Raw genomic sequence first — 72,089 nt, forward strand, 5'->3', positions numbered from 1 at the left:
TTTAGGGTGTCTAATCATCACATTTTCATTCTATACAAAGTAGAGAAACAGGAAACTACAGCCTTCCCTTATATATATAAATTTATTTATATCAACAAACAAACAAACAAACAACAACAACAAAAAAAAACCTGTATGAATTGCCCATAGGTTGTAACCATGTATTTTTACTGATTACAGAGAAAGGCTAGAGACTCACTTGCACTAGAAGTTTAATTCTGAGACACCTAAAAATCAGTGAGGCGTACTGTAAGCCAAAGAACTTCTTCAAGTCTTACAGTGATTTACTGGCATAGCTGGTGAGATAATCTGGAAGTCCCACCTAGACTTTTGATAAAGTTGGTTAACCTTACTGTCCGTAACCCATCTCTCAATAGAGACTCGCATGATGGTATCTATTATTTTAAACACCTTTTTAGGACTCAGGGGATTAAAAATTTCAAGCTTCTTTTTGCTATGTTGTGATACTTTGAACATATCTTAGATTAATATAATAATTAAGAGGAGAGAGAGCTATAAGGACAGAGGATTTGTGATCAATTAACTCAGCGACTTAAGATTAATTATTTGTCAGTCTCATAAAAAGATCAGATATTGCATCATTTTAAGGCAGAGATTATGTTCAATTTTGGCTGCTGGAGACATCTAGCTGTCACATTTTCATTCTTATTTAAGGCATGGAACTTAAATGGGAAAGTACTAAAATGTCTTCAATCTGAAAATAGTTTACGAAGTATCATCAAAAAAACAAGTTTGAACACCATCTAAATCTGATTCCTAGTCCCCTCTAGGGGGCTTAACTTCAGATATCGTGCTTGCTATAACAGATTTTACGTTGCCTTTCTATCCTTAAAAAGGTATAGCTTATAGCGTATCCCAGGCTAACTAGCTCAGATGCAGGTAAGATAAAAGTGATACTAGATATTGTTGAGAAGTGAGCAGAAACATTAAGAGAAACATTCCAGCAGAGTAGGAATAGCTAATGGCTCTTCTTGGAAACTGTTTATTGGCTTTCTACTTGGAAACTTCACCATCAAGCCATAAAAATACCTCCAGCTCATAAACAGATTATGCTGCTACTATCCATAAACTGATGACACAATGCTTTTAAGAAAACTCCCTACTGTTCTTACAGATTACAGAAAAGAAACAATCCTCCCAGAGTTCCTTCAGAATTTTGAACTTCCTATATCACTTCTGAAATCAATATTTGGAAACATTAATGTACCAAATTTTTACTAATTCATCTTAGTTTTGATATAACATCAATTTCTGAGACTACAAGCCTGAGCAACTACTCTGAGGCTAGCACCCAGCCTGAATGTGTTTGTCAAAGGTGATAGCAAAAAGAACTTTAGTTTATTAACTTTGGTCTGGGTCTGTCACAAAAAACATTCAAGCATTCCTCATGCTTTTCAGTAATTTTATTATTGCTTTCCAGGTATTGATTAAAAGGGTGAACATCTCTCACCATTGTGACAATCCAAGGAAACAAAAATGCTTCACTGTGGAAGTTCAATAAAAATTTTGTTCAGCACACAGCACTGGTTGTAGGGGAAGACCAAAAAGGAATATCATGAGTCAGAAAGACTGGAAAAGTCTTGACTGTTGAGGTATTCTAATTAAGTTGGAGCATGTTTTTACACATTTAATTGACATATATTTAATTTCTGTCATATGTTATCAAAAAAAAAAAAAAAAGGAGGGGCAGGAGGATTTTTGAGGACACACTGGGAAAATCATGTGAACCAAAACTTATCAATGATCCACTGAATTTATAGATTTTGTTTAGTCAAAAGAGGAATTAACTGAGAGAAAAAGAACTCATGGAAAAATATTTATATATATAAATAATGTTTAATGTTTTGGGAAAAGACACTTTTTATCACATTTACTACACATGAAGTTAAAAAAGTATGGAGATATTTAATGTAGGAAAAAAGGAAACATTAAAAAATAAAGTAAGTGCCTTTAAAACAATGAATAATTAACCTTTGGAATTAATTTCCACATGATAATACACTTACCATGAAATTGATAGGATTAAAACACATCAGGATCCATAAATATCATTTACAAATAATAATCTTCCACGTGCCACATTTAAGGCATCTTGACACCAAAAGGATGGACTCTCAATTTGCTAATATTCACAGAAGTCAACCAAGATAAAACAATTTATCTGAATTGAAGATCTGTAAGATGGAAGATCCAAACTATTAGCTACAATAGGAATGTGACCAAAAATATTTTTATGTTATTTTTATATTTTTATGAGCTATTTTAGGGCTCAGTTTATAGCAGCTCTTCAGCAGCAAATTCTATGAGGTCAGCTGGGAGATGTGAACAATTCAAGCACTGTATGTGCAGAGGTCAATGAAAAAGGGTAATTTTTAAACTTTCGATTGTTTGCTTTATTTTCACTACTAAGTTGACAGGTATCACCTCTGAAACAAGGAGGTATAGACAGAGAAAATCAAAATTCTTTATTATTATGCAAGTCACTGAGTGTTAAAAAAACATGGATCTATTTCTCTTGAAGAAAATTCCAAACTGTTTCTATGTCAAGGACATTTTGCCAGTGTGGTTTGGTGGAGTATTAACTGTTTAATTTTCATCTGCAATTTTCTTTTTTTTTTTTTTTTAGATAAAATAGACTGAAGGATGGGAAAAATGCTGGCATATTTTTGACATGGATGACATCTTAATTAGGATGAAGAGTTATGATAGTTATCTCAAAGGATTTTAGACCTCCTCTATGGAACAACCAATATGTTTGTTTACAAAGATGTGTGCTCCTCTTCCAGCACCAATCTCCTCAACACAACTGGGAGAAAGTGAAGAATTTTTACATGACCTTAGCACATAGGATGCAGTTATTTAAGAGGAGAGATGATTTGAGTATATGTGGGTTTAACTAATCACTTCTCTGCAGGAAAAGAATGTATGTCACCATCAAAGAAATCAACAATATAAAAAACAAAGCAAACAAACAAAATGTGTACTTTTTCAGGTTTTGCACTGCAATTCACATCTTTGTCTGTACTTCATGTCATTATTGGCAGCCATATCACATGTTTAAACTAGTAACATCTCACCCAAACTTCCCTTCATTTTGGGTATAAAAATAAGATGAAGACCAGGAAGACAGAATCTTAGATCTAGAGTTGCAGAGGATATTAAGTTAAGTTGCAGAGTATATTAAGAAAACAAACAATCCCCTCCTCCCCCCCACCAAAAACAATCAAACAAATAAACAAAAAAACCACTGTTTGGAATAATTACACATTTCAGAGCAGATTCCAGTTCACACTTTTTCTTGTATAACAGAACAGGAATGTCTGTTGTTCTAAATTACTAAAATATCCTTTTAGTAGGTGCCATTGCTAACTTGATTGAACCTTTGCCAATAAATAAATAAATAAATAAATAATGTCTGTAATGGAGACTTGGAGTTAGTTTAAATATCTTTGAGGTTTTTTTCATGATCCTTTCTTATTTGATCCAAACTGGTCAGCGTAGTTGACAGCATAAAATAATTGCCTGCACTAAAACTCTCAAAAAGAAAAGCTAGTATTTGTTGCTTAACGTGTTTTAATTGTTTATTCTTGCTGTTGTTTTGGGTAAGGATCATTATGATGGCTATAATTTGCATATTAAAAAAGGTAAAATAACAAAGGACTAGCTATTGGAGATATTCTATTGGATTTAGCCAATTAATCATTTTCTCAAAGATAAGTTATTCCAATAGCACACTTTACAGATTTTGTATCATAGACAATTGAGCAATTTAAAACAAAGATTCTTCCTAAAAATTAGTAACGGGGGAAAGAGCTTGCTGAGCCTCCACTGAACTATCACATATGCACAAGTATGACAAATATACTTAATATTCTCAGATATGAACATATGATTGAAATTTCATAAAGCTCTTAGTTTGGTTTCCTCTTTTTCCCTGATCTTTAATGGCATCCAGTCATTCAGGAGCAAAAGCTGCTCAATGGTACCAAATTACATTTAAATGTCCCATTTTTTGTCCATATTATAATACTTTTATTATGCATAAACATAAAAAAAAAAAAAGCAACCGTATAGTCAAAGCAATTAATTAGCTCATGGTTACATTGAATCTTTTTAAAAGCCAGACTCAGTGAGTCTTTTAAGTAGACTAACTTTCCAGGGATCTCAAAATGCCATCAAACTGCTTTGCACTGTTTTTATTAACAATATCAGTCCAAACTTGCACATCTATTCTAAGCATATATATCTGCTGTGTATGTAGAATACATCTATACCAAGATACAAAAGAATCGATTTAATAACTTATGTGTGGTTGGCCTTACCTTTCCAACTGAAAATCACAGATCACTCTGCACTAAACAGCAGCACACAACATATAAAACTAATGTTGCCTTTTTTTATTTTGAATTCTTGCATAGATTATTAATGATATATAAATCGTGAGCCTTGCGTTTAATTATTTAGTACGTATTGTTGGTGGATGATTGGACACGTTAGTCAAATTTTAGGAAGTGTTCTTCCTTTAGAAAAAGTATACTATGTTCTACAAATAAGATGCTAGAAATAGAGATAAAAAAGCATTAGGAGAAAATAAATAAATAAATAAAGCAATTATTGTGGCTTTGCAGAAGCTATGGGAATTTCACATTCCATAACAATGACTAAAACTTCCAAGTACTCTTGAGAAAGGGAAAGTACTTAAAGGCACCATTGAAACTGAATGAATCATGTCTCTCATTTGTCATCAATTAATGAAAATGAGTCAAATGAAACTCAAAAAGAAAAAAAAAAGTCTATATTATTCACACATGCATGCTTGTTAAATATACAGCAGGCATAGACTGTTTTCTGCTGCACTTCCTCTCCTCTGTCTATCCACTCAGTATAATGAGGAAATTCAGTTTTCAAAATCTAAGTTACACAGTTGAGTGTCTGAAATAAAGAACTTGATTTTAATTTGAAATGCCTTCATAGGGAGTACTAAAATATAGAAAGATGGATTTACGCCCTCTTACAGAACAACAATCTCAGGCACAGAAAATACAAAAATCAAATATTTTATTTTTGAATTGCTGATTCTGAGTCAGAGTATATAACCTACTTTAAATCATGAGAAGATCTCTATGTCACAAAGACCAGTCATCAAATCATAGACTCATTAAGGTTGGAAAAGACCTCCAAGATCATCTGGTCCAACCATCAGCCTACTACCAATGTCACCCACTAAACCATGTCCCTGAGCACCAGGTCATTCATACTGAAGATAAATTAAGCATGATTTTATGTGAAAATAGTATTTAAAAAAAAAAAAAAAAGTTACTTAGAGTTTTTAAACAGTGCAAAACTATCAATTTCTTTTTATGTGATCATGATTGAAGAATGAAATCCTATCTTCCAAAGCTCTCTGTGCATCTCCAAGTCTACTGATCTGAGGTAGTCTGGAAAGTTTAGGTTTTTATTTTCACAGGAAGCAAATTATTTGTGACCTTAAATAGTAGTGTGCAGCTCACCAACTATTATTTTTTTTTATACGCAAGTTAGATGAGGATGAAAAAACATTTAGCAGTTTTGCCAATGCAGAAGGAACAGTTTCATAATCTGCAGAGCATATAAAATGGTTTACCTATTTCAAAATGAAAATAAATGCCCTGTATTTACATCTGCCTCTTTAAGATCTCTAGCTAGCTATGTATTGTATGAAGCTGTCTGATTGGATGTAAGTGGATTGCTAAAGAATGGGAAGGGAGGAAAAAAGAGTGCATAAAAACATCTTATGTTAAGTTTCCAGTCTTCCTGTGTTTGGATGCAAATGTTCCAAATGAAAGTCTGACAAGTTATTTACTACATTGAATTATATCATAGGTATCATATTTATTATCATATATATATGCAGGCAAAGAGTAACAGGAAGACTGTGTGAGGTGGTGCAAAAATGGAGGAAGCACTATCTTTATGCTGGGGAAAAATAAAAATCAAACATCACTGTAAAATAATACTGTAGAGGGAACAGTGAACTTGAGGCATAAGTTTCAATCAAATTTAAATTCAATCAAATCAGTAAGTTTCAATCCAATCTAGATATTCTTATATATTTCATAAACATTTCAGAATTCTATATTCAGTGATATATCAGTTTTACACTGTCTTTTGTTTAAGATTTGTGGAACAGCTGTTCCATTTAACAGGCAAAAATATCTCCCCAAAACATCTTCTTGCATGGTCTATCCAGTATAACTTCAGAAAGCACATCTCTATGTTGTTCTATTATAGGAAAGCTCAAGGGAAACGTTCAAGATATGACTTCTTAATTATAAATGAAATCTTATGATCAGATAAAGGTTTTAGATCTATGAAATTAGCTTCCCACTTGATTAAGCAAGCTCCAATTTGATTACGATGTTGTTCATTTTTTTTTTTCTTCTATGGGATCTTAAGGAAAAAAGAAATTCCTATTCAAACAAAGCAAGGCTCATTTATTTGAAGTTGTTTTCTCTTGTGTTCTCTTGCACTTAGATTCTTAAATGTTTGGAGAAACAATCTATTAGATAACATTTTGGCAAAAAGATAATGAATGAAATACAAACCAAAGAAATTATTTGCTAGATACGAGTTTCATACATTGGGAAATTTTCTTGGCACACATATAGAATGAAATAATAAGGGGTAGGAAAATTATGCTAACTAATTTAAAAACAAACAAACAAACAAACAAACAAAACAAAAACAAAAACAAAAAACAGCCATAGTGGATCAGTCCAGTATTCCATTTCATACAGCCATCAAAAGTGAGGTCTAGAAAACAGGAAAAAATACCTAGGGTGTGAAAATACAATATTTCACCTAAGTGATCTCCTAGTTTGTAACCACTTAGGGTTCAGGGTGGACTTTTCTCCTATTAATTTTTCCAGTCTTATTTCCAATCTATAGAACCTATTACTGTTTAGAATGTTCTACAAGGAATTCCATGATTTAAAAAGACTGACTTCCTTTCATTTTCTTTCAACCTGCTATCTGCTAGCTTCATTTGATGACTCACATATATAAACCATTTATAGTCATTCCACATTTCTGCACATGCTTCAAACTAAAGGCCATGATATCGGTGATTTTTTTTTCCTAAGTCAAACAAACAGTTAAATGAAATTCAACATACATTAGAGGAGCTATAGCCCAGATTCAGTTCAAACAATGACTAAGTAATAGATAACTTCCAAACTTAATAATCATGCTCTTCCTTCCTTTACAAACTCAAAAATTGTCATTGGCATCTCAATAAATCATAGTAAATTTTCATTTTGATGAGAGTAAACAATCTGATGAACAAATTTCAAATGTTTTTTTTTTTTTTTTTTTGAGAAACAAGAATAACCTGATAACTATTTAGTTAATAGCCCATTGTAGATACCTCTTTTGTCATGATTTTCGTCCTAAAATTTTAAGCATCTTCTAACTTTACTTGAATAGAACAAGGTGTTCTATTAGAACAATTTATTTGAATTCAACAAGGTGTACAGGTCCACGGGGAAAGATGTTATTTTGTGCATTTGCATGGATTGTGCATAAGGTATGGATGTAAACATTGTCCTCCGTGTGACAGAGAAAATTATTCCAAAAGCATCTCATATGTCATCTATCAGTTCAATATACTACTCCTATCAGCCTGTAGACACCATGGGGCCATGGGACCAATGTCGGGCCATTTCCAATCTATTACTAATTTTTGAGTTGTCAACTGTAACAAACATAGCCTATAATAACATACAGTTATTTTTCTTTTCCAGCAAGAGGTGTTTCCATAAATAGCCCATTGAGTATGGGAAGAGAGAAGAGGAAAAACTATAAATAGTGATCTATCATTTTAAATTAATTCTATTTATCAAGAAAACAAATCTAATTAAAGCTTTTAATAAACAAATGGAGTGAAGACTCAGACTTAGATTATACATTTCCAGTCAGATCCAGAACATATTATTAAACTTTTTTTAGTAAGCCTTACGATTACAGTTTTTCATTTGGGTACTACAGCAGAACAAAAAATAATAATAATTAAAAAAATGTAGTCACTGCAACTGTGCTGAAGGTATGGAAGTAAATCATAGAACCATAAAACCAACCTTGGTTAAAGCCCCAAGCCTGTCAGTGTTCAGTATGCATTTGGATAATGTTCTCAATAATATGTTTAATTTTTGATTAGCCCTGAAGTGTTACAGCAGCAGGAAGTGTCAGTGTTTTTTGAACTAAGAGGAAAATGGGGACAAATTGCGACAGAGGACTTGTAGTAATTCTACCCAAATGTCAGCTTGCACTGTTGTTTTTTGGGCTTGAATCTGTTAACACCACAGTATACTCATATGTCAGAGCACACACATAGCTATGTATCATCAATGTATACATTAAACATCAAGTACATCCAAAACCAGAGAAAGAAGCATTTTTTAGTAAGCAAGCTTAATTCAAATCTCAAGATTCTGATCCCATTCTGCCTATAAGAGTGGATTTATATTTGGACTTCACAGGTCACTCTTTGATTTTATCAAAACTAATAATTTTATGCACCTCTACATTTTGCAGCTCTTCTGGTCTGTTTTTAAAACTCTAAAATATCCTTCCTTATTCTGAATGTCTATTTGTACCAATACATAAAGTAGGTGGCCACTGATAGCACAAAATTATCAGACCAAATTCTTAATCAAAGTAGGTTCAGATAAATAAGTGCTCTGATTTTTTTTTCTGTATGTTTTGAAAAGAGTAATTGTGTTAAAAAGCATTGTTTCAAAGCAACCACACTCTGTTTATTCTCTATTTAAAACAAAAGGCAAGATCCTGCTGCCTTAACTTAAGCATGACTTAACTATGAGCGTAATCTCTCCTTCGAAGATGATAAAATTTCTACTCTTAAAAAAATGGCAAGATCAGGCCCATCTTCTTTATTTAAGCATTCATTTAAAGAACGTGTTCTAGACTGATTAATATATTACAGGAACTACAATTGGACCTGTCAAAGGAATAATTTGCTTTAACTTGATATGAAGAATTTTGCTGCTGAATCATTCATTCTTGCAAGAAAAAAGCAAGGTCCATGAACACACGACAGTGTACTTATATTTCACCGTCCAGCATGATAGCACATAAAAGGTATCTCTGCTCTTTCCTTTTGCACTGCTGTCTGCTTAAGTCTCTAGTATGTTTTTGGCATTTTTCTTCTGCAAATCAGATACTAAACCCTCTGAAGAGCTTGCATTGTCCTTCCCCAGTAGAATACACTTGCATGTTCAAGCAAAAGGAATTAATTTCCCTTATGTTCAGGAAAAAGAGAAATGATGAACAGTTCCTGATTTTTTTGTTTGGTTGCTTGCCTGCTACAAGATTATTAAGAATAGATTTTACAGAATATTAATAAACTACTATTCTTAACTACTGTCTTAGTTAGTAAGACTTAGTTAAGTCTTAGGCTCAAGAGTTTCTGAAACAGTTGTTAAAATAATAAATAAATTAATTAGGTTGCCTGAAATCAGATGACTGGATTGGAAGGTACTTTATAGTTTTATTCTAACATGGCACGTCAGTAGGATTCCGGTGCATATTACCTCAGAAAAGAAAAAGCAAAGACACTCTAACAGACAATCCAGACACTCAGCATGCACTTTTCCACCTACACAAGCACATAAAGCTAAACACAGCTTTTGCTAATATTTTTATTTATAGGAGGATCAGAGAGGAACCTGTTACACCATGTGGTTTCCAGTGTAAACAGGAAATATTTTCACAAGATTTTACCATTTTCAGAAATGAAAATGTTTTGCTATATATGCATCTTGACGTTGCACATCAAATAACCAAATAAATATGCCATGCATACAAACACAATCTTAGAACTACATGGCAGTCTCACAGACACTATCTGTTCCTTTATTCTTTGTGTACTCTCCCCTCAAAAGTCATCCAAAGTTGATACAGAACCGTATTTAGTACAAACATGTCTAAACAACAACCTTTTTGTTAGCACAGTTATAGCATTGTTTTCAGACTTATGTCAACTGCCAACAGAATAAATATACGTTGCTCTATAGTAGTCTGTTATTTGGCAGAAGAAGGAACTCATTTTAAAACACATTCCTGCTCCTGTCCTGGACACAATAAATATGGCCACACCAAAGGTCCACATAACTGAGAATTGTGCTGCAATTTGGGAATATTTAGAGAGAAGTATGTTCAAGAAAATATTAATCTATGCTTTATATATTTATCCCCCAGTAAGTCTACCAACTTGCTCTAGGGACATTCTAAACCAGAAGTCATACCACTGTATTAAAAATGCTTATTGATTTTTTCCTCTTTGAATTTGTCGGTCATTGTTTTAAACTGTTGTTATCTTTTAGCTTAACTTCACATTAGTAACTGAAGTTATACTACTTTCTACTTTTGTACATGCTTTTTGATAGTGCTTACTTTATATGCCATAAGATCAGGGAAAAAAAAAAAAAAAAAAAAAAAAAAACCACGCACCTTTCTTCACCTCTCCTTCTTTCCCTCATGATACATTAAGTAAACTTTAAGCATGTAACCATATTCTGTATAATGCAGAGCCTTGAAAAAAATCATCCACCAAATACTATGGTTACACTGATGCAATTGAAATGAATAGATTGATTTAACTTGATTCTACAGTGCATTTTAACATAGTTTGGCCCCTCGCTAAGAGAGCTTCACAGCAACTTCATATATTTTTGTCTACTGCCAAGTATTGTAATTTCCCATCCATTTTGGCTCAAAGAAACTTGGTGGAAAAAAAATAAATAAATGTGAGTAGTATTGAGATAATACACTTTTCAGGCTATTTAGGAAGATTTGAGCATTTTCTATTGTGTCAAACTTCAACATTAAAATAAACTTATTATTTAAAATGAAGGAGGTGTATTTGGGGTGAATGCATAAGGATGGGAGTAACTTGATAACTACTAGATCTCTCAGACACCTACTCAAACTCAAAGTTAACTATTTAAATAACTCAGAATTATTTGACATAGTTTAATTTTTGTTTGGTAGGATTGGTGGTGGATGTAATTGCCTATGTAACTATGGCATTCTTCTAAGCATTAAAAATTTAGAACAAATTAGGTGCATCAACTACTCAACCTTAGAATGCCATAACAGAGGCATTTAACAAACACTGAAGGGAATTCAAATATAAAATAGCATCAAAGTTTTTCTCTAAGCAACAAATAAAGGAACTAACAAAACTAACAACAATAAAAACAATCAAGAAAGTGAAATGCTTGTTGGTTACTGGAGTACAGATTCCCATTTCAAGGGAAAGCAAATTAAAGCAAAAAAACAACACCCTCATCTAAACAAACAGCTTGTAAAGCAAAAATTTAGCTCAAAGTTTACCTCAGATTTTACACATCTTTATAAACAGCATATAAATTATTCAGATCTCTTAATAATAAATTAGAGCTTTTTAAAAGTAAGAATTAGAAGACCAACATCATTTTAACCATTTTATAAGGCAAATCTGGTTTAGCTTGGAGAAAAACAGATCTGCATTAAAAGGTTTTATATGGTCTGAAATAGCTGAAGTTAACTTTTTCTATCCCTTATGAAATGGTTATAAAATTATTTCCATCTGTCTGCATCATTGCCAGTAAAACCTCGTGAAATAATCTCTTCATGCTGATCCTTATCATTCTCGCTTACCTTTTATAAAAAGGATGAATGACAATGATGGGATTTAATTTAAAAGCGCTCTTTGCCTTACCTTAACAAAAGAGAACTTGGTCCCTTATCAATTGCTACTTTCACCTACTGGATGTCTTTTCAGAAGCTGTATCTATTTTCAAAGAAAATATATTAATATAAAATTCAATATATAAGGTCAAATACTCCTATCCATTGACAGAAAACACTTTTTGGAAACAGCAGGTAATGATCAAAGTGTACATTATATTCGGCTGGAAGACTGCATTGGGTTAGTTAATGGTCATTTATGGAAACTGTGTGACTTCAATAGCTCTAACATACCTTCTAAAAAGCAACATGACATAGGAAGCTGTTAAATCACAAACATGATTGCTTTATGTAGGGGACTGTATTACAATAGTGCAAAATTCTAAATTATCATGATGTTATTTTCCACATTTAATACTTAATGTTAAATTTCAGCTTTAATACATATAGGATAAGATTTGTTATCTCTGATAGTCTCAGCTCAAGAAATATCTATTTCAAATGTCTTACAGCCTTTTTTGAAGGTTATGACACCCCTCAGCCGAATCAGTCAAACCACCTGCCAGTATTTCTGCAATCAATATGCAGATTGCCTAAAATGGCCTTCTGTAGTTAAGAAGTGAACAGAGCTTGAAGCATATCAGTGTTCAGCTGCTCCCTTGGCTACTCTTTTAAGGGTGGCATAATAACAGCTAGTAATTCTGTTATGTCAGACATGATAAAATGAATTATCCATTTAGCAGGTGTTAGGTATTTAAGTCTGTAATGATAGTATTTTTTTTCTCATGGAATGACTTATGATTTGCTGGAAAAATCCAGTAACATATATTCAGGGAGACCTGGGAAGAGTTATATTTAGTTTACCAATGTCTATGTACCAATGTCTGTTTAAGACTCATAAAGCTGTTGTGACTAATCATATTCTGCACAGTAGGACCATGACCCAACTTTCTACACAGCTTGCTTTGATTTGGGGATAGGAAAGGGAGTAAGAGATAAATTGAAAAGCTGAAGTTCTTGATCCTTTTTCCAGTCAGTAGAAAGCATACGTGGCTATGTTCACTTTCTTTTGTCCTAGACAATCACATTAAATCTGGGGAGCTGAGTTCTGGAAAGTTAGAAAGATTTCATTAAAAAGGATAAGAGCAATTGGATATGATGGGATTTATACCTCTTTGGAAATTCTTATTGAAAACATATTTATGAGAAGTTGTCTGTCCAAGCTGAACTGGGAACTTGTTATCATTGTACTTAATCTTTCAAATGCTAGTTGAATGGCTATGATATAAAGAGACACAACACTACTCTGGAACCTTCATTTCTTTCACACCTGACTATGAGAAACATAACTTTATTACAGTGTACAAATCATAATACTGTTTTATTCTATTGCTTCATTACCACAATTTTTCAAATAATTACAACTATATGAGAGGATTATTTGTTTTGTTTGTTTCCTAAATTCCCTTCTAATACTTTCCCTTTTAGTAAAAGAGTTGTATTCATACAGGGTTGCTAATAGGACCAGCACTATTAACACCATTGTCAGCAACATGGACAGTGGAACTGAGTGCACACTGTCAGTTTGCTGATGACACCACACTGTGTGGTGCGGTTGACATGCTGGAGGCCAAGTGCAAGGTCCTGCGTCTGAGTCAGGGCTATCCCAAGCTCAAATACAGGCTGGTCAGGGAATGGATTGAGAACAGCTCTGAGGAGAAGGACCTGGGGGGTAGGTTGATTGATGGGAAACTCAGTATGAACCAGTAATGTGCACTTGCAGCCCAGAAAGCCAACTGTATTCTGAGCTGCATCAAAAAAAGTGTGGCCAGAAAGTCAAGGGAAATGATTCTCCCCCTCTACTCTGCTCTTGTGAGACCTCACCTGTAGTACTGTGTTCAGCTGTGAGGCCCCCAGCATATCCACGAACCTGCTGGACTGAGTCCAAAGGAGGGCCACAAGGATGATCAAGCAAACTTACTGTGTGAGGACAGGCTGAGGGATTTGGGGTTGTTCAGCCTGGAGAAGAGAAGGTTCTGGGGAGAACTTACAGCAGCCTTCCAGTAACTAAAGAGGGCCTACAAGAAAGCTGGGGAGGGACTCTTGTCGGGGAGCATAGTGATAGGACAAGAGGTAATGACTAAAAAAGGGGTAGATTTAGATTAGATATAAGGAATGAGTTTTTTACCATGAGGGTGGTGAGTCACAGGAACAGGTTGCCCAGAAAAGATGCAGATGCCCCATCTCTAAAGTGTTCCAGGACAGGTGGATGGGGCTCTGAGCAACCTGGTCTAGTGGAAGGTATTCCTGCCCACGGCAGGGGGTTCAAAACTAGGTGATCTTTACGGTCCCTTTCAACTTAAACCACTCTGATTCTAATTTGGTGGATGCTGAGAGATTTTATTAAAACAACAAACTAAATTCACCTCTTTTAAACAGAAATATGCTTTCAGATTCAGGGACTAATCTAGGAATTTACACACAGCCACGGTGAACTTTGCAGACCTAACCACTGCCCTTTATTCAGATATGATATAGGAGTAATCATTAAAAGCTGATGCACAAGGCAAGCCTTAAACAGCAACTGAGCAACTAGGCTTAACTCATTTTCTCTAGTGGCTGATAGAGTAAATGCAGGGTCACAGCATAGGCTGTGGGTGTTGTGAGTCTGTGTGTCTGCAGACAAAGAATAAAAATACAGAAGAAAGAAAAAAGAACAGCATAAACACTGAGGTAGAAGTCTGAGCAACGGGACTAAAGAAATTAAAAACAGCTAGAGTTTGAGGCTCAAAGTGCTGATGTCTAAAGGCTTGGAAATCAGAACAACTACCATTAATGATATTTTTGTTGTTTTATTCCTTTTCACGTATATGTTTTATCCTGTTGAAGTGACAATGATTTCAAAGATATCCTTTGATAGCACCAATTTCTTCTTCCAGCGAATACTTTTTAAGTCCACAATATTTAACTATTTTTTTTTTACCACTGTCATCATAACTATTTGTTATATTTGTTTACATTTTATATAGAGTTTTCACTTCTGAAATTAAGGGCTTTTTAATATATTGTTGTGTTTTTTTAATGATTTCATCTTAAATCATCTTCATTTATCTTCATTTATCACATATTCAAGTCAACAAACAGGTTATTCTGTAGTTCTACCATGCCCTTGGCAATTATTTATATTTTTCAAACAAATTTTAATATGAAATTTTCCTTATATTTTATGAGTGACTATTTCAGTGCTCCAAGTCATTAACAACTACACAAATGATGTAGCCTTCCCAAATGAAGGGGAAGAAAGCTAAGTAGGGGTAGGAAAAGCATGAATTGTAGACATTTTAGATGATGAACCTTATGAGATTCTCTTTATATATCACCATTATCAGGATATATGTACGTTTTTAAAAGTCTTTTTCTTTTTCTTCTTTTTCTTTTTCTTTTTCTTTTTTTTTTTTTTTTTCCTTTGCTGTTTCATATCTGCCTAGTGAAGAGCAGTAAAGGTCTGAAAGACAATATTTATCATCTGTCAGGGTGCTGGCTGGGGGCTCCTGGCAGGGCACAGGAGGGCCTAGCATTCAGTGCCTGTCTTACTACCCCAGCCAGGAGCAGGGTATCTGGGGATACTGGGGCAGCCTCAGCCCTCAGCACTGAGCACCTCCCTGGAGATGTGGACATGCCAAGGCCAGGGTACAGGCCCTGCTCAGTGGGGACCATGGCAAGGCAGGGCAGGGCCATAGGGATCTGGAGACCAGCCCTGCTGTGGTCTCAGTGGGGCAGGGTCTGACAGGTGTCCTGGGCCACGGCAGGGTGGGGGAACGCTGAGGGCTGGGCAGTAGCAGCAAAGCCTGTGGTGGGTGCCCTCATGGGCCTGACGTGGAAGAAAAAATGTAAAACTGATTACTTGAAGAAATTAGTATCTCTGTTTACTAAAGGAAAGCATTTCATCTCATTTATGACACAGTATGGTTTAGGCATAGTACTGTGCTAAAACAGCTATATTATTCAAGCAGTGTGCTAGTATCTCTGGATGGCATTCTTAGTGCTCTGTCAGCCTCTTCAGAGCTACCCCAACAGCACCTGTTCTGTCAGGGTGACTCAGTCACCCTAAGTAAATATAAATCATTAAAAGTTAAACATGTTACAACATTCAAGTAGGTATTCATGGTGAATTTCTCACTAGAAGTAACTGTTCACCTTTGTTTCCTGTCACTAGACACTGACCACATCATGCCATTGCTATTCCTGTATCAGTTCATAGAAGTGTTACAGTGACTACAGCTCATGACAGCAAACTCCTGAAAACCTCCTGCAGTACCAGAGAGGGGAAATTAAAATAAAGGTTAATGTCATTTTTTATGGTTGACTGGTTCTTTAAATAGTCCAAAGGGAAGGTAGCGTCTGAAGCCTGATGTATTTATTAGTCTGAGGACCATCAGAGTACTAAATACACCTGTCAAAACTGAGCTTATCATACGGTGAGAAAGAATTACAAATGGCTGTAGCAGGAGTAGCAAAATCAGCAATACTGCTCTCAGGTAGGCACTGATGAAACAAAGATGGCAGAAGAAAACTACAAAACATAAAACTGAATAGTAGTATAATTTACAACCTCAGGATTAACCTTTGCAATATCTATATATAAATATATAGATATAGGTAAACGTAAAAATACACAAGAAAGAAAATACACATTTAAATATATTTTATATGTGTGTGTAGGAAAAATAATCCCATGGTTTGTATCGCATATCACAGAGGTTTTTTATAGATGGTGATGATTTAATTTGCCTCAGTGAAAATTCTGGATCAATAGCTATACAAATTCAGCAGTACTATAATGGTGGAGTAGGAAAATATCATATACATAGTATTGGCCAGTAATTACCATTCTTCATATGGAATGATTATTTTTTTCCTGTCATGAATTCATTTTCATAACCAGCATTTCATTTTCACCTTCTTGATTCTTGGCTTTTCCAAAAGAAGTCAAATAAAGTGAGAATTAGAGACCACAGGTTACAATAATTGGGTTGATTTTTGTTTGTTTTATTTGTTTTAAGGTGGTAGTGGGGAGTGCACTCTGATTTTACTAGATAAGTACACTGACTGGTCAGTTGAGCAAGCAATTACACCCTTAAGTCCTAAGCACCTTCTGGCCTAAATAGGCCAGAATATTGAACAAATAGAATATTTGTTGAATATTGAACAAATAGAAGCTGGAATTATCAATAAGAATATGAGAACAGATGAGCAAAGTAACTCACCAAAGTTTAAAAAGGCAGAGTAACAATGTGTATCTAAGTCTGGCATAGGTCCACAACTAAACAAATTCTTAGTAAAATCAACAGAGATTTTGACCACTGCTGACATTGGCCAGATTTGAATCAGAAATCTCTAAGCGTGAAGGGCGCTCTACTCTATTTTCACTGTTCTGGAAGTTATGTTGGTAATAAAAATAATCAAAATAATAATTAGTATAAATCCTGCCAATATTAAATTGCTGCAGAAGCTATAGAAATTTAAAAAGAGAGGGAGAGAGAAATGAGTCTTGTGCAATGATTTTTTCTTGTGCAAGGATGAGTTGTATATATGTATATACACCTTCTATTGGTTGATGCATAAGGTTTATTGATTTGTTTGTGCTTTAGATATTTGCCTCTGTAACAAGCTGCTGTTTTATGAATTGAGCCGATGTATGCAAGGAATACTGGTTGGTGTATAGATCAATACTCGGATAAAGATATTCTCTGTGGACATATGAGTCATACTATTTTGACATTTAATAAATTGGATCAGAGCATATGCATCTTTGGGTAATAATTTCATTTATAAACTGTATTTATAAACACAGTTGTAACTTACTAAAGTTGCATTGCTGAAAATTTGTAAAATACTTTGATGTATTATTATGAATGGGGTTTACTGGAAACCATAAAAATAACTACAGAGTAATTATGTAGGTGGGTTGACTGTTTATCTACGTAAGATCATATCAGATTGGTTGCTTAGTTGGTTTTACTCAGATACACAGTAAGTCATACAGGATCTGTACAGCAAGTATTCCTTAAATATATTTCCTAACTACAAACACCACCTATTAATCAATTATGTACTTCCTTTCAAGGCCCTGAGAACACCAGGAGACTCTAATTACCCTGACTAACCTCATCTGGGCTCCCACCCACACATACTTTATCCACTGACTTCATTTAAGTTCAGGCTATAGGCCATGCCTTTTCCCTTGTCTGAGGTATGTTGCAGGTTTGAGCCTTGCCTTGCGCTTTGCTGTCCTTGCCCTATAAGCAGGCTTAGTGCTCACTAGACCTGCAAAGCTCATCTGGCTCAGATATAGCAGGACTGCATCCTTTGTATGTGAGGTCTCTGCGCCTGCTGTCTTGATGCTATCATTAGTTCCTGGTCTGATTTTTCTTGCAGACCAGCTCACTTTTACTACTCTTTCCATTACAATTTTAAACCAATGTATTTTCAGTGTAGCAAAGCCATAAAAATAAGATATGCACACAAACTCTTTATATGTGCAAGCACAAGTTTGTTCTGACTTTTCAAATACCAAAGCTTTATAAGACAACAGAAGGTTTCTTCTTTCCTTCTACACCGTATCTTTTAACTACACTTCAAAAGGAGTTGTTTTGCACAGTAAATATTAAATTGAATTATACTAGAGTAACCTGTGAATAGTATTTGATGTAATTTTATATAACTATGGGATTATTTCTGTTTTCGAATATGTTTAAAAACAGTAATATATTTTGTTTTTCATGTAAGGGATACTGTCCTTTTTGGAGACTATGGAAGAGTGTAAGGAGCTAAGCTAATATACAAAGCTAAGCTAATACTTAGCTAATAGCTAAGACTAATACACAAACAATTCTATTGAGCAAACATACTGCACTGTTGCACAGTAGAGTGAGGAGAAAAGAAAAAAAAAAAAAAAAAAGGCTGTGAATCCCTTAATTTCATTATTATTTGATTATACTTTCCAAATGAATATCAAAGTGCAAGTAACTTATTCTAAGGCCTATTTACTGTCTGAAACATGAACCATGAAGTTGAGTGCTTCAGACGAGAAACAGGCCCAAGTGTGCTTTTTTTTTAAGTACAAACACTAACAAATCTCTCAATGCATTAGGTGTGCCTGTCATTCTTGGTTTCTTGAATGATGAACAGAGGTGCACTGACAGTAGTGCAGTACCCCAGACCAAAGTTATCTCACTAATGGGTCAGTGGAAGAAAGATGAGGTGTGAAGCTAGATTTAAAATAAAAATCCACGAGTTTAAGAACAAGATAGAGATAACAGATTTTTGTGGTGGTGGTGCTTTTCTTTTGCTGTTTGTTTTTAAATCTACTTTAACACTTTGGAGTCATAGGGATAACTTTGTCATCTATGGGAACTAGCAAGATATGAACACATCTTGGTCGTACTTGTTCCTTTTGTTAAATTTTGTCTGGAGAGTGTGTCTGCCTGTCTTTAGTTACTGAATAAGGGTAAACTATGAACGTATCATCTTACAAGTTTGCTCATTGCCCATCACATAATAAATACAGAAATGGAAAATAATTATAACTTTCCAGTCCTAGTTCTGAGCTTTCCACATGGACGCTACCCCTTTGAATTCACTTGTGAAGTTCATCAGGGCTCAGATCTCAAGTTTTACAGTTAGGTAAGGATATTTGGATATTTCTCTCTCTCAAAAAAAAAAAAAAAAAAAAAAAAAAAAAAGTTAAAACAAGCAAAAATATTAAGGCTAAATCATCATTAATGCTTCATCCTGCCCTGTTCTTGTAGGATCTCACTGGGTGATGGATTGTTGTGATTCAGTACACTCAAGTTATTTCCCCCATTAATGACATTAACGAGACAAGTTTGGCTAAGTGTTTTGTTGAATGAATGACATCAACAGAAGTATGAACTGCAGTCTCCACTGTGGGGCTATATTGAACAATAATAAGACAATCCAAACACAGATGCACTCTAGAGATTTCTGTAGGATTTTAGAATATGACCATCACAGTTTTTCATTATAAAACAAAACCCAAACAAAAAGATACTGAAGTCATCAAAATGGCATATTTATATATTTAAGATAATTTTCTGTTTCTTTTTTACTCAAATTATAAATTCCTAGCAAGCTGACAGTAATTCATACTCTTTTATTTATTTACTTATCTCCTCCCCGAGTTGATCAAAACTAATTTCTTCTTTTTTAGGCACATAGGTCTTTCATCTTATAAACCATGATCCAACCTCCCAAAACAAACAGTTCTCCTGCTGGCAACATGGCAAAAACAAACTCTATATCTGATTGGAAACAGGATAGAAAGTAACTTATGAAATAACAAATTATTCATATAGAAATTTTCCTGAGATTTAAAAATAAACAATTTCCTTAGCCCAAGCAAATAAGTGTGAACTTTCCTTTTTTGACCTTACAAATATGAATAATTCACTTCAGAGGTATTGATGCAAGAAGAGATTGAAGCTAAACTCTTCAACATGACAGTGGTCAAATCTTAAGGAGAGAGGGAACAATATGGATTAATCTGCTGCAATTGCCCCTTCTAATGTATGCAACTACATAAATATTTTGACATTTTCATGTGTACGACACCTTTAATATCAAACGGTGTATTCACCTGCAGAAGAAGGTAGAATTTTGAGGAAAAGCTCATTCAGTATGAAGTGCATGAGAATGTGGTGGTGTTCTATAAAAGATCAAAGCACGTAGCTGGGCTCTGCCAAAATGCTATGTTTACCTAAGTAGTCAGTTTGTAATCTTGGACATGGATGTCTTGAAACTCAAAGCTCAGATTGACTGAGAGTTTCATTTTGCTTCTCAAACCTACATTTTTAAGCAAACATTTGCTATGGGTTACCTTATCAGGAAGTTAACAACCTCAAATTGCAAATGAACAGCTGGTGTCATGGGATATTTAACCATATTTTCCTGCATTGAGGTTCTCATGTGGAAATGTTCCTGCCTGTGTCTATGACTTAAGAATAGCTGTAGACTGTAGCTGTAGACTCCACATTTCAGGCTTTATATTTCACAAACCATAATGCCGTGAGGTCATCCTCTTGTCTGTTGTTAGGAAGTAATAATATTTCATCTTGACAAATACCCTTCAAATCCTAACAAGTAAATTGATTTGTCTTCCTTTACTAGATTTATTTTTAGCTAATACATCCGGTTTCTGTTAGCTTAAAACGTAGTACCCAAGCTGATGGAGGTATCCAACAGTTCAGTCAATCACTGATATTGCAGTCTGAACCAAGACTTTGTATCCTTGTATCCCTAGTTAAATCTTTTCAACATGCACATGTTAAAATGCATATTCTATTCATACGATACACAGTATCTTATGGATACTATGGAACTAAGATCCATATAAGTACTAATTACACAATCCATATAAGTACTAATTATAGGAACTAAGATCCATATAAGTACTAATTTCAGTAAGTTCTTGGACTTCTAGGGACAGGGTGTGATTGATAAGAAAAGCAACTGTCATGTCTGCTGAAGTGCAAATAAACCTTATCAGAACAAATTGCTCTAGGGGATGATTTTGCTTGCTCCTGTATGACAGACATTATCAATTCAAAAACTTTTTATCTCAACTGGTAAATTGTTCCCATAGGAAAGTGTGGTCTGAGACTGAAGAAAGTAAGAAAGAAATACTTGCCAATAATAAATTTTAAGTTAATACAGGATAGTTAGAAAATCCAAGTACTTGAGGAAGATGGAAACCTAATTTGAAAGGAAAGCCATCTGAGTAACAAGAAAGTGGAGAGGCTGTGAAGTTCCACAGCTTTAGGAAAATAGCAATATCTGAAGACTAAGATGGGCATGCATGTCATAAAATGCTATTGGCAGCAAAGGTCCAAATCTTTATTTGCCTTCTCTCCTATGACAAATTTAATGCCTTAATAAAACCGTTCCTACCCTCATCAACTTAGCTTAGAGCCTAAACCATTCTGTTGAGGTGCTTCTAGGTCAGTTCCTTTCTTTCCATCTGTAGGTTTCAAAAAGACTGTGTACTATTTCATATGCAGTACTTTTGCATGAGGTTTAGTTATCCTAACTAAAGAGGAACATTCTTTATCCATAAGCATGGGCAAGTTAGGGCAAATTTATGTGTTTAGCAGGTAGTTTTCTTTTTTACTGTGAAAATGTTACCATAGTCAATGGAAGAAATAAAAGCCTAGGAGAAATGTGTGTTGAGGGAAACATGGAAGGCTGAGGGAAACAGTGAAGAAGGTTAAGTACATGTCCTTCACCTGCTAATTGCCTGTGTTGTAACCCTTCCATCTACAGTAAAACTCCCTTTTTCCCTTCCCTTCCCTTCCCTTCCCTTCCCTTCCCTTCCCTTCCCTTCCCTTCCCTTCCCTTCCCTTCCCTTCCCTTCCCTTCCCTTCCCTTCCCTTCCCTTCCCTTCCCTTCCCTTCCCTTCCCCTCCCCTTTTGGTTTAACTATCTGCTAGAGTAGTAAGATAAATTATTCATACAGTGGTCTATAGTATGTGCCTTCATGTGATCTTCATGAAGTTATCAACATCCAGAAACAAATTCTAGTGTATTATGTTACGTGCTGTGTGAGCACAAGACACTCTGTAACTGACAGTATGCTTTACTACAGAATGAAAGTTACTTTGTCTTCTGTAATTACACTTACGGGTGAAATGTCTGAGATAAGAAACTCTTCTTCTAAGGCATATGAACAGCTGAACTAGACCTGTTTTCACTGGATAGTTGGAATATTACACTTTTTTTTTTTTTTTTTTTTCCTCCAAGAGTTCTCTTTCTAAAAGGTTTTGATAAGAAATAAGACCTTGCACTGGCAAGAATTTTTCTAGTAATATTTGATGGGTCCATCGCACTCACTAAATTCTTGCTAAGAAAGAGTTAAACCTTACATAAAAAAGCAGGAAAACAGCTGCTAAAGTGTGACCTTCAGAATCCTTCAGAGCTGGTTCAAGATCTAACTGCAGTTTCCGCTGCACATGCTCTACAATAGCAACATCAAGCTGCCAGCACTGTACCTACCCAAGGCCAGAGGGAGCACTTATTTCCACTAGCAATCTGAAATGGTAAACTCAGAAACTCTTTAATTACGGTATCACTTTTGTCCAAGCACATTACAATGTAAGTCAAGCCCAGCTTTTAAAAACTGCAAGACTGTAGACACAGTTCCTGAAGAACTAATGCAGTTCTCTTGTATGAAAATAAATCATTTTTCCTTATAGAGTGTATATTCTGTTAGTAGAAATATAATCATGAAGACTATAAAAAGTGAAAATAGGAATTCCTTTGTCCTGCACGGTGCTTATGCTTAACTTTTTTTATTTAGGACAGAAAAGATTCCTGTAAAAAATACTTTTAATAGAAAAATGCATTTTCCCCTGGCATACAGGAGGATTTTATATTGAAATGCTGAACATCTTTAAAATTTCCTCTATTTCATCCCAGGAAAATTAGCTGGAAAAGATTTTGGATCATTTTGAACTTTTGATGAAATACCTAATGAAGTATGTCAGTACAAAGACTTTCAAAATTAACCTTTTTTTAAAAAAAAGTTCTGAAACTTTTTGCTATCAACTTTGTAACTAAAGTTAGAAAACTAACAAAACATACCAGGAGAAGCCAGCTATGAACTATAGTTCCATAGATTTTCATATAAAACATGGATCTACCTCACTGTCCTTTCCATCTATCAAGAAAAGTCATTCAAAGATGGTCAGGTTGGATTTATGTTCTTGTACCTAATACATAAATAAATAAAACTTTGAGATTCAGTTTGACGTAGCAGAAGGAAGTATTTTTACTAATACAGCAATCTGATTAAATGATTCAGTTACCAAATTGTATTTTTCAAATGTATTTAAGATAGCAATACTTACAGCTGCTGTTTAAGAAATTACCATGTGAAAGCAACTTTTCTTCCAATGACCACTGCTAAACCATTCTGGTTTGGCTATCATGGGTGGAACTAAAACATATCAATTTCATTCAGCCATTATACACGTAGCAGCAGTAGCTAGACACAAATAACTTTCAGACTTTCATTTTTATTTGCATGCATTAAATGAATGCAGAAACATCAATAGTGACAATACACTGAAAATAAAATTTAGCAGAGTCAAAGTGTTTGAATATGATCACAAGATAGTCAACCGCTGATGAGAAGTATCAGTTACTGGACAAAAATGTCTGTCACTATTGTCCTAGAAGACTCTAAAAGGCAACAGCCACTCTTCATGACACTGCTACAGATTACGCTTATGCAGCAAGTTCACATTATTCATTGTAATTATTGTAAAACAATTGACTGGGTCATGAAAACAGACAATGTCAATTAATGCCCTGCATGCAATCCAAGTGGATTAAGTCCCAAGGTGGAATACTGAAGAGATTTAAAGGATGCATTATTGCATTATAGGACTGCAAAGTGTATAAACCAAACAGCAATTTCAGTGTCTGAGATGTCTCACCAGACTAAGATATCTCAAGGTCCTAGAGCAAATCAGGAACAAATTTAAATTGGAAAAGTCAAATATAAACAGCAAAAATGAAGTACATTTATGTAGGTTTGTCTTTGTGTATAATTATATGCTTATACCTCACACAATTTCAGCAGCAGAAAATATTTTTTTCCTTTTAATTTAGGCAGCTGGCAATACTTTTCACTTATTCTGATAGGGGTTAAGAGACAGCATACACAAGCACTAATAAAGTAGGATAGTACTGAAGCATTAAATGAGAGGATCCAAAGATCCATGTAAACAGATAATGTCACCTCTTCTCATAGCTAAAGCTGTTTGCTTAGTTCAGAATATCTGGCTGTTATCAGCACTTGAGTCTTTCTCTGTCTTTCTAGAAAAGTCAACTTCCTTCTCCCTTCAAGAAACTCATGAAAATGCTAGATGAGTACTTCCAAATGAAATCTAATGCCTTTGCTTGCTCTTTTGCTTTTTAATTTGTCTAGTACTCTTGACATGGCTGCTTTCTAAGTACTGCTGAAGGAACAGTCTGACTACAGATGCAACTTCTAACAAGAATCAAAATTGTTACACAGTAGGTCAAGAAACACCTTGTGGAAATATTTTAGCATCTGCATCACTGCCACTACAAAGATCCCGAGTACTTCACACACTAACATTAAGCATCACAGCCTCACTGTGGAATATGCATATTCTAGCAGACCTTTTTCTGATGAACTGAAAATGATTTTTATTAAGCTGTGAAGTGAGGCACTGACAAAGTCATCAGTAGAAGTAAGCAGTACTGGCTGAGGCATGACGTGTTCCAGTTTCTGGATACTTTCTACAGCAATCAGCAGGAGCTACATTCTCATTCTAGCTAGTGCTAATTGCAAGTTGAGCAGAAGATGACATGCAAGTTGTATGCAGCAGCAGTGAATAATGAGTGGAATAAGTCACGTACAAAGTACTCAATTACTCATAATGTTTTATTGCTGTAGGACAGCAGGGAAGATGTACAAGCACTGTGATTTCTTCTAAAGCAAGAAACAGTTGGGCATTATAATACTGTAAACTGGAAATGCAGTGTTGATTTTGGCAAGAACTGAAGCATGAACAAACCTTTCTGCTTAAGTACCTGCACATATGTTGCTCCAGTTGCCTACATTTTGCTATATAAAGCCACTGCAGCCACCTCACAGCTGTATGGAAATACAAGTAAACATGCTCACAGGAGAAGATATTATATGAAGTGTGAATATTTTTCAAAATGCCTTGGGCTCAAATACCACTTACCTCACCTGCGTGCTTCATCTTCTATTAACTCCACCTCACAAAAATTTATCCTTCCCCCAGCAAAGACGTTACATTTCTTTGTTTTTTTATACAAGAAATAACACTTTCCAAGATGAATACATATATTAAAAAATAATAATAAGCCTAATATCTAATCAGACACTGCTGCAAATCACTATTACTAACAAATACTCATTATATTTCATTTAAAGACCTTACATGTCTTTGGGCTGATATTTTATGCAATAAGCCTAGATAAGAAGGCAATAGCTAAAGTATTGCCTCCATAAGAGAGCACACCATATGTTTCCCTAGCTAATTTAAGATACTGCTTAACAGAATGGTTGTTGGCTTAGAATAGTCTGAAATTAAAGTCTGTCAGGGAAAACAGAAGCATGCCCATTTAAAAGCTATGTACAGTATAAGTGTTTATGAATGGTTTGTTTATGATATTTTTTTTTATTTACAGTGTTAATAAGGATATATATTAATAATTACTAATAAAATTATATAATTAATAATTATATAATAATAATTAATATAATTACAGTGTTAATAAGGATATATATATATTATGGATATATAATAATATATCCATACTGAGGATAAACCCCACTTACATGTAAATAGTGTATAAAGGTGAGAACTATAATATTGTAATAGATTATTGTGAGTTGCAAGAGACCCAAAAGGATCATTGAGTCCAACTCTTTGTTCCACACAGAAACAAAAATCAAACCATATTTCTGAGAGTGTTGTCCAAACATTTCTTGAACTCAAACAGAGAACATATATGAAGTCGTGCCTTATTTCTCTTGCATTTGGTTATCTGATGTTTTGTTTGACTTTGTCATTATAACAACACTATTTTTAAAATTAAACATATATATATGTTTTCTATGTTTGGCAAGTTCAAATAAAAGGTTTAGTTATCCAAAAACTTTCAACTTCATTTCTGACATGAAATAACATTTCCCTCACAAAAGTTTTTGCATAGATTCCCATGTTTTTATCAATATTTTTTCTTTGTTTCAATGTGCAGACACCCCCATATACTTCCTCTCTTTTCAACAAAACAAATTTGTCAACAAGTCTTCCCAGACCCTAAACATAAAAATACTCCCATTTCTACCTGTGATTTGACCTGCAATTACTTACTTTCTTATCTCTCTTCAGTAAGGGTAGACCAAGTAGATTGCAAACAAATCAGAGCTAGGACTTGAACTCCATTAAATAATGAACCTCACCTAATGAGAGTCTGCAGTATCATTTGTTACTGCTGGCTGTCTCTGACAGAGGCTTTCCCCTTTCATCACACCACTATTTTGTTTTTTGAAAGTCATTGTGAAAATGAGATGCTTATTCTAAAATAGTAATAATTCTCTGAAAATTCTTCAGTCAAGTTTAAAAAGCTTTGCAACGTTCATATCCTGTGTACTTTTCAAACTGGATCACTGGCTTGCTTACTAAACTCTGTACTCAAGTATAGTAACCTAAGAAAAAGATAATAAAAATTAATAATAATTTACTCTAAACATAATTTTACTCTAATTATTATGAATGCTGAATGTATAAAAACTTAACCAAGAACAACACTTCTTTCTATAGCTTTTCCCTTTATTCATTTTCTCAGTATCTACAACTGTTTCTGGCAACTACAGAGTCCTCAGACTCTATGAATTCAAGCCAAGAGATTAGAATCATGCTGGACCTTGTTGCTGGACTTAGATTTGTTTCTCCCTTTGGAAGCATACAAGGTCCTAAATTAGATCTAGTATCTGAAGCTGTTGTAAATGGGAAAAATGCCTAAACTAAAGAAGCTGCACTGAGAAAGCTCCCATAGCTAAACTATTTAGTGTGTATTATCTTGCACCTAAGCAAGCAAGGTAGGGATTAGATGTAAATTACAGGACAGGAATATGTTTTCTTAAATTGTTGAATCATTAGGAATTTACATAAGAACTGTGTCTAGAAAAATGTGAATCTTTTGTAACCCCCTGACTAGGGTTTCCAGTCAAATTAAGCTGGAGCTTAATTTTGGGTTTTTATCACATGGGTAACTCTCATATTTTGGACTGATTTTAAACATAGGTCAAAGTATAGAAAGCAACCACAGCCTTTTCTGAGAGAAGAATTGCCTGAGAGTGAGAGACTTGAAGCACTTTATTTCTGTTATCTAAAAGACGAAATAAGATTATATTGAGGTCTATAACTACCTTCCTAGGTTCTTATTTTTGAAAATATCAAACACTAAATGGGTCCTTAATCTGGAAAAGATGAAAAAAAATGATAGGCCTTAAAAATAAAAGTTAGATAAATGCAAGATAACTGAGAAGGGAAGAAGATAACTGAGATAACTTCCGTAACTGAGAAGGGAAGCAACAGATTTTAGACAATGTGTTGCATCCATGTCTGAATGTCCTTTTAATTTGCCTGATTTTGCCAGTGTCTTCTCTTTTCCTTTAAAAAGAGAGAATAAACAAAATGAGGAATGATACATGCAATGTGTAGAGAATTAGATTCTCATGTCAATAGTGTTGAGAGACTGAAAAGTGTATAAGCGGTGATATAAAACGTAAATCATAGAAGTTGGCAAATAACTGAGTAGTAATAAATACAATGGGAATATCTTCAGGGACTCTGAATTAGTTCTACAACTGAAAAACTGTTTAAATGACCAGTCATATAAAAAGATGAACTGTATATCTAAGAACAAGCGTTTTGTGTGAGAAACTGGATAGTGCAGTCTAAATTTACAAGGGTAGAGAAAATTGGAAAAGCTTCCAGGACAGAAAGGGTCTCATCTGAATTGTTCCATAACAACTTCTTTCAATCCATGTATGAGTTCCTAAATTCTCACACTACAAGAAAGCTGAAAAAAAAAAAAAAAAAAAAAAAAAAAAAAGTTGAGTTATCTTTGATTGAGTTAAATCCTGTCTAGTCTTTGGATTAGTCTTTGGACAAGCATATTTTACTAAAGAACTAAAACTCGTGTAAAATGCATAAACCACCAAGCTAAGGAACCACTACTTATATGCGATCTCCTTTAAAGCATGCATTCCTGTCTGCACAATGGCCAATGGTCTTGGAAAATATGGTTTTTAAAAATCCAGTGCAAGTTCCAAGTCATTTCCCCACTGAAAACTAAGTTGTAGTTGGAGTCAGTGAGGTTACATAAGGGCTAACTTTAGCCTGTTCTTACATAGATAAGGATTTTTGCACCTTTTATGACCTTGATTGTCTGACAGCTGAACAGATATTGCAGTGAGTTTCTCTTCATTTGAAAGAATAATGTACAGATGTTTTCATAGGATAAGAAAGCTGATCAGAAGGTACTTGAAATCCAGGAAAAGATAAGTATAAAAAATGAAATAAACAAGTACAACTGACACTGTTTGGACCTTTAATTGACACATTGTGCTGACAGCAGTGCTGAACATTTAAATATTTTTCTCAAGACCGTGGAAACTTTAACCCTGGGGAAGCTTAGTCCTGGGAATTGTTGCACAGGTTTTCTCATAGTAATTTCTGTTTCAAAACAACGTTAAAAAATGAGTGGAGTAATTCAAAATAAATAGCATCCAGCCAAGAGCTTTGCCTAGATCTTGATCCCTCTTTAGATTTAAGCAAGCTGATATAGTGTTTATAAAAGGTTTTGTCATTTCTGGTCTGGTTTCTGAAGGAAATGAGATCATACTCCTTCTCCTCTGTCATCTCTAACCTCTGTCCAACAATGCTTAAATATGCTGGGCAAAGAGACTACTTTGACAGAGGTAATGAGGCCTCAACTACTTATTCCGTAGACACTGAACATATTAAAAAAAAAAAAAAAAGACAGACTGACTTGACTTGCTTTGTCAATCTAAAAAAGGTACTACAGAACATACATAGAGAAACATCATACTGTATATTTTAAAAATAGAATGAACTTCAACTGGAGCTTGTACTCTATCAGGTGCCAATGCAATCTAAGTACAAGATACTAGTCTTCAATAGTACTGCTGTTTATGGTACTAGGTACTGTATTTTGGTTCCTACAGAAGATAGGAAATTCCTTCCTATGACTCTGTTTTCATTCAACCTCCCTGTCCACACCATTGGCATAGTAACATGAAATATTCTCTTCCACTGCTGCACACCCTTACTTCTCTATAAAAATGTTTCTGTACCAAACATTATAATACATTCCTCAGGTTACTTCACTATTTACTCCCTTATCCATTCTCTTTCTATGAGCATTAATTAAAGATTCCAATTAATTAGTCTCTGTAATTACCCTGTAGTGTCAATAACAGGAACTGCAACTTTTGAAGCAGCTGGTCCTTTCTTAAGCACTGTTTACTTTACTTTCCTGGACATAGTCCATCCTCTTTTTCTCCAATCACAAGCCCACAAGGCTCTTAGAAAATAATAAATTTTATTATTAAATACAAATGCACAAGAAGCTTTAAATTTAGTGTGAGAGATGTATTAAATCTTAATGATATAAATTCAGTTCTTTACAAGGTTATTCATCTTGAAGCTAAAATATATACATGTAACATCTTCAAGACAAATAATATCATGTGTATATGTATATATGTAAAAATATATGTTCTCTAGGAATATAGTATTTATTTCTCTCTACAGAAATTCCATGTGTCAAGTAAGTTCTAAAATTAACAGTACAAACAAGTAGTTATATATATAGACATACCTGTTTACTTAAGGGGAAAAAAAAAAGCACATCTTGACCCAAGGCCCAAGTTCTTTGCTAATATATTTTCTTTCTTCTCTAATGTCACTGAAAGTCTCGGCTTTACATTTTAACTTCTGGTTGCTATCTATTTCTTGTATTACCATGGATTTTAGGACTAGTGGCATCAAGGAATGAGGTAGAAAGATCAGATAAAGAATTACTCATGTGCCTTTTAAGTGTTTTTTGTTGTTGTTGTTGTTGTTTTTTCTTTGTTTGTTTTTATGAGATTAAACACTAGGAAAACCACAACTACTTTAGTAATAGTTTCATAATTTTTCTTTTCTTTGTGGGAGGGTGAAGGATTTTTATACATGTTGATTTCTTCAATTTCTTCCTCCATCAGATTTCCAAAAACTCCAATAGAGACCAGTCAGTCAGCAGCAATGCCTTCAAACTTACAATGAGCAAAATATTATACAAACAAATTAAAACCAAGCCAACTGCTAAAATAAACAAACAAACAAAAACCCTCTCATCTGGGTTCTGCCAACAATGCATCTGCCCAAAAGAGATATCATTTTGCATTTCTATGGAATCTTTCAATATAAACAATTCAAAATATTTTTCAAAAAACAAAACTAAGAACATCCAATGTCATAAAAGCCTTCCTAAGGGAAACTGAGGTAAGGGAGCCCAACCACCCAATTGCCAAATATTTTGGGGTTTTTCATTCCTTGGAAATGAAAAAGGGGTTCTGTTTCTTTATCTTATTCTGAGGCTATTTTGCTAACTGTTCTCACTGATAATTTATCCTTTAAGTCCTGCAGGACCCAGACCCAGAATTTTACCAACTCTGGGGAAAAAATGCCTTCTTATATCTTCAGCCTTCTTAAAAGAAACTCCACTGCCTGGTGCTGTGTTAATATCCATTCCTTTTGCTATTTGAATCAGCAGAATATTTGCATTGGCTTATGTGAGGTTAGAATTTCTTACAACCACTTAGATGACGTCCATCTTCCTGCTCTGTCAATGCACACAATTTGGAAGGATTTTAAAGAATAAACTGCATTATGCAATCAAGAAAGGTACAAATGATGGAAAATTAAATTTAAAGCAATTCTAAAGCAAATTGTAGCATGTAAAAATCATTAAAAATATTTTCTTAACTTTTTTCCCAGGTCTGTTTTCCCCACTTCTGTTAGGAATTGAAGTAGCTAAAAGATCATTTGAAGAATACAAAACTTTAGCTGAGATTCTGGCCCCAGTTTATTTTTAAATATATATTTTAAGGCGTTCAAACATATTAGTGTACTTTGAACAAAACCTTAAAAAAATAGTTTAAGAGAGAAAGGAAAAATAAATAAATAATATCACTATTATCAATACCAGAAGAAAAACTCTGTTAAAAATGATACTTCAGACATTTGTTTGTTCATCACTAGTTATAGATATTGTATTCATGTGTTTTTACTTTATTCATGTGACCATTGCTTTATGCCAGTTAGCTTTAAGAAAAAAACTATTAAAATAATTAGATTTTCCTGGTCACGAGGCTTATTTCCTAATCCATTGTTTATAACTAGCCAGGAAATCACTTGGCATTAGTCACTGAAAAGGCTGTAGGTAATTTTGCCAGCTTTATCACTTCCTGAGCTAATGCTTGCAGGAAGTGGACATGAAAACAATAAAATTTTCAGCTATGGTTCTTTTACCATTTTAAAATAGAAAACAAGACTTTAACACTTATCTTGTGGAAGCAAAACAGTTATTTCTTTTGCCCTCTCCAGATGACATCTCTGGGTATTTATCTAATGGATTAAAGCAAATAATGAACTCCTAAATAAAGGACATTTATTTAATATGGAATCCCCCATTGAAAATTCTGTTCTCTGTTTATATTTCCATGTTCTGTTTTACACTCAAAATACAAATATGCATGTTTATATCTTGAGAGATTTATGCTTGATACTGTCAGGAAGCTAGAATCTTTCTTAAGCATTTGCACAAAAGATTCAGAAGAAAGAACTAAGCTATTCTTTCTCAATATATGTATATCAGGATGTTCTAACTCAGTTTATAATGTAGCATTCATCAGTATTAAATGTATTGTATTTGTATAAATTTGTACAAATGTATTGTTATATGTATAAATAATTATAGAGCAAGGTGACATTCATATAGTTCATGAAATAACTTTTGAGGTGTAAAGAAAGAACTTTTTTTTTTTTTTTTTTTTTTTTTAACCCTATGACCCTATGTAGTTTCTATTTATTTATTTATCACTGCCAACAATTGGCTTTTGCTCCTGGAGACTTTTGTTACTTTGTTGTATGCTGTTGTAAAAGTAGCATAGAAGACATTTTATTCCAGAGACATATACAAGTCTGATATTTCTGAGTTAAAGTTGTATCAGTTCTAGACATTAACAACAAGATCTTATAACATACTTTTGGGCAATGAATATTCAGACACATTAGCACGTACTAATTACGATTAAAAATGCACAGACATTAAATGGTTGTATTCAGCATTTAATGGGCCATTGACTATTCCACGTTTCAGTTATGTCATTAGCAAGTGTCTAATATCCCTCATGCCCATTGATTAAAGAAGGACAAATCTGCATATTCCTATTGTTTTCCAATAGGAGAAACTGCCCTAGGTGGGGCCTGTTTGCTCCTGTCTATGCGTTACAGAATTAGTATGGGCTGCCCATTAACTCCAAAGTACTGAATACTGAAGGTAAATTGACACTCTGAAGATACTCTGGAAAAACAGATAATCAGAAAAACAGATTTCTACTTGGTCCTGACTAACAAGTTTTAAATTCCTTCTGATTCACAAACATATCTTGTGGTGCAGATTAACAATTCTAACACTGATAAGCATAGAGTGGACAGAAGAAACAGAATACCTTTAGTTTTGTTGTTGCTTGCTTATTTATTTCTTTTTATTCCTCTGACAAGACTTCCCAGTTTCTGTAATTCCATTCCAGAGGAATTGTGTAATAATGAAATCTCAAATCTATAAATCAGTTAAGGGCTCAGTGATTAAATTGAACCTAGAATAATCTACTTTTAGTGGTGCTATTTTTTTTTGATGTAAATGCTGCTTAAATCATAGTTACACTTGGAGCTATGATGGGCTGTTCATCAGATGCACTGTGGCTGTTGCTAGGCAAGTTTACACATTTTCTTGATAGAGTTTTGCTTTGAGACACTATCTCTGTTCATACTAATGACACAAAAATTTGGGGAATATTCAGCATACATAAATGAAAATCAGATTAAATACGTTGCCAGTTTGTGAAAAAGGTACAGCTGAGTTTTTCATAGCTCTAATAATTACAGTTTAATATGGATTTCATATTCAAAGTTACTAGCACAGTTTTAGGATCCAGACAGAGTGATTTACTGATTTATAAGTAGCAAAGATCTGAGTCATTTTTGCCTATCCTCCCATGTAATTAATGAAGCTGGAGAGAATGCTTCTTGTTTCCCTTTTTAAATTATCTAGAAGCAGAAAACAGGATTAAGGATGAAAGGAGGATGATAGAGTCACAGGGTGGTGATGAAGGAACTGCTGATACAGAAAGAATCAGAAAAATTATCATTCTTCTACTATTACAAGGGAGGGAGAGGGTGACAGGGTTACCACATCTTTCAGTTCCTTCTAATCACCTTACTCTTGACCCAAAACTCCTTCTTCTGTTCTCGTATTTCAGGTCAAGGCCCCTTATTAGCTGTTAAACATACTATGTTGGCTTTTCCAAAGTTGGTTGGAAGGATAAGAGTAAAAGGCTGGGAAATAAACAGAGACCTTTTCAATTTAGTCTACAGTGAGAGTCGAATGCACTAACTCTTTCTACCAACTTCTTCAACTCCAGACCAAAGCAAATAGTTGTATATTGAAAGTCAGTATCTTTCATTTCTAAGGCAAAATGTAAACATATACTAGTGTACTTTATACATTACACTTCGAACAACATAACTTTAATCCCTCAGTTTCAGTGTGCATTTAATTTTCAGGAGCAATTTAGTGATTTCCCTCCCTGTAGAAAGAAGTGTTTTTATAGAGTGAATAAGGGAGGAAAAGAACATGGTTTGTGACAATTATTGTCATTTGCAGGATAGCCTTAAGTATAAACTTAAACACTTGTACAGGAACATAAGTTTTGAAAATCCTGAAGTATAAAACAGTTTTCCAGGTCCATTAAAGAAAATCATAAAGGAAAACTACTCTTCCATAAGCTGACAAAAATAATTTCAGTTTAATATTGAAGAACAAAAGCTGAAATAAAATGTTGCAGCCATAAGGGTGATGCCAAAGTAAAGATGCTACATACCTTAAAAGTAAGCTTCAATATAAGGGAAAGCACTTTTTCATACTTCTGTGAAATTATGCCTGAGTCTTTTATTGCAAAGCATTGCTGAGTTGAAGATGCAGAGAAAAATCTTCCATGGTAATGTTGCAGTCAGTCTATCCTGCTCAGAGTCCTGCTGACCATATTTTAGCACTATTCTCTCAAAAGATAGAACGCAGCTGAACTTCAAAAATGATACAACACCAAAAAAAAAAAATAATCTATAGCATTATGTCCATATTTATCATAAATTTATTATTTATATATATTTATTCCCACAACACTTGAAGATATTGATATGCTTTAAAAAGCAAGGAAAAGAAACATTTTTGTAATATAAATTGAAGCTTTAAAAATCTGTTGAAGTGAACACACTCGTTAGCAAATTTTCTGAGGTCATGGACCTGCAAATGATTTTTTTGTACTAACCTATTTACCTGTCTTGGCTTTCAAACTTGTGCATAAGCACTAGGATGAAATTTCAGCATTTGATCATCAGGGTCATCACACGACACTACGAAGAGTGATACTACTGTTGTGAAATGGGACCACCAGAACCTTGCAATCATAACCTTATACCTCCTTTGATGTGCTTAAACCACCTAACTCTTCTATATTTCAACAACAGCTGAAAGCACTTTGTAGCTCCTCTCGCTTTCTCCCTGGTAAAACTTCTTAGCTCTCAGTTCATTGTTAACAGTTATCTTCCTTTATGAACATCGTTCTTGTTTTTTTTTTTGATTGTCCAACCAAATATGGCCATTATTAGCCATATTTCCAAGCTACTGGAACTGGCATGTATGTGTACTATTTGCAATGGCCAGGGTTGAGAAAACAATCATAATTTATATGGAATGTAAAAATCAAATTTATAGATAGGCTTTTTTCATAAAACCCAAACAAATGAAATGAATGATTAAGCCACCTGACAATCCTGGAATTATGGCTTTCTTTACCTTAATAGCTATCTTGGGGATACATACAATGAACTAAAGAATAATCTTTTGTAATATTGTTTAAAATAATTGTTAATGAAAATCAATTGTTAAGTCTCCAGTCCACACAGAGGATCCTGGATATATTTGGTATATTTCCATTAAAATACCTGACCAAATCATGACACTTATATGAAATAAAAGCAGACACACCTTGGGTTCAAACATTTGACATGTTCCAACTAATCATGTCCCTAGTGCTTCTTTATTTCCCACATGAGTTCATCAAGAACAAAAATCTTTCACTTCTACTCCCCACCTCACTTCTCAGTTTTATCACAAGCTAATTAGGATGATCATAACAGGAAAAGGCACGAATTTCCAATGTGACCTCTTCCTTTTATGAGAGGGTTCAGGTTCCTTTCAGAGCAATTAGTTAATTGGGCATCATTCCCCTAACATGACTCATTTACAAAAAAGCCCTCACCTTAAATAAACAGCCCCACTCCATTTTAGATTGAAGGCTAGAAGCTCATTATAACTGGGGTCTGCTGCTGTTTCTTTGAGCACTTTCTTATCTGGGGATGGAGCTGCATGTAATGCAATCTTCTTCCATGTGAACAAGACTGTTATCAAAATAAAACTTTTCTGCTGCCCCTCTTCCCTGCCATTAGGCTAAGTGAAATAGTAAACTACTGAAAAGAAAGAAATAAAGAAAGTAAGAGAGAGAAAGAGAGAGAGAGAGAGAGAAAGAAAGAGAGAGAGAGAAAGAGAGAAAGAGAGAATAGCGAAAAGCCCCCAATTAGGCTGAGCAAGATGGAAAAGGAATTTTATATTCCTATGGTATTTTAACTTCAATGTTGTTATTGAATTCTGCATTCAATTATATTGCAGCTGTACTGTTAATGATCCCCTGTATAAATATACAGTATCATACTAGCAGTGAAGTAAAAGGTGGTTATCAAGAGGTCATACTGTTTAAAAACTCAGATATGATCTAGATGAGGGTCCCTAAGAACAGCTCTCACATCTACTTCTACATTCATTTTCAAACACATTTTAACTTAATCCTCTCCTTCAGTATCGCGTTTCTTACTTAGTCAAGACTCCTAGTGACGAAGTCATCTAAAAAGAAATAAGTGTTGAAAAACTAAATATCCCATGGTTTTATGTTGGAGTACTAGTGCAGCTGTGATGTATATTTTGTATTTATTTGAAGAGAGAGAGGGTATGCATTTTCACATACACATATATTTCCTTTGCACTGTTAGACAGGTTATGCAGGACTACTCTGTAAGAAGTGAAAATGGCATTTTTCTAAATATGAAAAAGGAAAATCCATGACAGGAAAATCTGAGGCAGAAGACAGTGCCGTTCCTCTTCATGACAGAAGGGTTGGTTTCTTTCTTCCGACCCAGAAGCCTCATAGGTCTGGAGCTGACCTTAGAGACTGAACACCTTAAGAACAGCTGTTGAGAGTAAAAAAGAGCTCCTGAAAAAGTGTCTTAAAACTCTGACAAGTGATACAAATGAACTGTTTGTGTATCATAGAGGTCTGCTTGAAAATTACTATCAGGTTTAACATCTCATAGTAAAAGTTTATAAAACACAAAATGAGAAGTTTCCAATGCTTAGGCAGCCATTCCCAAGCTCTTTGTTAATAGTAATAATTGAAAATGTATGTCTATACAGCCCTGCAAATTGCATTGCAGGGCTGTATAAAATAAAACATGCCAAATTGTGTGGCTTTTAAATAAGTCTTTTCACTCATCACTGAAACAAAGCTATGCCCAAAATCAAACGTGGCAGCTGTTTAGCAGTACATGACAACACTAAACAAATGTTTAGACAAGGAGAATGAATAATATTATACAAAAATGATACCTCAGTAGAATTTATTTACAGAGAGTAATGCAGGAAGAATTGTTTCTAAATGTTTAACATCTTTTCCAGACATAGGCTCCTGAAACATATCAGTATTCCAGTAATTATTAATACAACAATCTTCAATGTTTTGGTTAATGTTAATAAACCTACATTCTTCACTTAACCCATATAGAGATTTTTTTTTTCTGAACCAATTATATCCTATTGGTCTGTAACGATCTTACAGCAACAGTAAATGTTTTCCACTGTGTTCAGTGTATCAGCAGTTTGCCATTGAGGTCAACTGCTGTTTTGCTATTAATTTGCACATGGAGCAAAAGTTGTTGTGGTGGTCTACAGCTTTATGTATTTGCAATTATATTTCTGGGCATCAGACTATACCTTTGGAATTCATTGCAAGAATATGTCAGAAAGCATGGATTTAAGAAGGAATTGTAACACAATGTTGTTCATTATAGTACTTCTGTTTGTAGTTCCCAAGCACTGAAAAAAAAAGGAAAAAAAAAAAAAGGTAAAAAGCGTAAGTGAATTTCATTCATCAGGGTGTAAAAAGATCTGTACTAGGGATCAAGAAGGAACATTGCTGATGTTTTTGAACTGACAAGGTACTTTAGAAGTCAGTAGTGTTTGTAGGGGAAGGATGTCAGTTGTGGGCTAATGATACCTTTAATTGGTTATACCTAGGTCTAGATTTCATCAATAATTCAAGATGTTTACTTAATTGCCAATAACGTATACAGAGTGTGAAGACATCAATACTATATTGCAAGAGAGACTACAGGAGTAAGAAAATACATTTAACTAAGTAAAGTCTAAACTAGTGTGGGATGAAGGTTTTAATGTAACTAAAAAGTGGAAAGTAGAAACCCTAGAGATGGAATTTGTATGAATAAACTTCAACATAGAACTGCTCTTGCTTTCTTCATGTTTAGTCATGCATCTTTCATTTGCTTTAGAATAAGTGTAAGAAAGAATAAGGTAAGAAAGTAGACACAGGTGTCAATATTCATTTTGACATAAGCAAACACAAGCAAGTGTTAACTGAATATTTATTGAGTGAAATCAGTCCATAAATGTCACTTTAATTAAAATTTTAAACATTCTAATCATATGATGAGATAGGATATCATGTTCAAGTAGCCTGGAAAAAGAGTTTAGGAGGAGGGGAAACAGAAAGCAAGGAGATGGGTCTAGTTACCAATATGACTAATAGGCACTTTTGGCTAATCGTCACCCTAAAATTCAAAGGACACCCTTGGTGCATATAAGTGGCTTTAGTTTACTGAGGTCCCTGATAGCAGCTTGTTAAAAATGAAAGGAAGAGTTTCCTAATCTCTTTTCAAAAGAGATTAAGGAGGGATGGATTCTGTAAAGATTAATCAGGTGTAAATTCTATTACCATGTTAGCTTTAAATAGGATTTATTGTACGGGCTTTGTTTAGGCTGTTATATTGCAGATTGTGCCTGGAGGATTGTGCCTGAGGCCAGGTTGGATGGGGCTTTGAGCAACCTGGTCTAGTGGAAGGTGTCCCTGCCCATGGCAGGGGGGTTGGAACTAGATGATCTTTATGGTCCCCTCTAACCCAAACCATTCTATGATTCTGTGAAGCCCTAACTGAAGCTTTTCTAAGAATGATTTCTTAGATCTAAGAGTAACTGTTTCCTACAGTAAGAAGGGAGACAGAATTATAGATTGGTTTGAAATCAAGAAAAACACAGAAGTTTCTGCAGTGACCTGACTAGACTTTTTCACTAAGGCATTTTAGAAAAAAAGTCTTATTTCAAGTTTATTTTTTGCTATGATGCTGAAATGAATGTAAGTATTGTGGATTTTGAACTGAAACTGCTTCACAGCATTCAGTATTTTGGGATGTGTCAGCTTGGCTTACATCCAGATCTGCCCTACAAAGATTATTTTACCATATCAAATGCCAGAGTTTCTTTTTTTGCTGTTGCTTAGTTTGGGGCAGAAGCCAAGGAATGTGTGGGCAGGCTGGGGCTGCAGAGCCAGGAAGGAATAGCCACCCACCCTACACGCATAGCTTTCTGACAAACTGAGCACAGGGTACCATCTGCAGACTATAGCAAAGGTAGCATGGCTTTCAGAGAGGATGAAAAAGTGTCTGGAGGATCATTTTCACAGAGGTGGAAACAATTTACAGGAAAATTTTAACCACAGGTTCAAGAACTAGCCGTGATCTAAACAGCCATTCAACTGAATGAAATTGCCTCCAACTCTAGCAAATATCTTGCAAACAGTTAACAGCTAGTAACATTATCAGTGGGTGTCCGTTCTTAATACTCACTTTTCAATAATAAAAAGATTATTTTGTGGAGTGCCTACACTCTAAATATATTTGCATAGTAAACCTACTACCCCACTGAGGTGCTGGATGATTACACTACAGGAGATATGGAGATTTACTTTTCAAAATAGTCAATAATAACCTCAGTAACAAGTCTTTTAAACTCAATTATGGTATAAAACACTTTTCCCATTGTTGAATTTAAAAGAAAAAAAAAGAAAAAAAAAAGCTGAAGATGCAATCTGTTGCAAATAGCTTCTCTAAGAACTTGAATGATTTGGTCAGCCAATTTTAATTTCCACTACTCCTGCCTAAAAATAAATAAAAGCTGAAGCTCAATTATCATACAGAAAAATATTATGGTATCTCATTGAATTTATAAATTAACACACTTTTATTTTATATTTCTACTTCAACTGTATGTTATGACTTATTCATCTATCCTTTGCTATAGTCTGAGGTTGATTTGAGGCTCATTGCCATGGTATAAAGGAAAAAGATTGTGTTTTCTTGCTGCTAGATGTAAAATTTGTTAGTAATTTTTTGTAAGTCTAAGCAGTTTTTCAGGAAACTGAAGAAATGCATTTAAATTTTTGATATTGAATACCTTATTTTGTTTCCAGTAATCATGTTTTCTGGACTTCAGCAGGAAACACAATACGAATATTATACCATGCAGACAGAAAAATTTCAAAGCTTTTCAAAACTGACAAAAGTGAAGTCGTCTTTTATTGTAATTGGAAATTATAAATCTCCAAGATAAATGTATAGAATCATACAATGAAGAAAAACATTGGGTTCACTATGTCATTTTTCTTGCCCCAAAGCATTTATAGGAAAAAAGAAAAAACAAACACAAGTCTTCAGTTTTTGTTTTGTGATGTTCATGCCTACTGGATGGATACTCCTGCATAAATCGTATTTCTAGAGGGAACACCATTATGAGAAAGCTCTTTATGAGTTTATCATTCTTACATTGAAACTGACTCTAAACCTACTGATTACTATTTCCCAAATATAAACAAAAGGAGTGGCAAATAGAACATGTCTTCAGTCCATCACGCATATAACATTTATTATATGATTTATGTATATTACTATACTAAATATTAATAAACTCAGTTTTTCTAAGAAAAATGCTGCTAACCAATGTTTGTGAAAGAAGGAATATTCAAAGTGCTGAACCACGAAGTTCTCTTGTCTTGTGATGTCATTATTTAGATCTAATGTATATAGCCACTGACTATAGCTCCTGTTATGGATCCTTGCTGCTCACCCTGTCACTCCTGCCTTTGAATCCTGCTCCCTGGGTGGTTGAGACCGCTCCTGGAATTTATGCTGTTTATTCTGGGCCATTAATGGAAGAGAGAAGGGCTGCCATTCTCAGTCAAGCATAATATGAAAATCTAAGCTGAAAGTAAGTTGCTTTCACTTATGGGTTGCTTTTTTGTTTTGGTTTGCTTTCTCTCTGATGGAACGGCAATCCCATCATGTATTCTGTTCGATTTTCTATAGCATTGGTACATGTGCAAATTTTAAAAGCATAGCTCCTTATTGGATCCAATTGATTTCCCATCCCAACATGCTATATCTATACACCAAGATTCCATTTTATCAGTGTTTAATAAGACAGTGAACAGGTGAAGAGAAGTAAAGCAAGAAAAACAGCACTGATCAACTAGACACAAAGAGAATATTTTTAAAAGGGTAAAAACAAACAAACAAAAAGAAAGAAACAAACAAAACAAAACAAAAAAGCATCAATGATTACATACTTTATGGACATTATCCTGCCATACTAGGCACTCTACTAGGCACTCTTTATATCAGTCTGTGTGTCAAATTACAGAATCACAGAATTTCTAGGTTGGAAGAGACCTCACGATCATCGAGTCCAACCTCTGACCTAACGCTAGCAGTCCCCACTAAACCATATCCCTAAGCTCTACATCTAAACGTCTTTTGAAGACTTCCAGGGATGGGGACTCCACCACTTCCCTGGGCAGCCTGTTCCAATGCCTCACAACCCTTTCAGTAAAGAAGTTCTTCCTAACATCTAACCTAAAACTCCCCTGGCTCAACTTAAGCCCATTCCCCCTCGTCCTGTCACCAGGCACGTGGGAGAACAAACCAACCCCCACCTCGCTACAGCCTCCCTTGAGGTACCTATAGAGAGCGATAAGGTCGCCCCTGAGCCTCCTCTTCTCCAGGCTGAACAAGCCCAGCTCCCTCAGCCGCTCCTCGTAGGACTTCTTCTCCAGGCCCCTCACCAGCTTTGTCGCCCTTCTCTGCACCCGCTCAAGCACCTCCACGTCCTTCTTGTAGCGAGGGGCCCAAAACTGAACACAGTACTCGAGGTGCGGCCTCACCAGAGCTGAGTACAGGGGGACAATCACCTCCCTAGCCCTGCTGGTCACACTGTTCCTGATACAAGCCAGGATGCCGTTGGCCTTCTTGGCCACCTGAGCACACTGCTGGCTCATATTCAGCCGACTATCCACCATCACTCCCAGGTCCTTCTCTGCCTGGCAGCTCTCCAACCATTCCTCTCCCAGTCTGTAGCTCTGCTTGGGGTTATTGCGCCCCAGGTGGAGGACCCAGCACTTGGCCTTGTTGAACTTCATGCAGTTGACCTCAGCCCATCGCTGCAGCCTATCCAGATCCTCCTGCAGAGCTTTCCTACCCTCAAGCAGATCGACACACGCACCTAACTTGGTGTCATCTGCAAACTTACTGAGGGTGTACTTAATGCCCTCGTCCAGATCATCGATGAAGATATTAAAGAGGACCGGCCCCAGCACCGAGCCCTGGGGGACGCCACTAGTGACTGGCCTCCAACTGGACTTGGCTCCATTCACCACGACTCTTTGGGCCCGGCTATCCAGCCAGTTTCTAACCCAACGAAGCGTGCGCCAGTCCAAGCCAAGAGCAGCCAGTTTCTTGAGAAGAATGCTGTGGGAGACGGTGTCAAAAGCCTTGCTGAAGTCAAGGTAGACCACATCCACAGTCTTTCCCTCATCCACCCAGCGCGTCACTTTGTCATAGAAGGAGATCAGGTTCGTCAAGCAGTACCTGCCTTTCATAAACCCATGCTGACTGGGCCTGATTGCCTGCTTGCCCTGCAAGTGCTGCGTGATGACTCTCAGGAGGATCTGCTCCATGAGCTTCCCTGGCACTGAGGTCAAACTGACAGGCCTGTAGTTTCCCAGGTCTGCCCTCCGGCCCTTCTTGTAGATGGGCATCATGTTTGCTAGCCGCCAGTCAACTGGGACCTCCCCCGATCGCCAGGACTGCTGACAAATGATGGACAGTGGCTTGGCCAGCTCCTCTGCCAGTTCTCTCAGTACCCTTGGGTGGATCCCATCCGGCCCCATCGACTTGTGCACATCCAAGTGCCGTAGCATGTCACCAACCAGTTCTTCATGGATAGTGAGGGCCACATCCTGCTCCCCATCCCCTTCCACCAGCTCAGGGTACTGAGTATCCAGAGAACAACCGGTATTGCTGCTAAAGACTGAGGCAAAGAAGGCATTGAGCACCTCCGCCTTTTCCTCATCTCTTGTAACTAAGTTTCCCCCCGCATCCAGTAAAGGATGGAGATTCTCCTTAGTCCTCCTTTTTGTGTTGATGTATTTATAGAAACGTTTTTTGTTATCTCTAACGGCAGTAGCCAGATTGAGCTCCAGATGAGCTTTGGCCTTCCTAATTTTGTCCCTGCACAGCCTCACTACATCCTTAAAGTCCTCCCTAGTGGCCTGCCCACTTTTCCAAAGATTATAAACCCTCTTTTTTCTCCTAAGATCAAGCCACAATTCTCTGTTGAGCCAGGCCGGTCTTCTTCCCCTCCAGCTCGTCTTTGGGCACGTGGGGACAGACCGTTCCTGCGCCATTAAGATTTCCCTCTTGAAGAGCGCCCAGCCTTCCTGGACCCCTCGGCCCTTCAGAACCACCTCCCAAGGGACTCCACCAACTAGCGTCCTGAGCAGCTCAAAGTCAGCCCTCCGAAAGTCCAATACAGCGGTTTTACTGGTCCCCTTCCTGGCCTCGTCAAGAATAGTGAACTCCACCATTTCGTGGTCACTCGGCCCAAGACAGCTCCCGACAATCACATCCTCCACCAGTCCTTCTCTGTTTGTGAAGAGAAGGTGTAGCAGGGCACCACCCCTGGTAGGTTCACTAACCAGCTGCGTCAGGAAGCTATCTTCCACGCTCTCCAGAAACCTCCTAGACTGCTTTCTCAGGGCTGTGTTGTGCTTCCAGGATATGTCAGGGAAGTTGAAGTCCCCCACGAGTACAAGAGCTGACGTGATGTTTAGCTACTTTCTGAAAGCAGGGCCTCAGCACATGTAACAGCTGCTTGGAGAAACAGACACCATAAGCATGAGCGTCCCCACAACCTCCTTTTTATGATCTTTTATTGCTGAGCAGGACATCACATGGTATGAAATATCTCTTTTGTCAATTCAGGTTAGTTGTCCTGTCTGCGTGCCATCACAACCCCTCATCCAATCCCATATTACCTGCTGAGCAGTGGGAGAGGGACAGTGCAGAGTGGGAAAGAGAGAAAGCTGTGCAAGCACTGGTCAGCAATAGTTGGGAAACACAGTTCCATACATAGTGTCAAATAATCACAGAATCACAGAATGTCCTGACTTGGAAGGGACTCACAAGGATCATTGTGTCCAAATCCTGGCTCCATGCAGTACCACCCAAAAATCAGACCCTATATATGACAGAGTTGTCCAAACAGTTCTTGAACACCAGAAGGCTCAGTGCTGTGACCTGGGGACCCTGTTCCAGTGCTCAACCACACTCTCAGTAAAGAATCTTTTCTTAAGACCCATCCTGAACCTCCACTGATACAGCTTCATACTGTTTCCTCAGGTCCTACCACTGGTCACCAGAGTGAAGAGATCAGTGCCTCCCTGAAAAATGTTAGCTCTATCCCAGCCAGACCCAGTACATCAACAAAATTTCTAGGGTATCTTTCATTACCTCAGATTTGCAACCATGTACCTCTTTTGTCTCATCTCATTATCTCCCTTTCTATCCCTGTCCATAAGGCTCCCTCACAGCTGAACACTGTTCACGAGTTGCTCTTAGGAAAATGTAGTTGCTCATCCACTTTGCATCCAGGATAAAGCAAACAGTCCACCTTCTGCTCCAGTGCTCTGGAATGGCCTTTCTAACAGACTGTATCATGCTGCATGCAGAAACCATGCAGGAAACAGGAAACAAAAATATACCACCTATCACACTCTTTCTTCATAGCCCCAAAAGAGGATGCTTTGAACATAATCTTGTCATCATATCTAGACCTCCCTGAAAACAAAACAAAATAAAACCACTTTACTGAATTGAAAATCTTTCATGGCAGGTATCATCTCATCTACACAACTGGGAAAATAATGAATAATTCAACATGGAGATGCTGCTTTTTCATGTTGACTCTTCTGTTTTGTTTGTTTGTTTTTGTTTTTATCTTGTTACAAAACTCTTGCTACTATCCAGCCTGGAACTTTTAGCATTTGAAGTCTAGGCCAGCAAGTTATTTTATAGATCAATCAAAATTCTTATCTGAAATAATTTCTGAAATTACATTCTGTCTTATTCAGATACAAAAGTACCATTCCACAAGAAAAAAATAAAAATAAAAAAATTAGATGAGTCAAAAAAAAAAATAATAGATAAATCTGGAAGCATTTTTGTGTTTAGTAGAATATGCCTCAGATTTCTGTGCTTGGATATTTTTACTGTTGTTAACACAACACTAAAAAAAGAGAAAACACAAATTCTCCCAGCTAGAGGTCAATATGGAGATCTCATTTTCACAATAAATATGTTTTATCCTGTTGCAAAAAAAAATGTTTAACTATAGTAAAATCAAGGACTCCTAAAAGGATTCCTAAAAAAGGCAGTTTGGCTTAACTTGCCTTTGATAAAAGTTGTTTCACTGCACTCTCCTGAACAAGGACTTCACACATTGTAAAACTATTTGATATGGAGCTATACTTATCATTTGTGATAAGTACGGCTGAATGGCAGAGCTCAGAGGTTGTAATCAGTAGTGGGTCAGTACTGGGTCCAGTCTTGTTCAACTTACTCATCAGTGACCTGGATGAAAGGACAGAGTGCACCCTGTGCAAGTTTGGTGATGATACAAAACTAGGAGGAGTGGCTGATACCCCAGAAGGCTGCGCTGCCATTCAGAGGGACCTGGGCAGAATGGAACCTCATGAAGAGCAACAAAGGCAAGTGCAGGGTCCTGCACCTATGGAGGAATAACCCCATGTACTAGTACAGGCTGGGGGTTGCCTGCTGGAAAGCAGCTCTATGGAGAAAGACCAGGGAGTGCTGGTGAACAGCAGGTTAACCATGAGCCAGTAATGTGCCCTCATGATCAATAAGTGGACGCGACAATGGACTCTATTGCACAGGTTATCCAGGACTGTGAAACTTGCAATCAAGCAAGTCAAATGGTTAAGCCTCTCTGGTATGCAGGAAAATGATGATGCAAGAAAATGTCTGGAATATAAACATGGTGAGGCCTGGCAGATTGATGATATTGTGCTCCCACAAACCTGCCACAGCAAGCACCACGTACTTGTAATGGTGGAAACAACCACTGGATGGCTGGAAACATATCTTGTGCCCCATGCCACCTTGAAAAGCAAGTCTTTTGGTACCCTGAAAAGAACTGAATCAGACAACAGGTCTCATTTCCAAAACAACCTTATAGACACCTGGGCCAAAAAACATGTAATTGATTGGATATATCACATTCCCTATCATGCACCAGCCTCTGGGAAAATTAAATGTAACAGACTGTTAAATTCTACACTGAGAGCGATGGGTGCTGGGATACACATTTAGGATAGGCCACCTGGTTAGTCAGCACAAAGTTAAAACAAGCTGAGAAAGACATACTGAGTTATTCCTGCCTCAGACAAAGGTAAACCCATCTGAGGGATTGCTTTTGCTCAAGGATCTGGGTGTACTTGGGTAATGTGGAAGATTTGGGAAGTTCAGTATGTACCTCAAGGGGATTTGATATTGGGTGAGAATAGCCCAGAATTTGAGTTGTGTGATGCTAATTGCTATATAATGCTGTATATCATCCCTACTGTGGTTACTATATGCCATATCAATGGTATGACAGTAAGAATCACCCAGAAGGATGACGAATGAATTTTGATGGAACCAGAGAAGCACAGCAGTGATGGAACGAGAACTGGCTTCAGCATGAAACAATCCAGTACCACACACTACCTCTCCTGCCCTGAAATAAGAACAGGAATAGGAAGAAGAAATGTAGAAATGTAGACTAAGAGCTCTCTGCTATTAGAAGGGTGGCTGAAGAGAGTTCATTGGGAGCAAAAAGAACGATTTCTGAGAGATGGTCCTGGTGAGTTTCTGAAAACTTGCAAATGCTAGTCTTAGCCAGGGTTAATTTCTGTTATCCTACTAAAAGCTGTAGCACAGTCACATTCAATATAGAACTAGTACTCAGCTGGTCCTCCAGATATGCACAGTGAAAGGAACACAGAAAATTCTGAGAGTTTACACAAGCAATTGATCTCCATATTCCTTTTTTCTATGTAAGAGATGTAAAAGAGGGTAACTGCTCAATTTCGTAATTTGGAATGCATACCAGAGTCTCTCAAAAACTTTAAACTATTCTGGCTGTGACACTTACTAAGATATTCTTATTTTCAGAATTTGACCTCTAGGGAATCCAGAGCTGAGAAAGCACGCACTGTAATTGTTCCACAATCATACTGCACTGACTGCCTTGGTGCTTTAAACAGGGAAGCATAACTGTCTTATTTTCCAACTTCTGTTCCTCTGATACAACCTCTTGACCTCATAAAAAGGATTTATTGCAGTATTTGTTACTGAATCCCTTTCAAAGTACTTCCTAAACACTTAAAGAGTACATTTAATGTCTTAAAATTTCTCTATCACTTCCAAAAGTTGCAGCACGTCCTCTTAGTTTAGTTTTCAGCAAGGACGTTGCTTCTGTGAATCCAGATGGCTTGAATAGCAGCATATCCAATTGCTCAAAGCTGCATATATCTAAGAAATTAACAACAAACTATTCTGTGGCCCATTTTTAAATTGTGAAAAAAACACCCCTACTAAGGAAGACAATTGAGCTGTAAGGCCAACTTGGATACATAAAAATACAAACCAGGAAATTCTCACATTCCGTAAATATTCATTTATTGAAATGATCTTCAAATTAATTTGCCATATATAAGCTGTGATTATTCTATTTCACAGTGGACTACGATTTAAATCTTTGATAAAGTCATTATCAGTTTAATCAGTTTACATCACTTAAAGGTCTCAAAAGATCTTTGTAGAATTATTGTGGAAAGTTAGAATGAGAACGTATGAACTATTGCAAAATAAAACAAGTCTATGTGGATACAATATTTTTAAGTATTTTCCTCTCACTACAAGTTACAAATATATCCCATGCTACTAAAGCATTTTAATAGATAAGAAAAACAATTATGTTATTGACAGCAATTATGCATAAAATAAGCATACACCAACACATATCATCAAATATCATCTCTGGTTTCACTGGATACACATGAGGAAAGGAATAGGTTTAGAATGAACTTATAGCAATGTACTACTCATCAAAAGTTTGAGTACATTTTTCAAAGCTGTTCAGCATGTGTGTTTATTTTCCTAGTCTTCATGAGAAAATTTCATCCGTGACATATTATGACTAGGTATAATTCATAGGTATAGACACAATATATTCAGTAGGCCTCGTATATGATTGACTCCACCAAGTACTTGAGGACTGTGGTTTCTATCTTGGCCAATGCATGAGGGATGTTTAGAACAGTTATAACCTGACTTGAGTGCCTAGAGAGAGATAAAGCTATAACCTTTCCATCATGCTAGGACATGCAAGTTCAATCTCCTCCATCAGTATAATTCTTCCATTACTCTCCAGGGACGTGGTAAGTATGGAGCAAATCACAAGACAGGTGATTTTATCCCTGGTCTCTCCTTTTTTTTTTTTTTTTTTTATTTTTATTTTAAGTTTGAGTTTTTTTGGAAACTTGAATTATCTCTCTCAACATATGAACACACGTATTATTATACAGCCAAAATACACATATCCACTCTAACACTGAGTTCATTCTACTCACGTAATAGAAGAAGGTATTCTTGACAGATCAAAATGTGGAATATTCACATATCCACCATACGACTGGAGGTGTAATAAAGCGACTGATAAGGCTGTACACCACAAATTCCATTTGTTAGAAATGTAGGATTTACTCTGGTCTCAAAGGCTGAGCAACACTGCCTGGATCCAGTTCAGGCACAGAGAGAAACTAAAACAATTATTTGGCAGTTACCTACATACATAAAGCTGCACCTCTTAGGCTAGTTAATGACAGTTGTGGCCAATAGATATTTCAGGTGTACAGTGGTAGGACGTGAGTTTTTATCCAAAGGATAACTTACTGCTACAGTTACCTTGTGTTTCTGAGGCTACATAGCCTTTTTTGTTTTCAATCATAGTTAAAATGTCTAGTGTTAATATTCTTCTACATTTTTTAAGCAGAATACAAGCCACAAACTGTTTATGAAGTGAAAATAAACTTTCTTTAAAAGCTATAATTGATTTAATTGCCTGAAGAATAAAATCCCCAGGTAGAGCATCAAAATAATAATGAATACTTTCTTATGTTGCTCCTGTTTATTGCCTTCCATGTCTTTTAAACTATAAATATTTTTAAAGAGAGTGTTTAAGAGAAAAGATCAATGTTTGTTGAGTATTTAAACTGTCTTCTTTGGGAAGGGGCAATTTTGCACCCTTGTTTTATTTTCTTCATGGGAAGACTACCTATTCATTGTATCTGTCTTTGCTACTTAAACACTCCCCCCGCCCCCCCCCCCCCCCCCCCTCTTTTTCTTTATTGAACTCCTTAATATCTTGAAGGTACTTAACTTTAATTCTGTAGATTGGAAGTGAAGATAATATCTATGTTTTACAGATACAGAGATACTAATTGGCTTTCCAAGCTCATGCAGACTTTAGGCAGAATGATTCAAGTTCAAGACCAATGCTATATTCACCAGAGGTGTTCTGAGACTTGCCAAAGCATTTAAGCTAGAAGAGAGCTGTCTAGTGGGTGTCCATAGTGGTTTAAAGGACATAAAGGAAAGAACGTCCAGGCTGGATGATATGAGTGTCTATTACCAAAGACTGAAACATTTAAGTCAATATTCTTGTATTAGCCTTCAACTACAAACCATGACTTAGAAATCAATACTGTGAGGAATTTATGTTTGGTTCCCATCAGAGCAAACCACATTTATAAGCCTTATGAAACTTTAGCTGCTAAAATCTGTGTAAAGACTTAGAGTGTGTAAAATAATTTGGAAGCTTGAAGTAATTCAGCCTTGAAAGTACAGAGTTACAGACAGAGAAGATAAAGGGCTGTGATGTATTAATCAGAGAGGCATTATGATGGTTGCAGTTTTTATAATATAGATTTCCTGAAATAAATGTGAAAATTTGAAAGAATGTTATGGTTTTAGAGATTCCACTTTACTACAGAAAAAAAAAATCTTACTGCTTTTTATCTGGAAAGAAGGAAAAGGCTCAGTTTAGCCACATGTAAATGCAGAAACTACAATCACATAAGAGAAACAAAACTATAGCAAATATACAACTACCTCCAAATTGCTCAGTCACCAGAGCTCTGACAAACATAACAGCAACAGCAGTTCTAAAGCCTAAAAAGACACTTTTTCATTAAATATGTTTATGACACTGTATACTAATCAGCAGATGATTGCTTTTTTCATGACTTCCTTTTACATTTTATTCTGGATAAAGAAAATTCTCAGCTGGAACCAAGAATGATCAAATAACAGTTCTATACCTGGAGTTAGGTCATGACCCAACCACTAGGGTGAAGGAGTCACAAGGAGATCACAGGAGATCCTAAAGATGTAAATCATCCAAGAGCCACAAAAATATTAAATGCTTGAAAATAGACTTTTTCTGAGTTTTTCTTCCACTACCTACCCTTGTCCTTTTGTTCCCAGACACTGTGCACTGCTAAATAAAGAGCTCTCTCTGAACTGGTTATTTCTGTATACAATAAATTTGTAAACCTTCTGCACAAACCTTCCACACATTTCATTTTTCCTGCCCTTACAGTCCAAATCTTAATTAGGTAGAGCAGCACACAAGATTGAAAAAATATAGCTTGGAATTATTCATGAATGCAAAACATAGTGAGAAAAGAAAATTTGAACAATATTTTGTGTTTTTCTTATAGACGTGTCATCTTCCTTTTCTGGCACACTGAATTTTTTTTTTCTACTACAGACCTAAGAAGACAAACAGAAGGATAAACGGGATTATTCATCACCAGAAAAATAATCATTTGCATTCTAACTGCAAGAACGTCCAATCAAAAGACGTTTAGATGTAGAGCTTAGGGATATGGTTTAGTGGAGGGCTGTTAGCGTTAGGTTGGAGGTTGGACTCGATGACCTTGAGGTCTCTTCCAACCTAGAAATTCTGTGATTCTGTGATTCTGTGATCACAAAGAACACTGACACTTTTCACAATCTCAATTAAGTTTCAAGGCTCAAGATGTGAAAGGAATTGGGAGGTGGGGAGCTGGAACCCCCTTGATTTTTCCCTTAAAAAAAAAAGAGCAAATTTGATAGCAAAGAGACTGAAAGAACTCCCATGGCGCCATTTTATAAAGCATTTTTCCTGATTCTTTTGTGCTGTCAATCTCTGGATTAGAGAAAGAAATAAGCTTACTGCCCTCTCCCAGAAATACATAGCTGATCAAAGCTGCTTTAAAAGCCAACTTTTAAAGGTAAGAATGTATTTGCAATCCACATATCCCTCATGATTTGCAACATACATCATATGTAGATTCAAATATATGTATGTGTTGTGGTTTAACCCAGCCGGCAGCTAAACACCACACAGCCGTTCGCTCACCCTCCCCACTCCCTCTCTGGGATGGGGGAGAGAAATGGGAAAGTAAAGCCCGTGAGTTGAAATAAAGATTGTTTATTAAGACAGGAAAATAATAATAACAATAATAATAATAACAATAATGACGATAATAGCACTACTGCTAATAATGTGTACAAACAAGTGATGCACAATGCAACTGCTCACCACCCACTGACCAATGCCCAGCCTAACCCCGAGCAGTCTGGCCCCCCTCCCCCGGCTAGCCACCCCTGTATACTGTTTAGCATGACGTCAGATGGTATGGAATACCCCTTTGGCTAGTTTAGGTCAGCTGTCCTGGGTCTGTCCCCTCACAGCTCCTGCTGCACCCCTAGCCTGCCCGTTGGCAGGATAGAGCAAGAAGCTGAGACGTCCTTGGCTTGGCGTAAGCACTGCTCTGCAACAATTAAAACATCGGCGTGTTATCAGCACTCTTCTCATCCTAAGCCAAAACATAGCATTCTACCAGCTACGAGGAAGAAAATTAACTCTGTCCTAACTGAAACCAGGACAGTATGTATAAACATACCTTTGTCTTAAAAGGGAGAATCGTCTTACCCATTTTCTCTCTGGAATTTCCATTGACTGATGTGATACCTTTAGCAGGGGCAAAACTGGTCAACCTGAAAGATCCCTGCTGAACTCAGTTAACAGGCTGAACACGACCTTGACAGCTGTTTCTGCTTTCAAGGTCACTAAAAACCTTATAAATTGTTTTCCTTTCCATCCCTCATAGGATTAAACTGCAATATGGTCAAAAATAACTAACTTAAATGTATGTCTCAAGAGAAAGTAAAAAAAAAAATAAAAAAAAATACATCCAATAGGGAGATATAAGGTGAAGAAAAAGGTCCATTCAGGGTCATATCCAAGGTCTATGATTCCTATCCTGCTTCCATTTGCTGTGTCACTTGCTGAAGGCAGGCTGCTACACTGCACATTTAGAATCTCTACCCCTTCCACTGCCACCACCCCCAAGCTTCCTTTTTGCCAGAACATACTTTTCGTGGGATTAAAAAGCAGACAGGAAGAAGGCATTTTGCCATTAATGTTCTGAATGAGAGATGTTCAGCCTGCAGCCTAGACACCATGAATTAAAACTGTAAGAAAGGATCTGTTGCTTTCTTCCATTATAGGTTTAGAAACCCCAGACTGTGATGGGAGTGTGATCAACTATAATGAAAACTCTTTTTTTCACCAGTCAGGACACAACAGAGTGTAAGAGGTAAAAGGAGAAAGTGAGACTCGAGTGCATGTTCATCCCTATCTACAGTTAAGCAAATGGGGAATTATTTTATTACGTAGCAGTGGTTCCAAAGGAATATTTGGGAATAGGTGAAGCAAAACATGCCATGCTTTCACCTTTCCCACAGCCAATTCATCTCCTGTGCTCAGGGAAAAAGTCATAGCATGTGAGTGGGCTGTCATTCAGAACTACCATGCTGCAGGGAATCCCTAGTAGTAATTTATGAGAGGTTTCTGCTTACTTTCACCATGCCTATAGTTCAAGTAGAATCAAGCTACTCAGGGAACCTTTTCCAAATACCTATGGTTGCCATTTGGATTTCAAAGCAGTTTATGCATTGATGACTGTGTAGTGTATCAAATGATTTAGAAATATGTAGGCATTGCTCTACCAACCCTTCCCTCGTATCTTCAATTGACAGAATACAGAATATTTACCAAGATGCATGGGTATTTAACTACTGTTCAGGTATTTTCTTTTCTCTGGCTCGGTCTCTTTATGGAGCCATAAACAGAGTGTCAAAAAACTCACAAAAGACCTGTTCTCTTCAAATAATCAGACTAGTTGTGAAGGCTAAAATGTTCGTTCTTCCTAAGGGGATGGAAATGCTGAACTTACATTTGCTTTGAACTGCCAGAATAGCCCTAAGCAGTCACAGAAAGACTAAGAATCTGGACCAGAAAGTTTGGAATGACTTCAGAAAATCATCCCAAATTTCTGATGGTGTACCAGCTCCTGTTGCCAAAGGAATAACATCCGCTGCTTTGATGCAGCACAGCTGTGTTACTATTCAAAGGTATATCTGAAAACTGCAAAATCAGCAGGCTTCATTTGCATGTGGTTCTGGATTCTCAAATAGGTCTAATTTAGCAAAGATCCCACAGGAATAGGAAACACTATGAACATATTGAGATAATTGAGAAAATTCAGGGAAAAAATGCAGGGAGTTATTATACACACTAATCATTATTTCTCTCACTCCAATTTGTTTCGCCTGCTTTTGTTTAACTGTTCCTTCTTTTTTCTTATTTTATCCCCTACTCCATTAACCTGTGGAATTACTGCTTATGAGATACAATTAAAATGAATTTGACAAATTTGTTTTAATACAAGAATTATTTATTATTATTGTATTTTGGTGGCATTTGCAATTATACATTAAGATAAAGCCTGTGAGGATTACAAAGCTTCCTATTTTGAAACGATTGTCATATGGTATTAGCAAGATTTTTTTCTCTATATAGATGATACTATATACATTCAGATGTATAAAAAGGATTTCATGCCTCTGAAACATTGGGTTAGGTATTTATTTATTCATTTATTCATCAATTCATTCTATTTCAGTAATACTTCAGGAGCTCAATCAAGGGAACTATTGTGCTGGGCACTGAACAAATGAAACCCACAAAGTCCTTGATCCAGAATATTTAGAGTGAATGATGTAACTGTAGAATTAAATATTCTGTTTCTATTCCGTGTCTAAACAGACAATTAACCTTTTCCAAACATGGCAATTATGAGACCTGCCTCAGGTCAAAAAAGTAACAGTTTAAAAAAAAAAGTACAATAATTAAGCCTGTGAACTGAAGGAATTCTTCTAAACTTTCCATGGTAACAATGGAAGAAATCTGGTCCCTGCAGAGTCATCCAGTATTTGACTGTATTCTCTACTCAGCATTTCATACTAAGCAACATAGAGTTCAAAAACTTCAGTTCTACCACCTGATACTGGTGAAGCAGATTTTCCATTAAGTGGTCATGCAATCAATACCACGTACACAAGCTATATCTGCTCCTGTGTGGGAAAGTGTTTTTTGTTTGGTCAGTTGTTTTTTTTGTGTGTGTTTTGTGTGTGTGTGTGTAGTTTTTTTCTACATACTTGCACTCTAAAGTGCCCTTTAGAGTCTCTTTACATCCTATTTATATTCAGATTTGATCTGATTAGCCATGTCTTCTTACCCCTTGGGGCACACCCTATTTTCATCTTTTTTTTTTTTTTCTCTCTCTCTCTCTCTTTCTCTCTCTCTCTCTCTCACTCTGTTGGCAATGTGATCCACGACAAATCTACATCTACCCTGAAGGAGAGGCTAAGGATTCACGTCACAAGGAAGTCCATATAACCAACTTCTTCTGGTCGTTATCTGAATATCTTATTTGGACTGTGTGATGTGGAGACAGAAGGAGGTACTGTTGTATGTAGAAGAAATTTTCTGAATTTCCGATGCCACTAGGAAACCCTGGAATAATAAAGTACTAGTAATTTGCATTTAGAACCAAAACACACACAAAAGAAAACTGCTCCCAGATTGAACCAAAACTGTAGTGCAGTGATATATTCACCCTCTTCTTTTTGCATAGCTACACCACCACTTAACTCAATATGCCAATGTCTTTTGTCTCCACTGCCCCTGTCTTTGCATATTATTTTTCTTCAGATAATACTGTCCTTCATCAGCCCTACATTTCATGTGTTTCCAAGATCTTAATTAAAAACTACTGTTCCACATTTTAATAAATCATTCTAAAGCATGCAAGAGAGTGCAATGGGTAAGCAACATGGAGATCAGTCGAGGGCCGGGGCAGGGGGGAGGAAAGAGAAGGGAGAGGAAATAAAATATGTTTCTCCTGGGCTGGTGATACTGACAACAGCAGAAAATATTTAGGTTCCTGATGGTCTTATTTTAAAGCCTCACTCTCCAATATTTGTATATTTTTGTATACAAATATTTGTAATACAAACAATTACAAATAATTTGTATACAAAAAGATTTGTGTACAAATATTTGTAATATTTGCATACAATACAAAAAAGCAGAAAAAAATAAATAAAAGAGACTCGTTCATACATAAAATGCAAACAGAGGAAAGAAATATCGCTGAGTACATGGGATTTTTTTTTTGGTTGGTTGCTTTGGATTTTTTTTTTTTTTTTTTTTTGGTTGAAAGCTGTTGCCTGGGTCCATTTCCAAAGAACTAAACATATAATTATATAACATGTAATTACTCAGCTTGCCAATTATATACAGCAGGGTCAGAAGTTTCCTGCATTTGCATGAAAGGACTAATGAAATGGGTCCCAACACCTGGTCCTTGCTAGAGGAAAATAAATGTATTGAATGGAATCCAAGGATTAAAAAAAAAAAAAATCTGTTTTGTTTTCTCATTCTCATAGAATACATATTTTGGCAACAATTTTGTTTGCTTTCTTAATAAAAATTAGAACAATACAGTAGCATTAAACTGGAAGCCTCAGAGGTGCTAAGTCCCTTCATTCTCCCAAGGACAACTATGATACTTAAGGCAGCAAAGAATTAGGATTACTTTCCCAATTCTCCCAAGCCAGCTGCAGCCTGGCATACCCATTATAGAAACCCATGAAGTTTGGTGCTTCCAAAACAGAAAATATAGACGGGCTATTCCCCAAAGATGACTATTTATATTCTGAACAAATGAATTTGTCCCGTTAGCATTTAAAATTCACCAAATACTATGAAGAGTCTATGAGGAATTTTGGAAGAAAAACAAACAAAAAAGGCCAACAAAAATCTCGAAGATCTCTGAGATTCCTTTTATCAAAAGTTCCCGGTGTAAATTGTGAGACCACAGGCATTAACAGAATTCTTAGATAGTCTCAGTATGGTCGTGTTTTCATCCAAGATCATTTCAAACTCTAGTAAATCGTGTTTTTATGAGGTTTAAAAAAAGTATAACATTCATTCATTGCTTAAGAAAACACTGTGACAGTTTCACATTCAGCAACCAGTCATCGTTCTATCCATATGGAATGCCTTCCACAGCTGTTTGATTGATTGCCAACTTCCATCAGAAAAACATGCATTGCCTAGAGGTAAAAAGTCCCTCATCTTTTTGTTCATCAGCAGTGTGAGTCAGCAAAGGTTGAAACAGCAGACATTTGTCATATATTCTAGAAATCCAAAGCCAAGTACTGGAAACAGGGTACAAAGCTGGTTCCAGATTTTCAGAAGATTTTACCCATATTTATACTAAATCTTTCAAAGTGTAAAGTTGAAGCCTGACAGCTTCAGTGAAATTTGGTCACTGAAGGTCAGTGACCAAAGGTCACTGCAGGAAGATTTCACTTTCTTTTTTTTTTTTTTTTTTTTTTTTTTTATTAAAAAGGAAGGTAGGATTGTTTTAAATTGCTCTGCTACAATTACACAAATTCCTTCAAATACATCTAATTCTTTTTTTTTTTTTTTTTTTTATGAATATGGGTCAATCTTTGGCATCATCAGCTTAGGAATAATTGTCATAGTTGTCATAGTACAACCAATTCTGGGAAAGACAGATCTTTTTATGGGAGAAAAATTAAATAAGTTTCAAATATGACATGTATAGGCAGATTTTAGCTACTGCAATTGAATTACACTGATTTGTACCATCTAAGATCTTGTCAAGTATATTCAGTTTAGTCATACCATGAGTCCCTGCCCATGAAAGGTATTCCTTTGATACCCTGCACTTTTGTGTATGAAATTTCGTTTATTAGCAACATCTGTTCCTGAAAGTGTGTCAATTTTTGGATAGTCCTAAATCTGAATGCAGTAAATGAACCTCACATGTCATTGTGCAACTTAATCTCAGGGTCCTTGTTTTATTAAAGACTCTTTCCAACAGTTCTCCGTTGTCTCCATCAGCCTCCCCCACCACAGGTTTAATGAGTTTTTCTCTACCTTTTTAGTATTATTTCTGTTCTAGACTTTATTCCCTCTAATTTTCAAGTTTGTTTTATGTACTCTTAGTGGTTACTCAATGTTGTCTTTTATTCCCTTAACTCGCCAGTAACTAGCACTTCAAATTATTGAACTTTTTTTTCCTTCTCAAAGTGTCCATCTTACATTAGAGAAAGAGAATCATCTCAAGGCAAACTCATTTATATTTAAATATCTTTGTTTTTTCATCTCCATCATATATTGTTTGTATTATGGATGGTAGTAAAACAGGTGGCTACATCCTCATTAGGCTGATTTGAGCTATTTCTTCCTCTCAATTACATAAGCACATTTTAGTTTTAAAATATTGCACCCTGGTTCACTCCTCTCACTGTACATTCTTCCTGTGCATTACCTTTTGCATTTCCCATCTTTCCCATAGGAAAGGTCTTTACCGCTCCACTACTCACTCAAGACTAAGCAAGTTGCCTCAGCTTTTGGAGATACTCATTAACTTTCCTAATTGCCACATCTGTTTTTTTCTTTGGAGTAATCCAATGCCTTTTCACAAGATGCATCAAGTAATCACTGGCACCTTGATCATACCTTGAAAAGGCAACAAAAATGTGATTAAAGACTGAAGATGATGAATTTTAAGTCCTTTCCACATAAGAATGGAATGCAACATACAAGCTGAGGGAGAAATTGTAAACTGTTTCATAGACAAGGAAAGTAGAGGAGAGGGAGGGAGAGGATTACCTTAAAAATGTAAAAAAGTTTTCTTAACTAGGTTTATGTAACAGCACAAAGTGCAGAATATTCTATATAGTAGAGACATGTCAAATTGAGAAACAACTATTTTCACTGAAAGAAAATAATAATAAAAAAGAAAAATCTGCCAAAGAATGCACAATGGACCCTAGTGTCTTCTAATATATTTTAAAATGCTCACATCTCAGTCCATGATAAATCTTGCAAAAATCTCTACTACTGTGAAGTGGCTGCTTTTATGTAAAGACACAGAAATAATCTATAGAGACCAAATATCACCTTCAATTTTATCATGCTCTTAACTATAGAGAACAAACTTGAGAAAAATACTATAGTTTATGGGGACTCAGGTTTTTGTGGAATGTAACACTAGGCAAGTCATATAATTTTTAAGCAAAAGATCATGTTTCTTCAATACAAAGAATCAGCTTCTGTATTTTTCACTGGAGATGCAGTTATTTATCTGTGACTTCAATAGTAAGTTCTGAATGCAGAGGTAATCTGCCTTTTCTTTTTCTCTATATTTCTATACTGAGCTAAATTAAGAATAGTGGTTCAGGTCCCTGTGAACCAAATTAAAAAGAAAATATAATATCTGCACCTTTTTAAGAACATTCACAGATCTTTGACGATTTAATGGAGACTCATCCTCCTCTCCCCTCTGTAGCAAACAACAGTGTGATAATCACTTAATAGCTGCCTTCAGTCACAGAGTTGTAATTACAGAAATAACCTAATAATACCCAGTAGCTTGCCTTTTTTTAAAAAAAATTATGAGCATAAAGTATCTTTCCAGATGGCTATAGAATAGTTCCAAGGAGTCATCTTTAAGCTTCAAAACTAGATTGTAGAGGGAAAATAAACATAAAGAAAAAAAATATGATTACCTATTACTTCTAGGTTATAAAGAAACATTTGCAAGAATGAGAAATGTTTTACTTTTTCTTTTTTTTTTTCCCAAGCAAAATAGAAAGTTGTTTTATGACCAACTATTATGTTTTAAAGATGAATCAGAGAGGAGGGAGGAAAATCAATTTCCATTTGGGAGTTATTTTGATATCTTTTGTCATGCTTATTCCAGTGCTGCCATCTCAAAACACATCTGAAGTAACTCATAATTTCATTTTTTTGCTACCTAAAATTCATCTACTTCCAAATTCAGTATGCAACTGATTCTAATTCTAAAAGAACTCCATCATCCAAAGACACTGGTTAGCATTTCGAAATTCCTAGTGAGTGAGGGTATCTGGCCTTGTATATCCAGATACTTCACAAAGAGATTCTAGTCTCTGTTTTCAAAAAGATTAACTAAAGATTAAATACAACTTCAGCCTTTCAGCACTGACTGCTTAAATCATATCGTAATCCAGGTCAATTAGGAATTATGTTTAAGAACTCTTCAGATTTTGGTCTCCTGCAAACATAGGTCAAAGTTTCTACTTGGCATCAAACATTCCCAGCAAGTATTGTTTAAGAAAGAGAGAAATGGAATATTCACAGTCCCTCTCCTCCTTGTAAAATAATTCTGAAGTTGTTACACATTTAGTGAGAACATCTGGATGCATGGATAAAAGAACACAGCTGTCTTACATGATTTATGATTCCATTTTCCTGTCTTTACCCGGGGCCAATTGCAGTCTCTTTTTTTTCTCCACTCTCACCTCCCACCTTTCACTCATATAACTTTGTCATTTTTTAAAGTATTTTAAGATGGTTCTCACTTTCCAGCTGTCCCAATAAATCCACCTTGAATTCCTTATGCTTGTTACTGCTCATCTGTTCAACTAACAGATATGTTGGCCTTTGAACAAGCACATTCCAAGCTGAGCTAATTTTAATAATAAAAATGATAAAAGAAATATGCTTGAAATTGAAGATAAATTTCACTATTTTATGATTTTGCATTTTGACATGTCATGTTTCTGTTAATTCCGGTGAATAATGTCAAAAAGAAAAATCAATGTTAATTTTACCATTTCAAAAGCTGTATCTCCTAATGATTTGTAATCTTTAAGTAAATAATGCAAAATCTTACTTCTCTTACTTTTTAATAAAAATTAAAAATAATTGCATTCAGACTTTAGATGATTTGGTAAAAATGATTTGTCCTGAGTCCTTTAACATATTACTAGCAGATGTAGGAAGAAAAAAAAAAAAAAAAAAAAAAAAAGTTAAATGTTCTGACCTTTTTCTTCTGAGCTCAGGTACATTAAAATTTCTACTGTTTTAATATTATTTTAATTCTACCTGTGTAATTTAAACAACACAATGTCCATGTTGTGGTAAAACAGGCTGGAATATAGCTTCTTTATGTGAGGATGTAATGTAATATTAGTATGTAAAAGCCCTGTAAAATCAGTAGAACATTGTTTACATTAGAAGTTACATCAGTATAACTATATAGTATCTGTATATAACACTGGTTCAAAAAAGATGTCTGATTGTAAGATCAGATGTTGGTAATCGGGTAAAAATGGCTTAAATACCTCCAAGTCTTTGAGTCCAAAGCTTAAATCCAGGCTGCTCTTGAAATGTATTATAACAACCTCCTCTGAGCTATTCAGCATCAAGAGACCTGCACAGAATCACTCCCTGTGAGGACAACAGTGCTTTTAAATTCACAGAACCATTTCCATTACTTGCGGCATGCATAAAGAGAAATATGTAATGCCCAGAATTAATTTGCACTCATGTTATTTTGTAAGAATGAATAACTGATTTAAGTAAAGTAGACAATTCTTGACCTGTAACTGGGGACAAAGTGAATCCAGAAGTGTTTATTCCAAAACACATAAAATTTTCATTGAGTTTTAAAAGTGAATAGTTATGAACATATCCATAGGCTTTTTTTTTTTTTTTTTACACTGTGTATTCATTTGTAAATCCTTTGATTTAGATTGAATTTTGATGCCAGTATGTCAAAAATATAGAGAACCTATATTTAAAGAAAAAAATCCATCCAAACAGAAATTGCAAGCAATTCTTAAAATACCCCAATAAAAGTTATTTTGATAATACAAAATCTGGTGTTAAACTATTGAAAAACTTGCTCAAGTTGAATTATTTTAATTGAATACTGACCTTTTAATATTGAAGGAGCCAAATTTCAACCATTCCAATGAAAACTTGCTATTGAGGTTAATTTAAGCTAAAGCCCTTGATTTAAAACTTTGCAAATTTCAGGGATCTAAACTTCTCATCTTGCACTGACCAAATCTTTGCACGATAAAAGACGTGAGCTTTACAAATTTACTTCATTCCTCCTCCCCATTTTTTGAGTCAAAATTAAAAATGTTTTTGAATTATTGTATAATTAAAAATATAAAAATAGAACAAGCAACTCTTACATTTTTATCAAATGACTGAAAAAATCTTCTAGCCAGGGTGGTGATAGATAAAAGAAGACAGCAATATGAAGGTAGATTAGATCTTATTTCATTTAAGAAATGAGAGATTCTTGAGAAAGGTCTCTGTTGACCCAACATCTTCAGGGATACAAATGTACATGATTTTCTTGCCTAGTCTGTAGAGGGCCGTACTAATCTTGATTGTAAACCACGGTTCACTTTTGCCTGCATCCACAAGAGAAGTTTTAAATGAAGTTCATTTCACTGTACTTTGGAGAATTACTGGTTGTAACTTGAAGTCAACTTTCTCCAGTAAGCCATTAACGCTGAGCTACACTGTACAAACTGCAAATATCACCTATGTTTGTGGTACTTAATTTTTGTCTTCTTAAAGGGACATTAAATGATACATTAGAACATCTTCAAACTACAACTCTATGATTCAAAACCCACTGAACAGGTTTCCAAACAGTTAAGAGTAAGGAACGAACTAGCACTAATGAAACTTGATAGGCTTTTAAAAGGTGGTTTCTGCCTTCACTGACCTCCTGCACAAATCAGCAGGAACAGCATTTTAAGGAACTGATTGCAGCTCAGAACATTACCCAAAGGAAATAGTACAGATACTCCAAAGTGGTTACTGAAAAAGCTGAAATAGCACGTCACTCCTTTCAAATCATATAAAACATTTAGCTTGTAATGCTGCAGCGGGACATCTTTAGGCCAACACCCATTTCACTTTCCCCTCCCACTGTAGAAAGGCCTTATTTAACATCTTTTTGAAGGGTGCTTCACATATGATTTCAATCAGTTACTCTGCTGATATAAAGAACAACAGCTACAGTATTAGAGGTTCTGCTGGAAAAAAAAATTGCCTGTGTATGTGGAGTTCCTTTAATCTGACTGATCATTACACAAACAAAATGCAACAGATCTATACTATCTGGCTTTCAAAAATATTTAGTATGGTGTCACATATATTATGAATACAACTGAAAAGGTAGCTAAGACTAAGCTTTACCTCAGATGGTGCCATAACATAGATGTTCTAGGCAATCACTTCACAATTAAATGGTATGTTTAAGGCAAAACCTTAGTGCTGGTTAGTTCGCTAGTAGACACATAGCACAGGAGTTCATGAGAAGCTTTTACCATTCTCAATACTCTTCTGAGGAACTTAGCTTGAAAAAATTAGTCAACAACTACAGCAGCGCTGTGAATTTCTCGATTTAAATTTACACACTAAACTCCATTAAAATCGATTTTGTCTGAATAGTTCCAATTTATCAGACAATGGCTCCAAATGGACCCATATAAGTACTATAGCAACCGTAATTATTTAGTTGCTTTAGTTCAATCATGATTTAATTTTATCAGTTGTTATTTTAACTTTACCCCAAGGTCACTGATAAAAATATTGAAGTGGGTCAACCCTACTATTACTGCTTCTATTACAGCCCTGTTAAAACACCTGCACTCGATTCTTTTACGTTATCTATGTTCTAAGGTGCCTCAGCTAGACAGCATATATTCTATGCTTTATCCTTGCAGGTAAAGGATCATATATGATATGATATCAAATGCATACCTAAGCATGTCTAAGCATATTTTATCAACTCACATATGAAACAAATCCATAATTTGATTACAGAATGATTCAGGCTTATTTGGTAAGATTTATTTACACACTGTACACTGACCAACGTTAATTCTTTTCTTGTAATTGGTAGAAGGCTGTGTCAGCCTGAAGTTTGTCTAATGAGCCTACAGTTGCTTTGGTCATCTTGACTGCCCACTTGGAAAATTGTAACAAATACTTAAGTTTCTACAATGTCCTTGGTATTATAAAACACATCGGTAATTACCACTAATGGGCGAGACATTCAGTCAATTCCCTGTTCAAGAAGACCGTCAGTCGTCAACTGCTAACGTAGAGTAGTTCATCACTCTATATCTATCACTTCTATGCTTTCAAAACAAGTATGAGAGAGATTTATTAAACACTACCTTTTTCATTGTGTAATATGTTTTACTTTCTCTTATTGGTTTCTTTTTCAGATAATACTTTTAAATGCACTTTTTTTTCCTTGCACCTAAAGCAATGTATTTTATCCTAGTAGTTTCATTTACTTGACTCTACTAGGAATTTTATTCACATTGTGGGGAATGTTATTGATTATTTTATCCATCTGCAAACTCTTGCTTTTTTAATAGCTGCTTTTGTTTTGCTTTTGAACTTTCATAAAAATTTAGTCAAAACTGTTTGTTCTACACCATGATGAGGAGCCTGCTAAGGAGAAAGATAACAGAAGACCATTCTAAGTTGCAGGAAGTGCAGAACAAAGAGCTCTTACTACACAGAGAAACATTTTTAATTGTGTTTATGACAAAATAAAAAGCTTCTAACCTTCCAGTCTCACAAAATCCAAAACCAAACACCATCATGAAACATTTAAGGACAGCTAAAAACAATCATATTTCATCAGTGTTGTATATCTTTCAAAATCATAAAATTTGCAACGGAAACCATTATTTTTCATTAGCACTACTATATGAAAATGTCATTTTCTTACTAGAGGTGAAAACCTGCTTCTAATAAGTTACTGATTAAAATTCTAGGATACCACCCAGATTATAAATTCAATTTCTCATGGAAATTTTCTCCTTCGTAAGGATGAGAAAAAAGAGTTTTCCTTTTTTTTAACGTGGTAGTTCAGAAGAAACTGTATTTGTCTGCTTTCATTTCCAAGAAAGAAATCGAGTTTATTTTTGTCTTTATTGTTTTCTCTATATAGAACACTTATTTTTTTAACTCTCCAGAATGGCAGGTAGTCAGATGTCAGATAACTTTGTGTGTTGTTTTTTTTTGTTTGTTTGTTTGTTTTTGTTTTTTTTTTTAAATGCACTGCTTACATCCTCTCTTTAACTGCTACGGTATTCCATCTCTCCATATAAAATCTCCTAGACTTTCCTAGACTTTTACAATGTTGAAACAAAAGTACATGATCTTAAAAGTTGCCATGCAGGCTACGCTTTTTTTTTTTTTTTTCCTGGCAGTGATCATGTTGGATTTATTCACAAATGCAACTCAAACTGTACCTTACCACTAAGAACCTGCAACTCTCAACAGTCTACATAATTTTTTGCTTCTCTGATGAGATTAACAAACAAAGAAACAGAACCTTAAACTTCGTCATTCCATGCAACATGAAGACTACAAAACTGGTACCAGTTTTCAGTTATTCATAACTAGCCTTCATCAGAAATGAAGCACCCAGGCTCAAGATGCTTGAGGTATATATAAAACATTGTCTAGCCTTTCCATTGTGCATCCTTTTTTCTTTACTTTTAGCCATCAAGCTTGACGGTGCCATCAAGCTTAGTTGTGACTTTGCTTGTTGGCTTTAAATGGGAGCCTTGGAAGCAGCATGATAATTCAAAAAAATTACGTACAAATCAAAGAATCTCTTACAAAAAAAAAAAAAAACAAACAGTAATTCTGCTTAATAAAAGGTCGATACAAAGTACATTAACACATACAAAGAATTCCCAGCCAACTTGTCAATTTACTAGCTTGTGTTTTGAGTATATGCAGCCTGAGAATACAGTATAATTAATTGCTACAACAGATCACAAAGGTTTAGGTTCCTGTACTGGTTAACGTTATCAAGCGCCTGCTTTTTATAATGTCAATTTCATTTTATTTTATTTTTATTTTTTACTTAAACTGATTGACAGAAAGACCCAACTGTTATAAACAGTGTTGAATGTGATGCCTTTACCATTGCTTAAGGGGTAGAAGTCAAAAGACAGATGGAAAAAACAAGTGGTGGAATGGTGCTTCTGTCATAATTGACTTTTATGCAGACAAGTCTGTGTGTCCATAATAATAAACAGTCTGTTTAGACATTTATGAAATAGTCAAGTATGCTCTGTAAAGTGTGATTTTTTTTTATTTTTTTTTTTGCTTACATCACTGCGGAAACTAGATTTGAATTTATGCTCAGTTTATTAGGCAGAAGAACATACATCTTTTGTCTTCCCCATAAAAGCAAATAAATTATAGACTACACAGAAGAAGATTAAAGAGGGGAACTCAAGCAATACAAAAATGAAAGAATTTCCTCTGCTCATAAAAGTACAGAGGAGTAACGTGTGAACTGTTTCAGCTATGTCTAGAGTCTGCCTCCCTGTTTATACAACTAATTCCTTCACTATTCACCAAAATCTTCAACAAAAAGCAAATCAGCATTTATAAAGTTAAAATATGCTTACTAGATAATTAATTTCATTATTTATAAAGCCTTCTTCCTTAAACTTCTCTACTTAGCTGCGATGGGAACAGGAAGCAATAAAATGCAAGTAGAAATATTAGAAATATTTTGGCTCTTTCACAGGCGGCCAGTAATCCTAGTAAGAAGCACAGATCAGCAGGATACTTGCCATATTCTAAAAGGATCTGTTTACACACAAGAGTTGAACTGTTATGACTATATCAGAAGACTTATGTAGTGCAATCCCTTAAGCGTGGCTATGATTTGCTGGCATAATGGTATGAAATTGCTGTCACTGGTATAGTTCATTTATTCTTCTCCATAGAGTAGAACCGATATAAGTAAGCACATAATTGCATACACCTTAGTTTAAAAGATTAAAAAAAAAAAAAAAAAAAATCATAGCCAACTGCATTTTTACCAGCACAAAAGCTACATTTAGAACAGAATTTTACTTCCAAATACAACAATTTTCTTGGGAATTTCCTTTAATATTTTACTTCTACCCCAACCAGGAACTCTAGTTCACCATAGACAGTGCGATTTTTTAATTTTTAACTGCTCAGACTGCTGTTTGCGTAGTTCAGCTGTGCATGAGAAGGCTCATTTCTAATTACCCGAAACTACCAAAATAGGATGCCATTCTCTTTCCTACCACTTCTGTAGAAAGGCAGCTCCTTAAGAGTGAGCTCCAGAGAAGAATAGTGTCCTTAAAAACATTGTAGACTAGCTATAAACCTGACCTACCCCCCTAGTTTTTGCTACAGACGACAAACTCTCTAGTTATATGGAAAAAAATGAGATAGTAAAATCCTTGCAGAGAACGTGTCTGAATACTGTTTCATAAAGACATGATTTGGATATGGGGCGGTAATGAAGAAATGGATCTCTTCAAAGTCTATAGTTTATTAAAATAACAGATGTCTTTTATATGATTCTGACTTATGGTATTGATCAGATTAAGTACTCATGAAACACTGGGATATATTTTGCTGCTCTTTGTAGAAGCTTTCTTTTTTTTTCTTTTTACTGACCTCCATATTGCTATTGTACCTCTGCCTTACACCCTTTATAGCTGATTCCTATTCCAGCCACACAAGGTGTGAAAAACATGTCTGTTGGGAAAAAGAAAGTAAAGTGATGAATTGCTTTATAGCTGCTATTATGTGTGTGTTAAAGTTGTATGTATACTAAAGTGTAAATGACTGTCTTGTGCTCACAAATATATTTATGTTTCTGTGAACGGCTTAATGTATTTATTCTGAAATACATTCATGTAAGATCTGCTGTAGGGGAAACGTATGAAGGTGTGTTCTGAAACGTTTATAAACATAGCTAATAGGGACACTGAGATAATACTGTTATTGACCTATTGATTCCTAAAACCAGCATATTTTACTGGAAGTGCTTTAATTTCAGTGATCTTTTATGAAGACAATCCTTCATGTGTGCATATTTCTCCAATAGTTTTTGCCGATACAAACAGAAACAAAGAAAAGCTAAAAACATTCCCCACCCTGTCCTTAAAACATCTGTTTTGACATTTTTCTTAGAAAAAAAAATCAGGATTGTTTTGGTTTAGTTCCCATGCAGAATAAAAGCAAATGTCAGACATTGAGAGCTTTCATGCATTGAATCGTTATTCTCCAGACAGTCACAGCTATGGTGTAAGTGTATGTCATACGCGTAAATAAGCGCAAAGAGAATGAGGTATTACTTTAAATGCCCTCGCCTATGCAAAGGCTAAATAAAAACTGAAAAAGCACACATCGTAAAAATAAATAAATAAAAAAGAAACTGAATCAGGACACCCACATTTGACCTGAAAGGAGAAAGACATAAACAGCCCCAAGCCTCCAGGTGCAGGGAATCAAATCAATGTTCCCCTACATTCCAGCCACATCATTTATTGCATGCATAGTATAGAAGACATATTTCTCTAACACTTTACAGCAAGTGGCTGGTCATTACTAATTCTTCTGGTATTTGTTGTAGGGTGATAACAATAATGATGACCTAACTGGTTTTACATCTGGGATTATTTACTATTATGGAAATGCCTGGACATTGGATTCAGGACTGTGCAGTAGCATCAGCAGTGTTTTAAATTGTACTAAAGGGTTTTTGTGGTTACTCAAACACAAAACTGTGCTCTGGCTGTAACTTTGTATAGTAGAAGAGCTTTCAGCAGGATACAAATGGGGTTTGGGATTCAGGGTTTTATTTCAGGCTGAGACTATTTTAATCTATGATAGAACTAATAATTTTAGTAATTTTAACAGACCAGCTCTAGAAAAATATGCTTATTCTAAAAAATAATAATTCTTTTGAAATGTTATGTGCCCTATATAGCAACATCTACTTTGTAGGAGTCTGATAGTTGTTCTCTACCAACAGTAAATATCATGTCTCTATAAAACAGCTATAAGATGTTTCTCAAGGCTTTTGGACAACATATAGAAAATTGAATTTTGGGGCAGAATAAAGCACCTTTGTCATCACCACCTCCACTCCCATTACAACAGGGCATAGCAAAACAGTACTGAGTAGGGAGAGCACCAAACCAGAAACTACGCATACCATTGTTTCTAGCAACTGGAAACCAGCCCCCATACTTTCTGTGCAAAGTAACAGATTCTTGCAGAGCTTGTGTCAAGTGTCATTTGAATGGCCCAGGAGTGTCTCACTTGACTTCAGCTACCACTTAAGAAATGCGTGGACCTTCCCTACATCTCATCACATGGCATCTGTCAGCCCCCTAGGATGACTCTAGTATCCTAGCACACCCAAAAAGCCAAGACATACCTGTGTTTGTGTAAACCAAGTAGAGCTTTCACCGATCAGGACATTAAGCAAGAATTTTAATGCTGAAGCTGCTGGCTGTTAAATGTTCAGAAGACACTGCTCTGTAATGATATTGAGAGAAAGAGCAGCTATAGGGGGATACTTGCAAACTAAAACGGAAAAGAACCTATCTTAAAATAGCAATTTTTAAAAGTAGGAAAAGTCAACCAAAAGCCATAGCTCCTTTGATTATTTTCTAATGCTGCTATATATTTGTGTATTTATATGTGATAGGCTTAATACAACAAAATGCTCATTTATAAAAGGAATACACTTTTTTGCAATCCTGTTTCATGAAGTTCAGATGCAAGTGGGGTGGTGTGCTCAAACAAGTGCTGAGGTATCTGATCCTCAGATCAAAGGACTTGGTGCAAGTACTCATTGATTTTGGTGAAACAGGTTTCTGCCCAAGGCTTTCTGGTAATATGACACCACCTCACTCCTTTGCCCTCACTGCTTTTTAAGTTTTTCCTCCTCTTCCATGCTCAAACAGGACAGAATATCAGAACTAACCATAAACTCTGCTATCAAAAAGCACAATGCTGTTGTCGTTACAAACCTGAACTGTTTTCCTGTAGTTTAGGCCCCATGATTGTCCTAGCTGGTCATGTACTACCACTACATGTACTCATGCTGTGACTTTTACAACAAAAGAATAACAAGTTGAAAGTACACACACAGAGTCATATTTGGCTGGAGATGAATGAATTGTATTCGTATCTCACTTCATTGCTACAGCGAGAGCAAATGAACTTTAACAGAGGCATAATTACAATTAACATTATTCTTCTGGGATCTTTGGGACTGATACAGATACTTGAAAAACTTGAGATCTTATTCTAACAGCCTGGAAGTTGACATTCCAAATGCTTGAAATCATTAACAGGACTGGTGCCCCATTGACACTTGGATTTCTCAGTGAAGCCTCTGTTTTACTTGTGTGAAAGGGATCATATTTTCTCTTCTATATACATTTTTTTTTGGCATATATAATCAAAAAGAGAAATTAACATCCATATCATGGCCTTAGTAAACGTGGCTGGATCCTGATACATTGTGAATCAAAAACCATGCATCTGCATTTTAATACATGGTATTTATGAACGCATTCCATCACCCATGATATGTTCTAAGCTCTAGTTAGTGCTGAAGAGCCCAGCAGAGTACAAATTCCATAGTCACAATCACAAAGTACTTTCTAGAATTATTATAGAAATTATACCTATTCCAATATTTCCTAGAGTATTGTATGACAGGATAATTTGCATGACAGATGAAACAGCTCTGACGACATACATATTTGTGACCATTTGAACTCTACAGCCTACTGGCTTCAAGCAAGAAGCAGTAAAATCTATCTTACTTATTAAATTCCTTTATAAAAGTCTTAATATGTATAACAACTTCACAGGGCAACCTATGCTAATTATTGATTATAACTGGCATAGAGCTAAAGGAGGAAACATTTTCAGTGCAAAATGGCACAAGCACCGTTTGCACTGTAACAAATGCAGTTCAGAAACCCTTGCAGGCTTGTGAAGAATTTTTTTCTTTTCCGGAGTGTGAACACAGTGGCAAGAGTTCATTAATTCAGGAAAAAATAGTTTGCCTTCTAGTCTCACAAATGATGTTCTGCCTTTGCCTACCAATTCCCAGGCATACAGTAAATGTACAGGGCAATTAAAGGCTCGTTTAGAAAGCTAAGTTCTTACACTTCACTTCAGAAGTCCTCAGTCACAATATAAGATGCATCAGCATAGTAAATCATATTAAATAGTAATATCATAGTAAATAATATACACACACGTGGTTGTTATGAAGTACAAAAATTCCTTTCTCAACTACAGTATTTCTGTACTAACATTGGCAATATGTTAGTAACATAGGCAATATCTAAGAGGACTGGGTAACGAAGAAATTAAAATACAGCAGTTCCAGGGGTCACGTGAAAGAAGTTTTGTGAGAGAAGTTTCAAAAATACAAACTAAACATTATGGAAAAGAAATCTGACAGTGAGTGCCGTGATGCTTAGAATTTTGCTTCTGGAAAAATCAAAGAACCTTTAATGAGTGAAAGCAGATTGGACCGAAACTGGAAAACTTTATGGAGGAATGCAGTTGAGTTGATGGCAGTTAATGCAATCAATTGCAGTAGCATCTTCTCTTAGTTTTAAGTTTTGTCATATGTGGGATAGGTGATCTCCCTAGCATGTTTCTACACAGCACAGCTTCCAAAGCAAAAACTGTCAGGAGAAGTCAAGTGTTTTTTTTAAATTTAAAAAACAAAACCATAAAGCACCAAAGGTATTGTATGAAATGTGAAACAAACCGTGAATTTCTAACTAAATTGTTATCAGCACCAGAAACAATCCCTTCTTTATAAATAAAGCAGACTTCAAACTACATGTTCGTCATTGAATTCATATACCAGATGGACTTACATGGTAACAAAAGTTATTCCCCCTTCTGTCCTATGTTTTGCCACACTTGCCTAAGCTTTCCGAGTCTGCAATCCTCTTTAGACCCTACAAGATAGATACACATTAAAGAACCAAGGCACCACAATTCTTTTTTTTTTAATGAAAAAAAAAAAAAAAACAAACAAAAACAAACAAACAAACAAACAAAAAAAAAACAGGATTCATAATTGCAGTCTGTTCAAGGCAAATGTCCATTATTGTTATCATCATCTGATTCCAGTCATCCAATGACCCATTGCAATAGAAACTTTTAGCACAGAGTCACAGAAGAACCAGAGAGGAAAGGAATGCTTTCCTTGACTGGCAGGAGACAGATTGCTGGAGCATCCTTGTGTCATAGAATAATAGAATATCCTGAGTTGGAAGGGACCCATAAGAAACATCAAGAAATTCTTGCTCATTATACACCTGGCAGCACTGACATCTACCCACCACCTAGTAACAGTTCCCATTTGCTGAGGAGGAATACTGATAGCAAAATCTTTTTTTTCTAGGGTTCACTGGTTATATATAATATACACATTGGGTTTGCATGGGAAGGTTTTGGTAGTGGGGGGTGGGGGAGGTGCAGGGGTAGCCTCTGTGAGAAGAGCCCAGCAGCTGCCCCATGTTAGATAAGGGCCAATTTCAGCTGGCTCCAAAGGGACCTGCTGCTGGCCAAAGCCGAACCAGTGAGCGACGCTGATTGTGAGAGCAGATTTAAGAAAGG

Source organism: Netta rufina (genome assembly GCF_964035555.1).
Source record: "Netta rufina genome assembly, chromosome: 5".
NCBI lineage: Eukaryota > Metazoa > Chordata > Aves > Anseriformes > Anatidae > Netta > Netta rufina.